The following is a 59662-nucleotide window of genomic DNA, read 5'->3' on the forward strand; positions in this document are numbered from 1 at the left end:
TTATTGGATTTATTGAAATACTTCCTTGTCCCCTTCCTGTGTCTGGATGTCAATCGTGTATTCATGAACTTTCACAGCTGTAACATCTTAAATCTTTATTCTTCTGTAATTATGCATGCAAATACACACGGTACAAACACAGCCTGTAGTGGGCCCCTGTGGACACGTGCACGTATATTTAGGGGCCCCTTAACATGCAGAGAGGTCATAGGGTGAAGACGCCGCCGTATCAGCGCGCCTGAAGCAGTTGGTGCCTTGCTCAGGGGCACCTCGGCAGTGCTCTGGAGGTCGACTGGCCCCTCTCCAGCCACCAGTCCACGCTCCATATTTTTGCCTGGGAATTGAACCGGTGACCCTCCGGTTCCCGACCCATGTCCCACCCGACTGAGCCACCGCAACACACAAGTAAAGAAGAAGAAGAAGAAGAAAGCTGCACAATTTAAATGTAGTTTAATTTGAGCACATTGTTGTAAGACTCCTTGTATAAAAATCTGAGTAACAGAAAACAAGAGGATCCTGTAGAAGTCGCTGCGGACAGAGACGTCGCTTCATGATTCACATTCAGACAACTAAACACTGTTTATGTGCAACCGTCGACCCAGCCGTGAGATGATTACATGGTCGACAAAAACTGTCAACAATGTATAATACTGCATCTGTATAGTGTAATTATCACTATTAGTATTACTGCATGTATGAATACAAGTGTTTATTATATGCCTGCCTTTGTTTGTGCTTTCATGGTTAAACTGTGTTAAAGGTCTTTCAGATTAACGGCCTGGATTCAAACAGGAGGGATTAAATCAATTCATTTATTTTGTTGTGCATTAGAAACCTCCTTCATTAAAGCTACAGCGTCCTCTGCGTGTGTGTGTCAATGACTAATCTGACTTGTGTTACAGTTCGGTCACAAAAACACTGTAAAGCACATAATCCTCAAACCAACGTTTCTGTTTCTCCCTGATAATCCCACAGAATTCATCAAATGCTCAACACTCCCGATTTGGAGTTCACCTTGATGAACTCTATGATTCCAAATATCTCCATCTATGTGCTGCAAATACATAAATTCAAATTTATCTTCAGACACGTGATAAATAGCTCCTATGCACTGTGTTAAAGCGTTTGCCATGACACCAGGGCGGTCGACCCGTCGGAACGTCATTGGTTCCAGCCCCTTGGTCCCTGGGCGCCGTGAAGGCCGCCCATTCCTATTCAGGGCTGGATTAAATGCAGAGAACAAATCTTACCATGTACTATTGGAAAAACATGTATGAGAGAATAAAAAGCTTCTTTTTAAGCACAGTTCACCTCCAGGAAAGGACAAGAGGAGAGAGAGAGAGAAAGACAGAGACAATTCAGCTGCCTTTCCTGTTCCTCAACATCCGAGAACCAAAGCACACACACGCACACACACGCACACACACACACACACGATCAAATAATGATGCTATTGAACCGGTGAAACTGTTGTTGATCTTGGAGGTGTGTGAGATCTTCGCAGCACCAAAATGGAGGGTTTATTGGAAGTTATTTTATCACACAACGACGGACGCATCCACACGAAACTGCGAAGGCCTATCTAGCCATCCATTTTCTTGTAAATGAGATAAACGCAGTCGACTCGTCTTCTGCCCCGTCTCCATCTTACGGGTCTGCTGGAGTCTGTTCCAGCGTGCTACGGGCAAGAGGCGGGCTACTCCATGGATAAGATGAATAAAATTACCAAGTAATTATTGGTAAATACAGTCGAACCTGTAGGCTCATAGAACAACACAAGCCAATAGCATAACTTACTATATTGTAGTATAATACATTTTTCTTAGTTTTATTATATTACTTTCAGGAACAAAAATCGAGAATGATGCAAGCTCAACCAAAATGATGAAATAAATTAGTTTTATCAAATTCTACTGAACTATTTTTTTTCTTTGACAGGATAAGAGTTTGGATAAATGCGACCAGACTGAAGTTGCATTGCAGAAGATCGGATGCGTGTCGGAGTTAGGACCACATATCCAAGTGGCCTGGGTCGCATTTGAAAGAAATCGGATCTGTGTCATTTAGACAGTGATGAAAAGATCGGATGCAGGTCGCATAGGGGCAAAAACAAATGGGATTTGGGTCACTTCGGCCTGCAGTGTGAACCTAGCCGGAGTGACCAAGGTGCTCAAATGCTCCACCACACCGGCATTTTCTCTTTAAGGACCTTTATGTATAGGGAATACGTTCAATACATTACAACTACGGCACTGGCATTTAGAATCAATCTTAATCAGTCCTTAAAGCATAGAGCTCACACTAATTCACACTTAAATTAAGTGTGAATTAAAGTGAGCACACCAAATTCAACTTTGGTGAACTCAGACACAGAAAGTTGGACAGCTAGCCAATGGCAACGCTAAACAATGCTAAATAGAAACCATAAACTGTGAACAAACCCTGGGCCCTACAGCCACAAGTGGCGCTAGCAATCATCCCAGCTACTTCTTTTATTTACAATAAGCCATCGTTGGGAATGCATCTCGTTTCAAGACGACGTTCCGAGTACGTAGTTTCAAATATAAAGACGGACGATCCAAACAGCCACGGGAGAGTAAGCGGCTTGTGAGCGTGTTAACCAACGATCGCAGTCGAGTTTACAACATTTTGACCTCGAACAGAGGGCGATGATGATGATGATTCTAAATCTGAGCACAGGGCCCATCCACAGGACAGGGTTAATGATGCGCTTTGTTACTTTACTATATGAGTTCTTCACAAACACATTAATACTCGATTCAGAAAACCAGGACTACAGATCGCCCAGCTCGCGGCTCCAGCTTTGGATGAATGTCCGTTTGCACCCATCCGGGTTTGGGAAGCTGAAGAGGATCAGAAGCCACTCTCCTCCAGAATCTCGTCCATGGTCTCGCCATGTGTCATGTCTCCATCGCTACTGGATAAACTCTTCCTGGCGAGAAATTCAAACCCTGCGGCATCGCATCCCTCCAACCCGTGGCCTATGATCTGACCTCCTCCGAGCCCCACACCTCCGCCTCGAACGGCTACCTGAAGCAGGTGAGGGCACCCCGCCGATGTGCCGCCTTCGTCGCAGCAGCTGCCCTGGTGAGCGCACCGTGGGCGATGCCCTCGAGTCGACTTCCACATTTTCTTGAGGGGTACGTTCCAAAAGCATCTCCTAACCTGGAAGTGGTTGGTGAACAGGAAAAGCTGCCAGCGCTTCTTCAGTTCGGCTTGGACCTAGATTACAGCATAAAGAAAAATGTTACTAGTTTAGTCATTAAATATTCAATTTGGGACAAAAATATTCTGTTAATGCTCAGAGACATCAGAGACATCCCCAGTGTACAGATGTGTAATCTCAATCTGACTGGGAATTAGATTAACGTGAGAGAAATGTTAATCCAAAACCAAACCAACACGCTACGTACCTCTCCGTTAGCAAAACAGTAAAGCACAGCGACCACGAATCCCTGAAAGAAAACACACCGCGACACAAACAATGGCGGCTCATGAGTAGGACCGTGAATGATACTGCTGCCGTCCGGCGTCACCTGAAACGAGCTGAGGGTGAGGTTCACGAAGTTCCTGGCGTAGCGGCCGCTGCCCTCGACACATTCATCGACCAGCACGGTGAAGACCACCTCATGGATTCCCAGCAGAGGAATCAGAACCAGAGTCGCTCGGGCCAAGCTGAGATCACAAAGAGAGACGGTGGGCCATAGAGGCTGAGTACTGCACACGTAGGCCGTAATATTCATACTGGTACATTCATTGTAGAGTAAAGAGACCGGAGGTTATGGGTGTAGCATTTAAATTTGTGCGTGCCAATCACATGGGAGAGATTAACATTCAAACACCAGAGCAGGAACTACAAATTCAGTTCAAGACACCACTCGGGAAAACTGGTCTCAGGGTCAAATGCATTTCATTCACATTTGGGCTCAGATGTCGGGGGGGGGATTACCTGTATCTGTAATCAGTAAATTTCACCTGGTCTGCTTTCAACTTGGACAGCAGCAGCATCAGAATCTTGATGAAGATGAAGAAAATGATCTGCAACACACACCCGGTGTCGCTTTTAAGGAAGCGCGCTTCAAGAAACGGCAGCGTAGCAAATGAGCCAGAAACGGGTCCCGCTTGCTTCAGCATCACATGCCCCCCACGAGACCGGAAGCGTCGGGCGCCGCGTGAAATCCGTTTGGCGATAAGCAAACCTTCTGCGACTCACGTGATCGCCAAACTGAATAAATGTGTCACGCGGCCTTTGATGAGGCCTTTGATGATCAGCTTCACGCACGATACTCACCAGCACCGATAAGGTAATGGGGCCCCTTATTATCCACCAGAACCATCTGTTCACAATTGACCAGCATCTTGGGAACAAAAAGCCAGTTAATAACAAGCTGGACTTCAGCCTGAAGCAGTCTGCTTTGTGCGAAGCGGCTAATGAAACACTCACCCTGCGTTTTCATATAAAATCTTGACAGCTGTCCACGGTGTTACAAACAGGACGGGCGCCCCTGAAGGTGCAACGGATCACGATTTATACAAATTCACGAGTAAAGGTGTTCATAACATTCATTTGGCTCATGTCATGCGAGTAACTTAATGCCACTGCTCCTTGTTGGGGTGTTCAGGGGCAACATGTTCATCCAGATTTATTTGAGCACTTATTCAAAAGAACGCAGAGATGGAAAATGTATTTCTCCAGTCTTATCAGTTGGTTTTATTTTGATTTTGATTTGCTTGAATTTATTTCAACTTTTCTACTTATTTATTTCATATAAATACAATAGTGTATTGTATTTCAAAAGAGCTGTACAACCTCCATGAAACTCCCAGGACCACCGTGTTTTACTCTGTTAGTACTTCCTGCCCTCGCCACCAAGATTATTTGTTCCAAATACATAAATCTGTATAAACTCTGAGGCTGTGGGTGAGGAGAAAAAAAAAGCCCCACCGGCTGTTGGAGGTGTAAATGAATACTTTAAGGGGTGTGGCCTTAAGGATAAGCCCTTTTAAGTCACTTTTTATATAAATGTCTGTATTTATTCTTTGAAAAAATCAATAAATACAAATACAAATGTCAAACATTTAGAGGCACGTTGTTCCGCTGTGGGCTGAACTCGGGGCGTCCCAAAGCAACAAACTCCAGATCCCCTCTCTGTGCGCAGCGACACGTTTATTCCTCGTGCACGGTACACGTGGTGGCGAGTTAAGTACAGCCTGCACGGTGCTCTGCACACTTTACTCACCCCAAAGGGACAGATTCCCGTGCAATAACACTAAAACACTATTGCCTTTCATCTTTCCTTTAAAACGAGATTTACATATTTAGACAATCACAAATCTGCTGCCTGAGGATGTGAAAATCAAATTTGAAGCATCAACCAAATATGCAAATGCATGGCTGTAGGTTATATTGTGAAGTCCTTTAAGTAAAACATACACACACACACACACAACAAATCATGGCCACTTACCCCATCCGAGCAGCATGTACTTCTTAAGCAGGCGTCTTTTGGCCAGCACAGCTGTGAAGAGCAGCGTGTGGAGGAAAATGGCTTCCACCAACAGCCAGAAGTAGTTACAGGCCACAAAGTACTCCATACACACTTTGGAGAATTTGCACATGAGCACTATCTGTTGAGAACAGGTGGACATGTATTAATGAATTCACCGGTGCTTTATTGCATAGTAATACTCAAGTATGTGTAATCTGTGACTAATAAAGCAGTATTTCTGATACCGCAGAGCTCGAGTGCGACTTCCACCCGGGGTCGTCCGTGGGAAGGTTGGAGTACATCATGTATAGGATGACTTCCTTGGAGATGACGGCCGCGGCTCTCATGATGAATGAGACAAACAGATTCATGTGGATGAAGTTCCTCGTACAGTGGAGCTTCCTGTCAGGCAGACGCAGGAGCCATTTGAGCGAGGTATTGATCCCATTATTAAGGGAATGAGAAACAATCACACGGCTGCACGCTATGCGTCCTAGTTTTCACAAGTAGCGATTGATCAGTCTAAATATGTCGTCATGCCTCCTCATCCTAGTGGCTCATCTCTTAGAAACCTTGGATTCCATCAGCGCAGTAAAAGCTATTAAATCTGTCCCTTTGTACCTCCGCCGCCGAGGTCATGTCTTTGACGCTTTGACGGTTTGTTTGTTTGTTTGTTGGCAGGATTATGGAAAAACTGCTGGATGGAGCTGGATGAAAAACATCTGAAGATGGCTCTTGGTCTGACTTAGATCCCATTAAGTTTTGAGAGTGAGCCGGATAAAAATTAAATCACTTATAATGGAGACTTTTTCTTGTAAAATCTGCATTCAATTCACTCACCAAAAATCACAGACATGAAGGCGTCCAATATGAACCATCATGAAAAATGTCCTCTGGATCTGATCCATGATGAGGTCAGAAAAAATATTTCATTTAACAAAAAGAAAAATCTGTTTAAAAATACTCTGATTCACTTTGACTTTTCATGGTTAGTGTATAAAGATATCAAGAACAATCTAGAACCTTCTGGTGCTGATCCAGATCACCATGTGGACGGTTTAGATCCAGTCAGGAGGGGAATGAGCTGCTTGCGGGAGGTCTGCGCTCTCTGACTGCTTTTCTGGTTCCTGATATAAGAATAATAGGAGCTGGATAGTAACAAGCGAAGGATAAATCCAAAAACCAGCTCTGCAAATGTTTTATAATATAGAGTCTACATGTCTGAGAAACAGGGAACAGGAGCCAGTTAACTTCAAATCGCTCGTGTGTCATTCGTGATTTGGCTCATATTGAACGGTGGAGAACCTCCATTATAACGTTCTTTATTTTATTTTTTGTTGTGCCATATTCTGCTGTACCCGTGAGAAAACCGGACCAAATTAGAATTTTTAAAATAATAAAATCTGAAGCAACCTATTTCACTGCATCACCATCTGAGTAAATGTTCTTGTGGTGGGAAACTATGTAATGAACATCAGACGGTTTGTGCTGCTGCAATTATGATCGCTGTGCGGCTCCACAATTTACTATGTCTGTGAATCACATGGCTTAGCCAGAGAAATTCAGCGGGGAGAATGCGTGGAAAGGCGGAGCGGGATATAATCAGGATTACTGGGTATAATCAGGATGAAGGAGGAGCAGTACACGTTTCTGTGTCGATCTAGTTGGACGAGGCTTAAAGCTCACCTCACAATACAAACATCTAATTATTCATAGCTGCTGCAACGTCAGAATTTAATGCCAATACTCTTTCTAACGTCAGAAATGACTATTTATTCTTCTGCTGCAGAACCAAAGCTTTAACCAGAGTTGTTCTCTATCTTCTTGACCCCCCCCCCCTCCCCACACACACACACACAGCTACTGACCTCAACACGGCCATCACGAGGGTGGCCAGCGCGAGCGAGGCCAAGGACAGGGCGTAGCCGACGATGGAGATGACCCTGAGCGCCGTCTGCCGATGCATTTCATCCTCCTAGTGTGAGGACAAAAGAAAGACATTAACGGCTGAAGGTACACAAAGGATCACCAATGCTAAAACAGAAGCCTGCTTTCCAGTTCCAGCAGTACTTGCGACAGTCCTCACCTTGTCTTTGAAGTAAAGCTCCTCCCGACAGTCGGACTCATCCCTCCAGGGATCTGAGGAATTCTCTCTCCGCCGCCAGCTCCCGTTTTCCAGACATTCTCGGTGAGCCCTCCTGGCGCTGTCTGCAGATCATTAACAGACATATCGATGCGCATGCTTTCCTCTGTTCATCTTTCTGATCTGTGACCGGGAAGTATTTTATGTTAAATAGAGACCTGGAAGGAGATGGCGAATGAATGGAACACGATTTTTTGATTGGTTTTGGGATTCGACCCTTAAAGTGATGTCAGCACGGTTCCAACAGTTTGAGCTGCTTAAAGGTGCAAATCGCCTTTGGAAAGAGGACAAGAGTTCAAACAGGCACGGGCAGTGTTTGAACAGTGTTTGAACAGAGAGGACGTGCAATGATTGTCTGTGCTGTCTTTTTAACCCTTTGCTGCTGCACCAACAGCCTGATGCTGGGCATCACGATGCTTCCATTAGTGAAGCTGCCAGCTTCAGGAAGCCTCTCGGGTGCTGCTGTTGATGTAATGTTGGCAGACCGGCGGAGGCTGCTGGACGTGGGAGTCGCCATCTTGTCATATCCACGCTGGGGAGCCGATGTTTCCGGCCCTCCCTCTCTTGTGTTTTTTCCCTAGGAACCGTTCCAGGTGCCGGCAGCACACCCGGGGCTCGTCATCTAATCATGAATGCCCGACTCTCCAGGCATTCTCTGATACGGCTCTATCAGCGGGAACTTACGCCAGGCCCCTCCTGTTTCTCTGTGTGTGTGTGTGTGTGTGTGTCCCCTGTTATTTCCCGTCTAATCCTACGCATCATTGCAGCTCAGGAATCCTCCAGCTTCTGTTCTGCCGTTGCCCCCCCCCCCTGGAGCCGTTAGATAAGTCTAGATATAGTTGGTCTCACCTCCACCTGACCTGACGGGATCTGGAACCCAACCCTTTGAGAGGGGCTGGACTCTACATTTCTCTGGTGCCGCCCGTGGTTATAGCCACACAGCCCCTCCATGTGTTGGAGTTTACCCCGGTGAACGAGAGGGTCCCTTCCCTTTGCCTTTGGGTCGGGGGGCAGGTGTCTTAGTCGTTCCGGCCTAGGGGCCGAATGGCAGTGCAGCGTAGACGCCTAACAGGATCAAGATTTGACTGTCCTTCATGTGAAGCAGGAACTCAATCCATTATTTTCTGCTAGAGAACAATGACCTAGAAATTCACCTGCACTGTGAAGGCACACTCATTCCTCTGAACCCACTTCTAACACACACAGAACCCAACACCTGACCTACTCGGGGTCAGTTTCTTTTACCTTGCTTTGCTCTCTTGAGAAAGCTATAATGACATATTGTTACTTTATGTCCTTATATATTATTTTATCTGAAGTTAAGAGGTAAAAGGTAACATCACCTGCACCAATCCATGGTAAATAAGATGGACAGGGGACCGAGACATTCCCAGGAGACGAATGGGGCCAGCAAACAAAAATGTCAAAAGTCCCTTTACAGAAGATTCCTGTAAAATTAGAATAATTAGGATCTCACAAAGGGAATACAAAGATAATTAACGTGGTGTGCAGACTCACCAGCTTTTGAGAGCAGACCGAGAGTTCTGTTGCAATTCTCTAAATACTCGGTCCGTTTAGCGATCAGGCTCTCAAGCACGGAACCTGCTGCCTGTTTAAAATGAACATTTTATTGAATGGATTTAATATTTGTAAACAAACTTTCTACTGACATGTAGAAAGTGATCCACACAGTTGCAGTTTGAAGTTTTAATTCGGCCACTCCACAAAAATCCAGCAAATCACAAAGTAAATGATGATTTTGCATTCTGTTTGTTGTCTGTGCAAACAGTTTTATAAAAGAGCAGCTTTCTGTATCAGACGAGCTGATAAAAAACTAAACAGTCAGGAGGCTGGAAGGAGAAGGGAGAGTTTATAACCCTAACCCTAACCCTTTCTATTATATTTGATCTGATGATGATTTATATTTAACTCCTTTGGAAGCGGCTCGGATGAACTGTAAGGCGCTGCCGTTTTAAACTACGTCATTGTACTGTAGTTTCTTTGAGCAGTGGATGCTGCAGGGCCTGTATTTACCCACTTGGTGGGAGTATTTGATAAGGACACCTTTCACTTCCTGAGGGAGCATTTTACCCTCCGCAATCTATAATCAAGACCTTATCGACCCGCATCAACACAAACACACCTCTCCATTTATTGTTGATTTTCTTTAAATGATATAGATTTAAATGAAGTTGTCGGGTCTTTGATCAGTAACTGTAATTTTCCCTTGATTTATTACCATTGCAGAGAAAATCAAATTGCTATTCCAAGTTGTGCCAGAGAGTAGCTTTCCGAGCTCAGCCAAACATTCCCAGTCTTCCCACCCCGATGGGAAAATAGTTGAGCTCTGCAACTTCCCTGCATCCGTTTGCACGCTTTGCGGCTTGTCCTCCAGCGGCACCATTTCCCAGGTGAGCTGGCTCTAATCCACTGAGGCTGTTCTCCTTCCTGCCGTCTCCCCATCGGCTTTGCTGCCTCCCGCGAGACTAAACCTGTTTCATGCTCATATCCTTTGAGGATTCACTGCATATCAGCTAAAGGTGTGTGTTTCATCCCTCGGAATACAACCATCTAATTTGATTTTCAAAACAGATCTACTAAGATGCATTTATTTTTTCAGGCAATGATTTGCAGAACACGAACGTGATCCGTGGGCCCAAAGCTCACAATGAAGGAAAAACTCGTTCAAATCAAACAGAATAGATTTCACGACAAATTATTCCATTTCAACACAATCAATGGTCGAGGTCTTTGTTGTTTCAAGGATAAAACACACACACACACACACTTCTTTTGTGAGGTTCTATTAAAGCAAAGAGTTTGATTTTTAAGACTAGCAGTTTGACTACGACCAACTGTGAAGTCCAGCTAGCGATCCTAAAATCTTGATGCGAGTCACCTGAGGGGTGTATAGGTGCACCTGTATGTTGGATTGAATTTACCTTGGTGTTGGAGCCAATGCAGAAGAGTAAGAGCAGCAATGTGTGTCCTGCTGTGGTCCGGCTGCTCTTGTGCCGGGTTGGCATGGTGCCGTGTCTCTACATTGAAAGCGGTTGGAAGTTTTTTGATCGCCGATTCTCCACCTCATCCCTGAAGATCTGCACTCGCTCTGCCTTCACCCTGCATTTTAGTTCCAGAGTATTCTTTTCCTAAGTTTGCCTAATTTTCATCCGATTTCTTGATGTTGTCCAGCAAATTTAAGAAGAAGACGAACTCCAATAAATCAATGAATCTTTCATTGAACTGATCGTTGACTCTCCAGTTAGAGAGGTTTTAGCCCCTCTTGCCCTCGAAGGCTTTTTCGGGATCTGTCTGCGCTCCCTGCGGACAGAGCACAGCTGACAGCGCCTGTGGAGCCTCACCAACAGATCGCCTCTCCCACCCCATCCTCCCTCGACCAATCAAGATAAGGTCCAGGGAGAGCTGCATAACTTGACTAACTTGATCCCACAGGAGTATGTTTGTACTCTGGCTATGCCTGATGTACCTGATGAATAGAAAACATAGAATCGCATTACAAATGATATTTCATGCAGAACCAACAAATTCACCTGCTTTGTAGACGGGGGGGGCAGAGGCACTTCCCTTATGTTTGGCTATCGCACACAGTAACTGGGCATCACCCAGGATTTCTGACACTAATGGGGATCTAATGTAAACTATCAGCACGGAAACCAAACACAGCACAGCGAGTAGGAGAGCAGGAGGACCGGAGCCAGCGTTGTGCCCAGCATCGCCTTCAGCATGACGCTCCAGCAAAAGCACTTTCATTTCAAATTTTATTCAAAAGAAAGTTAACGTTTGTTTAGGACCATGAGCAAAAAGACTGGGAACGTATGACCTCACCAAAGCCCAAGGTCATAGCTAACTTTGTCCATCTGCCATTGATGCTGAGCGGCTATTGTTAAACAATTAAGGTTAACATATAGAAAAGTTATTTTTTTCAAGAAGACAGACAGGAAATCAAGAGGTTGGTATCAGAAACCCAAAGTGTCAGGTAGGCTTGAAAGCGGCTAAAAGAAACCCTCGGGGCTGCAGAATAATGTTTATTTAGGAGAGAATGGAGATAACGGTTTATTGTTGTTGCTTTGACAGATGATATGTGATCCTTGGCCTGGCAGAAGGCTTTTGGAATGACGACTCTTCAGGTAGATTGTGATTGAAGGTCATCTGCCTTTTGTTGGCAACATGGTTGTCCAGTCAGTGGTGGTGGTGGCCGATGACTTTGCTGAGCTTAAAACGATGTCGTTGGTGAATCTGCAAAGACTGACGAGTGATGGAGAGGTGGATCTATATAGCAGCAAGATGACTGACCTGTGGCATGGATTTGACAGAATCCACGGCAGAGGAATTATAGAGTATTATTGTGTACCGGGGCTTCATGCTGCAGCCAGCCATTATTTATAGCTGTGATGTACGAAAGGGCCGGCGAAACGGGATTTTGGTTCAGCACACAAAGCTGTGGCAGGGCCGTTTCCCGCATCAAGTGTTGACTAACGTTCAGAGGAAAACACATTACATCAGATGAGTTCAGGGAGATGAGAAAAGATCTCATGGCAATAAAGCAGTTTGAAGCAGACATGGCTTCAGGGCGCCATGAAGCTGGACTCAGGGAGGAAGGGAGGAGGCTGCAAAGGAGGACGTAAACGGAGTAAGCCCATTTCAAAACCACGTAATGGTTCTGATATCAGGACGGGATGTATTGATCAGAGCTTAACGCGAGTGACATGTGAAAGGGGCTTCCTGTGATGAAGACATTGGAACTGAAATCTGAAGCCATTCATTCATTCATAAATACACTCTAGTATATTTGTGACTATGCAGCTACACACAGAAAAACAACAAATACAACAAATTACTCTAGAAACTGTAGGATTGCATTACACAACCCCGTTAAAAACTCTACAGCTTCCCCTCCTAGACACTTCCACACCTCCACAGGTGTGTCGTCTGGCCCAACTGCCTTCCCATTCTTCATCCTCTTCATCACCTTTCTAACTTTGTCCGTGCTAATCTTTGTCACTTCCTGGTCCACAACAGGTTCCTCTACTCCCCTTTGTTCTCTCTCATCTTCCTCATTCATTCATTCCTCGAAATGCTTCTTCCATCTTCCTACACACTACTGGCCTCTGTTTGACCTTTGACCTCTCTACTCTTCATCACTCTAACATGCTGAACATCCTTCCTGTCTCTACTCTTCATTACTCTAACATGCTGAACATCCTTCCTGTCTCTACTCTTCATCACTCTAACATGCTGAACATCCTTCCTGTCTCTACTCTTCATCACTCTAACATGCTGAACATCCTTCCCGTCTCTGTCTCTCTGTCTGTCCAGCCTATAGAGATCCTTCTCTCCCTCTTTACTATCTAACCTGCATACAGGTCATCATATGACCTCTGTTTGACCTTTGACCTCTACCTTTTCCTTTCGTCTCGTCTCCCTGTTCTCCTGTTTACTCTCTTCTGTCCTCTCAATGTCCCACTTCTTCTTAGCTAACCTCTTCTGCACTTCCTGGTTCCACCACCAGGTCTCCTTGTCTCCTTGTCTCCTTTACTTCCAGAAGACACACCCAGTCCTCTCCTACCTGTCTCCCTAATCACCTTAGCTGTTGTATTCCAGTCTTCTGGAAGCCTCTCTTGTCCACCCAGAGCCTGTCTCACCTCTTCCCCGAAAGCCACGCAAACCTCTTCATTCTTCAGACTCCACCAGTTTGTCCTCTGCTTTGCGTGAGTCCTCTTCCTCTTCTTCACCACTAGAGTCATCTTCCTCACCACCAGCCTATGCTGGCTGGCTACACTCTCTCCTACCATGACCTTACAGTCACCAACCTCCTTTAAACTGCTCCGTCTACACAAGATGTCGTCCACCTGTGTGCTCCTCCCTCCACTCTTGTAGGTCACCCTCTTCTGGAAATAAGTGTTAACTACTGCCATCTCCATCCTTTTGGTAAAGTCCACCAGCATCTGTCCTTCTAGGTTCCTGTCCTGAATACCAAACTTGTCCATCACTTCTTCATCTCCTCTATTTCCTTCACCAATATGCCCATTGAGGTCTGCTCCAATCACGACTCTCTCACTGCTAGAGATGCTCTGAACCACTTCATCTAAGTCAGTCCAGAACTTCTCCTTCTCCTCTAACTCACCTCCTACCTGTGGAGCATAAGAACTTCTCCTTCTCCTCTAACTCACCTCCTACCTGTGGAGCGTAAGAACTTCTCCTTCTCCTCTAACTCTCCTACCTGTGGAGCGTGAGAACTTCTCCTTCTCCTCTAACTCACCTCCTACCTGTGGAGCGTAAGAACTTCTCCTTCTCCTCTAACTCACCTCCTACCTGTGGAGCGTGAGAACTTCTCCTTCTCCTCTAACTCACCTCCTACCTGTGGAGCGTACCAACCTGACCTCTTGTCATGAACGTTGCATAAAGGGCAGCTCATCCCACACAAGCAGCCATAAATGCATTACATTCACAGTGAAAGTTAGAAAGAGGTCCCGCCCATTAAAGAGCCTCACCAAAGCCCCCCCCCCCCCCTCTGCAAACGTGGGGGAAATGTTCTTACACGTGTTCGTTAAACACAGCACTGCAAATGTTTACAATCTCCTGCAAACGAGTTGGACAGTGTTTAGCGGACAGGACAGGTGCTATGTGGAAGTTCAGCGTGTTGTGCTTTGCTTGTGCATAAACTGTTTGGGCCGCCGACGGCTGCAAGCCCGTCTGGAAACATTTGGGACTCGGAGCATTTGTCAGGGCAAATATTTCAGCGTCAGGAGGTTGATTCTGTAACGGCCAGTGTTGGGCAAGTTACTCAAGATCAGTAATATATTACTTATTACTAGTTACTTGCTGAAAAAAGTAATTACATTACTTTGCTTATTACTCCCTTCCAAAAGTAACTAGTTACTTATTACTTTAAGTTATGTTTTCTTCTCGCCCTCAGTAATTGCATCTTTTCTCCCCTAAAGTCTTACTTTGCATGTTCAACATTAGCAGATATTTCTTTTCTACAGCCGACATTGTAACTTCTCATTGTTGGTGTAACTACAAACAGGTTCCTGAACACACGACATGATGAGACCTGAACAAACGACATGATGAGACCTGAACACACGACATGATGAGACCTGAACAAACGACATGATGAGACCTGAACACACGACATGATGAGACCTGAACACACGACATGAGATCTGAACACACAACGTGATGAGACCTGAACAAACGACATGATGAGACCTGAACACACGACGTGATGAGACCTGAACACACGAGATGATGAGTCTGCCTGAGTCGATCTGGACCCTCATTTGAATTAAATAAACACAAAGACTTTTACTTTGTAGGAATTCATAAATTCACTCAATGAAACCACATCTGGACTCAAACTGAAAACGAAACACACTTTTTGAACTACTTCAGTTGTTTATTAAAGCAGATAAGCTCAAAGTGCTGCTGGGCCATGAGGCAACGTGCGCTGGTGCATTTCAATGCAGACAATATGCAACAAGAAAAACATTTATTTTAACTGTCTGAAGTTGTGCAGAAGGTGCATCAGAACATTCTGAATGTATCAATACTACAAACAATTACTGCAATTTAAATACATCTCCAATATTCATGTAAATATTAATCAACATTTTGTATTCTGAAATTGAATGTGAAATGTCTAAATCGTAAAAGCAAATCCTGATACAGGATAAATATATTTTTCAGTTTAATTAGACCCATATTCTGTGGATAAAGTGCACAAATTGTGTCGTTTAGATTTTATTTCTCACTAGTTTAATCCTTGTCTTTGCATGCAGCCCTGGTGACTGTCTAACTAACCATAGAACAAACATTTGGTAACTTAAACTCAGCGACTAGTTTATGCCTTTTGTGCCCCTTTTTATTCCGGGTTGTGATTTCAGTGCTAAATTAATGCGGTCCCGATTTAAACATTGTGGTTTCCTGGTTTATTCACGTCCCTCGTCCAGGACACGTGATTCAAAGGATCATTTCATGAATCCCTGCAGAAGTCTGCTGACACGAAACAAAAGTAATTCGTTACACTACTCGTAATATTATTACTTTAAGTTACTCGTTACTTTATTACTTTCCCAAAACTCCTCCCTCCTCACATAAACGCTCTCCCTCTGTCTGCTGTACGAGTCGAAGAAGAAGAGCAGGGTGGATGAAATTCATTTTTTGGGGTAATGTTCGGCGAAAATTGCCACCTTTTTTTATTGTGTGCTAAAAACGCCACTGCTGGAATAAATGGAAGTTGATTATTCCTTTCTATTGATTTGAAGTGCTGGAATTTTGATTTCCTTCCATCAGTCGTCGTAGATTTACCCTCAGCGACAGCGGAACAAAAAAGCTTAGATGATTTCCGAGTCGGAGGTTATTGTGGGGGACAACAACCGGAGGTCAACAAATGCTGTTTGTAGCGTTAGCTCTCTGCGCACGTGAAATCAGTGAAAGTCGGTATTTTATTTGTTTCTCAAGTATTTCGTTCAGTTAGCAAAAATGTCTTAATTTGAGTTTTGGGGAAATGTAGTTAAAAAGCGACTAACAGCTCCCGAAGAGGATATTTCTGGAAAGTTTGAAATAGCTCCCGCCAAGGACGAAGGAGAGTTATATCGTCAACAAGGGCTGCTGGATCGCGGCCTTAGACCCGTGTTGAAGTTACACAGGATAGGTAAGCAAAAGGTCATTAAATATTAATAAAACTGTTAGGGATTTTCCTAACCCTCTCCCGGGTCTTTGTTCTCCGTTGTGGGTGCGTAGTCAATAAGGAGGATTTGGGTCAAGATTCCCTACAAAACGGAAGCTTTGACGGTCAATTTATCCATATTTTATCAAGCGGTAACTCTTTTCCTCTTTTCCATACAAGGGTTACATCAACCCGAAAAATCCTGAAACTATATATATATATATATATATTGTTTCAGGATTTCAACAAGACCGCAAGGGCTTTTTTGAAATGCTCCTCTTAGACAGGATGTTTGACTGTACTTGTACTGTAATACATGCTACTGTTTGACTGTACCTGTACTGTAATACATGCTACTGTTTGACTGTACCTGTACTGTAATACATGCTACTGTTTGACCGTACTTGTACTGTAATACATGCTACTGTCTGAATGTACTTGTACTCTAACATTCTATCTAATAAATATATTCATCATCATTATCATCTACGTCTGTGTCATCACAATAGCGTCACACTCCTCTTGTTCTCTGTCCCTCCAGATCGCCCACAGCCTCATGTCTGTAAGGAGGAGGAGGAGGAGGTCCCTGCTGACCAGCAGCTCTGGAACAAGGAGGTGAAGTCCAGTATGGACCAAGAGGACCCAGAGCTTCCTCACCTAAAAGAGGAACCGGAGGAACTCCTCACCAGTCAGGAGGGGGAGCAGCTTGTGCTGAAGGAGGAGACTAATGTCGTCATGTTGACTCCGACTCGTGAGGAAAATGACCAGAGTGAAGATCAGACTCTGTACATGAAAGATGAAGATGGTGCAGCAGAGACAGAGTCTGTCGTCAACATGCCGGTTATAATCTCTGTGGTTGGAGCAGCAGACATTGACCTGCTGATCTCTACCAGCTCTCACGTATCTGTCAGCCATGATGAGGGAGGTGAAACGAGCAGACAAGATGTTGAGATTGAGCCCCAGTTTCAATCCCAGGGAAGAAATAAGGCAAGTAAGAAGCCATATGTTTGTACATTATGGAACAAAGGTTACACAAAACACGCAAGCTTAAAAGTCCACATGAGAATCCACACTGGTGAGAAGCCCTATGGATGTAAAACATGTGGGAAACAATTCATGCACAAATCTGCTTTGAATGTCCACATGAGAATCCACACTGGTGAGAAGCCCTATGGATGTAAAACATGTGGGAAACACTTCATACAGAAATCTGCTTTGAATGTTCACATGAGAATCCACACTGGTGAGAAGCCCTATGGATGTAAAACATGTGGGAAACACTTCATACAGAAATCTGCTTTGAATGTTCACATGAGAATCCACACTGGTGAGAAGCCCTATGGATGTAAAACATGTGGGAAACAATTCATAGACAAATCTGATTTGAATGTCCACATGAGAATCCACACTGGTGAGAAGCCCTGTGGATGTAAAGCATGTGGGAAACAATTCATAGACAAATATGATTTGAATGTCCACATGAGAATCCACGCTGGTGAGAAGCCCTATGGATGTAAAACATGTGGGAAACACTTCATAGACAAATCCGCTTTGAATGTCCACATGACAATCCACACTGGTGAGAAGCCCTATGGATGTAAAACATGTGGGAAACAATTCATACAGAAATCTGCTTTGAATGTCCACATGAGAATCCACACTGGTGAGAAGCCCTATGGATGTAAAGCATGTGGGAAACAATTCATAGACAAATCTGATTTGAATGTCCACATGAGAATCCACACTGGTGAGAAGCCCTATGGATGTAAAGCGTGTGGGAAACAATTCATACACAAATCTGCTTTGAATGTCCACATGACAATCCACACTGGTGAGAAGCCCTATGGATGTAAAACATGTGGGAAACAATTCATACAGAAATCTGCTTTGAATGTCCACATGAGAATCCACACTGGTGAGAAGCCCTATGGATGTAAAGCGTGTGGGAAACAATTCATACACAAATCTGCTTTGAATGTCCACATGACAATCCACACTGGTGAGAAGCCCTATGGATGTAAAACATGTGGGAAACAATTCATACAGAAATCTGCTTTGAATGTCCACATGAGAATCCACACTGGTGAGAAGCCCTATGGATGTAAAGCATGTGGGAAACAATTCATAGACAAATCTGATTTGAATGTCCACATGAGAATCCACACTGGTGAGAAGCCCTATGGATGTCACAAAGATTTGAAAGAAAACAGCAAAATGAAAGTCCACATGAGAATCCACAATGATGGTTAAGCCTTATGATTGTCAAACATTTGGTGAACAATTCACACAAAATTCTAATTTGAAAAGGCACATGACAATAAAAACGGGAAAAGCCTGACAGTTTAAATGTGTGAAAAACCTTTCAGTTACGCCAATGTTTTGAAACGCCACATGAAATGTGTCCACCCTGGTGGGAAGGCCTCCCTTTGACATATCTATGAAAAAATATATTTAGTATATGAACTGCCAATTGTTTGAGATTTTTGTAGGATGAAGCACAACGAGTTGGTCTCTTTCAGAAGGATTGCTGAGAATTGAACTTTGTCTTCAGGAACCGGTTATGTAGAAATATTTGTTCTTGAATGTTGATTGTGTTGAATGCTTAATTAATGACTATCATTCTGTATGAATATATTAAAAATCACTTTGTTTTCTGACTGCAGAGAAATTATTGAAAGTAGTCAGCAACCAGAAATGGAAGTTGTTGCAAAGGACATTCTTTTAAAGGTCCCATATTATGGAAAAACTCACTTTTCCCATGTTTCTACACTATTATGGTGATTTTGGGTCCTTATCAAGCCGAAAACAGATAAAAGAAAGTTAAAGTTAGACAATAGAGATGATAAAACCAGGGTTTGCAGGGTTAGGGTTAGGGCTCCTGGAGACCAGAAGCCATCCCGAAACGCGGATTCAGTCTCACCGTGGATCTGAAGGCGCAGGTTGACGCTTTTCAGCGGGCAGGATGGTTTGCGGAGGATTCTTTTGCACCGAAAACACACTCTCCGCTCTCAACGTACTTTATGTCGTAAGTGTTAAATCATTTAAATCTTTTTTGCTGATGGAAAGATAAGAACTTTCACGCAGCGGAACCCATTTGTTTGACCGGGTTCCCTGTGTGAACACCGGCGACGGGTGTTCACACAGGGAACAGGTAATAAATCCGGTTTATCAATCGTAGTATTGTTACTGCAGTGACGAGATGCTCTTTGTTACATTTAATCTAAGCGATTTAAGAATGTCTAAACATCTCAGAATTTAATTAAGACCTACAAGTTTCAGCCAAGAGACAAAATTATGCTGCGTTCGTGTCTCAATTAGAACGTAGGAAAATACCAAACTGTACAGAGAAAATTATTTCGATCATTTTTGCTCAGTAAAGTTTACTGATCAATGTGCCACTTCTCATTAATTGACATGAGCATGATTGGCTATTGTTATGGCCGTCAGCTCATTCCTATGTTGTTTTCAGAGTTGACCACGTGACTGCACGTTCTTCAGTTTCTGTTGCCAAATTGGGGTTAAGAAATTTAATTTCATGAATGAATTCGGGCATCAGTCGCAAGTATTTAGAAAGTAAAATGTTTTGTCCAAAAAAAAAGATGGTTTCTGATGCAAAAGTGAAATTAGGTGACCTAAATTCAATTTCATCCTCGGATGGAAAACTGCCTTCAACACAGTAAAATGCAGTTTTAAGAATGAGACGAGGAGATCAGAGGTTTTCCCACATAATGAAACAAAAACAAGGGAATATACATGTAGGCGTGTATAAGGATGGCAACAGTATAAGTAATATTAACCGTATGTGAATACGTTTTATTCCTTCATGCTAAATAGACTTGATAGTTGATAGTGCCACTAACAAGCGCGCGGTAGACTTTCCAGCGATCTGATTGGCTGTCGCTTCTGTTTTGATTCTAACGGAGAGACAGTCTGCCTCCGTGGTGCGAGCGGGACGCAAAACAACACCAAACGGAATGCATCGAGTTTACGCCACCGACCTTAAACAGACGAGGACGAATCGTTTCCGTATCCGGTCGGAGTGAAAAGAGTAATATATTACTTTTGAAAAAAAAGTAAAAGTAATATTATTACTCAAAATGAAAAAGTAATTAGTTACACTACTCGTTACTGGTAAAAAGTAATATTATTACTTTAAGTTACTAGTTACTTTAGTTACTTTTCCAACACTGGTAACGGCTGGTTCGTGTTCGGTAAAAGCTAATCCTCGAATGAAGGACAATGTGAAGGACATAACTGTGAGAAGACCAGATAAGATGAATCATCCCGACAACCCAACTCCAGCAGATGTAGTAAGGATAATAATAACGATGTCAGCAGAACAGAAATAACAAGAAGCAGAAAGAAGAATATCAGCATCATCCTTAATATAATTGGTAATATTTAGTGTGTACTGTCGGCGTCCCTCTTGGGGCAGCACGCTTCAAAATGTATTTATCAAGTTTCCTTTAGTCTGTCTTACAAATGGTTAGCGCCGTAAAACATCTGTCTGTACGGGAACAAATGCACATGTGGTGCATGCAGAACGTGAACATGTGTCCTCTGTTTACATTGTTAGTGAAGCACAGTGATGGTGTGTGTGTGTGTGTGCAATGAGAAAAACAAACAGGTTGAGGGCCGCTGGCAGGGCGGGACATTCAGAACATCTTGTCCACCGGTCCGTCTGGATCAACAGCAGTCACAGCTCCGGGCAGCGCATCACTCGGTAGCCAAATAACAGCATCAGAACCACGTCAAGGCGGCAAGCGCCCCAAGGCCCGGGGTCCAGAAGAAAATCGCTTTCTTTCTCATTGCAGGAAAATAACAACTTTAAAGTAGAATCATCTGTCAAGTAAAGCTTTAAAGCGTCACCTTCTCACCTTCTCACGTAATTATGTCCCCGGTTTTCTCAAAAATCTGCATTTCTTCCACTGAACTGACAGAAAAAGGTTAAGCTACACTATTGTTTGTTAAATATAAGAAACAACTACATCTATTTAATCACAGTAGGTTATTACACTTTATTTATAATGTCGTGTTTGTGAACTGCGGCTGTAAACTAACTCTGACATCAGCATTCATGCCATGAATGAAGGGATGAATGGCAAACTGCAGCTACTGACTGCTGCAACTGTAAATCTGAACAGATGTGCACACAGTAAAATCAGATTAGTGATGATTAACACACAAGCCACAACTCCAAGAGCTTTTTTTTAATGTTGTACTTTCTAATCTAACAGAATCTTCCACGAGATATTTATTAGTCATCTTTATAAATAATACGCGATTAATAAATAATTCTCTCCTCTTGTGGTTTTTCTTCCCACGCTTATGTTTTGCTCTTTTTATAGGAGCGTTCCGTGCACGGATGCTGCTGGTGAACTTCATTGGAATGAGCTGATGGCGACGAGAGGCCAAGTAAACAGAGCGCTCAAGGACCGTCGTCATGACAACACAGTTCCTGCTCTGACTCATTAGAGCTATGGGATTAGTGAGTATAAAGCGTGATGGGGATGCTGCAGGAGGAATGAGGAAGAGCTCAATCTACATCACTGATATTTGGTTGCTTTGTCGACAGCAAATGGATGTAAGGTTCTCTACTTCACACGTCAGTTTGGGGTTTGCTCCATCAAAGCTGTTTTTCTTACGGACATCTTTCCTCAGTCAACTTGCCGATGGGGGGGTTTCAGTCGCAGTCAGACTCCCATGGTGAGGAGGACGTTGCTCATCGCGGAAGACGTTGCTCATCGCGGAAGTTCACAGCATTTAGAGGTGCAGGCCAACTGATGATGGATAGATTAGCCCTGGTAAAGCAAACAGAAAGGGACAGGACGTGGGGGGGGGGGGGGTAAGATTTATCCTCCATTTACATTCTCCCAAACACACACTCAGCACTGCAGTCTAAACACAAGGCAAAGATTCCAAAATAACCTCACATGGTCACATTTACTCAAAAATGTCTGACCGTCGGCCGCCGCGCATCAGTGAGCTCACAAATAATGTAGGGGCCGTGTTTTCATTCCACGCAAGCCATTAGAATTAGATTAATGACCGTCGGTGACAGATTACGAGCATTAGTGACGATCGTAATCAAACGTGTTTACTCGTGTGAGCGATTTACATTTCAAACAGGGGTCACGGAGAGTTGCTGTCCTGTTTGTGTAGACACAAGACAACGGGGACATGTTGGTGAAAACATGAATATCTCCCACATTTATCTGCTTCCACACACTCGACAGAGCGGGACAAAAACGTGACGGATGATTCGTCACACAAAGTTGTGTTTGTTCTTTACGCAAGGGATACAAACAAGCCAAGCAGAGCAGGAGGAGAAAGGGAGCATGTAAACACATTCAGGCCTCTGCATGGTCACTGTGGTCCAGTGGGGGGGGGGGGGGGTCATCAATAATCACCACCTGGGGGGCCTCATGTACAAAAGGTGCGGACGCACAAAAACTGGCGTACGTACTTTTTCACGTCAGAGTTCAGCTGTATCGTGAAATGACCGTGGAGATGCGCGCTGCCTCACGCCAACTTCATGGCTGGTTTACGCACGTTCCTACAGCTGTTGGCTCTTTGGCGACACTTAGAGGTGATGCTGGGAACGGTTCTATTAAATAAATGTTAAATACACCGACCTACAATGAACGCACCCAGCTGTCTGCAGCTACAGGAGCGCACTGTGCGCAGAGCTGCGGCCGGCCTGGGAGCGCGTCACCGCGCGGACCCATGCGCTGCCGGTACCGGTACAGGTGCTGACCACACCGGGGTTCCTCTACCGGGGCAGACCGATCGGGACGGAACCATCCGCGTGTCCTCCCGGTTTATCACATTCCCACAATGCATCTGAACGGGCCGACGTTAAAGCGCAGTTTGCAGCGAGAGCCGGTGTTCCTGATGTCATCAGAGCATCAGCATATTCATCCATTCACGTTGGTCCCGTGGTGCGCATGCGCGCCCCCAAACACTGTCCCGTCTTCACAGCATCACTACTAGTCAGGTTAAAGTTAGTGACTTGCTGTTTGCTGGTTGAAATGCAGCTTCAGATCTTTCTAACGAGCCCCTGATTGTCTCTGTGTGCAAAGAACTCACGTTAATAACTCCGTGCGTAAAGTGTGAGATGTCTCTATCAGCCTCACACGCACGCTCCTCTCGCGTTCACGGCTTTTACCGGAGGACAGCGTGCCAAAAAGAACCTCTTTGCGCCTCTCCAACTCGCTTTCTGTAAAGTTCCTCCTTTTTCCGGGCTCATACAGGTTGAGGTGATATGAACATGGTACTGGTTTAAGTACTATGTTCATATTTTCCGGATGGTACTACATGATATATAATTTTCTGATCGCGCAGACAAGGGAATATCAGGCGCGTCATTTAAATATGATGTGCGTAATTTAAATGGCAGCGCTGAATTCCTCGCCAACTTGCATCTGAATTGTTTTTATTAAATGTTTCAACCTTTCAAATGTTCTCTTTGTTAATTACACACCTCTAACAGATGAAAGAAGCGATGCGTTTAGGAAAACACTGAACAGCAGACGTCCTTTATGGTAAAGCTCACAGTTCGGATGCTGACGCTGGGCTGTTGTCATTTGGCCTGCAGACCTTTAGCATGCACTCAGGAGACTATTACCGTTTGATCAATTAAATGACAGCGTTTAATCAGTCGGTTAACTTCAGCAGGTAGAAGAAGAGACTTCATCTGTTACAGGGAAACAACCAGGTTGTTGTTCACACCTGAAATAGGTTAGGGTTAATTTTACCATCCAGAAAATTAAAATACAGCTTCACATCTTTCTGTATAATATGTATATTATGTCAGTATCACTCACACAGCATGTCCACCAGTATATGTTTGTACGCTTTATGTATATTCTAATTTAATCAGTATCTTTGTCCATGCATTCTGTGTACTTTGTCTGTATCCATAGAAACGCATTATCTCTGGCTTTATAGGATAGCACAGAATCTGTGTACACAACTGTACATCATTTTAACCTGTAGAATTCTGTCTAATAAACTGTATTTAGATCTAATAGACTGTATTTCTTTCTTTACTTGTACTTGTACTTGTACTTGTACGCGTGGGACGTTATATAATTAAACCTAACCTCGTGCAAGCTGTTCGAACTTTGTTCCCCAACATTGAGCCATTACGCGTTTACAGCACGATCACGTGACGTCAGGACTGTACCTGGAATCCGGACGCCTCGTTCGACCACGTGACAACAGCGCTGTCGCGCAGACGCTGCGCATTCTGATTGGCTGGGAGTTGGACTCGAGATTGCAGCGGTCTCTGATTGGACCGCGGCGCGGAACGACACTTCCTGGTTCTCTTTAAACGGCGCGTCTTCATCGGGATGTCGTCCCAGCTGGTTCCGCTCGTTTTGTTGGGTCTGATTGGGTCGGTCTGCGGTAGGTTCCCCGGTCTGGACGCTCTCGAACCCAGAACCAGCGACCAGGACCAGAGCAGAGCTGTAGCCGGGCTGCTGAGGCGCCTTCTCGGGGACAGATCCACGGAGTTCGTGGTGTCCGTGGACAGGAGCCTCTCCAACGACAGCCTGGACGTGTGCGAGCTCAGCTCCACGGAACGCGACCGGGTCGTCGCCACCGGCAGCACCGGGGTCGCCGTCGCTTCCGGCATCTACAACTATTTGAAGTACTTTTGCAACTGCCACGTTTCCTGGTTCGGCAGCCAGCTGGACCTGCCGCGTCCGCTGCCGAAGCTCAGCGGCGTCCTGCGCATCAGCACCCCGCACAGGTGAGTGGGCCGCGCCGGCGGCTGCCTCCACGGAGCGGTGGTTCCCCAGGGGCGGACACAGAGGGGGTCAGAGGGCGCCGAAGGGCGCAGGTCGCTCACGTGACGTAATCCCAGGTTAACGCGCGCGCGCAGATCGGAGCTTCTTTTCGTTACCTCCGCCGAGGCGGGTTATGTCGATGCAGGTGTTCGTCTGTCCGTCGACTGTTATTGATAACTCAAAGTTCTGGACGGATGTTGATGAAATACTTTGGAACATGTTGGGAATGTTACCTGGAACAGGTGATAAAATGTTTGGAATGTTACCTGGAACAGGTGGTTAAATGTTTGGAATGTTACCTGGAACAGGTGGTTAAATGTTTGGAATGTGACCTGGATTCTGGATCACTTTGAAATGCAGACAATGGCGCTTCAGTGTTACTCAATATCTCGGTTGATTATTGACTGATGTTTATGGAATTTTACAGTCATGTAGGGGGAGGGGGGGGCGCGTGCTCTCTCACCACCGAATTTCATCTGGATCAGATCCAGAATGACGTTGAAAGCCCATTTTTCCAGACTCATCGCTCTAAGATCATGATTTTGTGTATAATTAATTGTAGTTTGACAATAATAAAGCTGCTTTGAGAAAAGCGTGCTTTGTTTTTTGAACAAAAATATTTGTTCTAAAAATTTAAGCCATATTGCACTGACACAGAAAGAAATCAGCCAGACAAGAAATTATGAAAAAACATAAGTAATAACTATCGGTGCATAAAAAGTGTAAATGAAATGAAAAGACGTTTTAGACATGCAAGCTGGTGTTGAGGAGACTCACTGCCGCAGAATCCGGAACGTCCGCCCAGGAGAATAGCCAGTTTTACCGCATACCTGTCCAGCCACGCCCGGTATCGGCAGCTCTCCTTTGTGATCTGTGCACGTCATAAATGGAATTTACAGGAATGCCTCGGCATACGAGTGTCCCGAGACACGAGCATTCTGCGGCCCCTTATTTATTATTTAACTGCTGCAATTTGGATCTTGTGATCATGTATTTGTATTTGTTTATGTACATTTGTTGTGCTTTTAGAGGTTTATTTTTTTACTACCTGTGAAAAGGCTTGCACAGTTGGGACATGCAAATGAATCAACTTGAATAATCTAAACAAGAAACGCCTTCGAAGTGTTTTCTGGCGTCACCCGAGCGTGTTCGTGTGCGTTTGCATGCAGGTTCCGGTACTACCAGAACGTCTGCACCTTCAGCTACTCCTCTGTTTGGTGGGACTGGCCCAGGTGGGAGCGAGAGATCGACTGGATGGCGCTTAATGGAATCAATCTGCCACTGGCTTTCACCGGCCAAGAGGCCCTGTGGCAAGAGGTCTGTCTGTCCGTCTATCTCCATGACAGACAGGAAGACGTGTGTGTGTGTGTGTGTGTGCATGGCCTTTGCGGTCTATTTGCAGCAGAATGATAAAACCCTTGGTGCTTCTAGGTCTTTCGAGCTCTTGGTTTAAACCAGTCGGAGATTGAGGATTTCTTTTCTGGCCCAGCATATCTGGCGTGGAACCGAATGGGAAATGTCTTCAAGTTTGCCGGGCCGCTCCCTCAGTCCTGGCATGTGAGCCAGCTCTCTCTCCAGGTACTGACCCAACCTTTTTCATCAGCCATGTCTGAAACTACCGAGTAGAGTCGGGACATTTCTTGTGTTGTCGCCACCAAGTACCGTGTTACAAATAAACCGCGGTGCGCTCACTGACACCCGGTCTGTTTTTCAGTGCAGCAATCCCATCATGTTTGATGGCTTTATTGAATGAGCTGCTTTGGAATCAATCCTCACAACAATTCTTCTCTCCTTGCAGTTTAAAATCTTGGAGCGAATGAGATCCTTCGGCATGCTGCCCGTGCTGCCAGCTTTCTCTGGGAACGTTCCCAAGGGAATCCTCAGGTGACTATTTCGCTATATTTAGAGACATGTCGCTCTGTTTCCCCATCTGGAATTTTTAGATTAATGAAAATGTTAATATTTAAAGTGTGAATATCTAATAAACTACATATGCTAATGCTAGCAGTGATGGTAATAGTTGGGCTGATGATGCAGTAGGAAGTCACAGGTCCAGGTTCTGCAGTTCTTACATTTTAACATTAAAACCCATTTGTGGATTTAAAAAATGAGTTAAAATGTAATTTTCATGGTTAGTGTATAAAGATGCCAAGAACAATTTAGAACCTTTAAATGTTGATCCAGATCAACATGTGGATGGTGTAAATCCGATTAGGAGGGAAAGAGCGGCTTGGCGGAGGTTTCAGTAGTTCTACTTGGTAAATCTTTAAGTCAAACCATTTCAATGACTGATGTGTTTTTTGTACTTCAGGTTGTATCCGAAAGCCAATGTAACCAGACTGGGTCCTTGGGCTCACTTCAACTGCAGTTTCTCATGCTCCTACATGTTAGACCCTCAGGACCCTCTTTTTCTCCAGATCGGTTCGCTGTATTTGTCCCAGGTAGTGAAGCAGTTTGGCACAGATCATATCTACAACACTGACACCTTCAACGAGATGACGCCACCTTCCTCTGATCCTACTTACCTGGCTGCAATCAGTCGTTCCGTCTTTGCCTCAATGACCGCAGGTGAGTGTTTGCATGACTGACTCAAATTGCACGTTTTAGACCTTTTTTAAAGCACCAATCTGCTCAGTGCTGATACCTTTCACGTGTAGACTTGAGAGCTTCACGTCACAGGAGGCACTTGCCTCATGCATAGTTCAGAGGGACAAATCTGGCTGCTATGCATAATTGGTGGCAGGTCTCCGTCACTAACTCTGTTACAAAGTTAGTGACCTCCTGATTCTAAGCTAGTGTTGCTCTGGTTGATCATCCAAACTTCTTTTTCTTCTTCCCAGTTGATCCCGAGGCAATTTGGCTGATGCAAGGCTGGCTGTTCTTCAGTGATGCAACATTCTGGAAACCAGCCCAGATCCAGGCCCTACTACACGGAGTGCCCCTCGGGAGAATGATTGTTTTGGACCTGTTTGCAGAGACTGAGCCAATTTTCTCCTACACAGAATCGTTCTATGGACAGCCGTTCATTTGGTGCATGCTTCAAAACTTTGGGGGCAACAGTGGATTCTTTGGCACGGTGGAGAGCATCAATTCCGGACCCTTTAAAGCATTGGAGTTCCCAAATTCCACTATGGTGGGCATAGGCATGACACCCGAGGGCATTGAGCAGAATCCTGTAATATTCGAGTTAATGAGCGAGTTGGCTTGGCGCGAGGGGCCCGTCAACTTGTCCAAGTGGGCATCACTGTATGCAGCGCGCCGCTATGGAAGCGCAGAAGAGAATTTGGGCACTGCATGGAGGCTCCTGTTTTCCGGTGTCTACAACTGCACGGTGCCACACTACCGAAACCACAACCATAGTCCACTTGTGCGCCGTCCTTCCTTACACATGAATGTTGATCTTTGGTATGATCCGGCTGACTTGTACAAAGCTTGGAAACTGATTATTGAGGCAGCTCCGTCTCTCATGTCCAAGGAGACTTTCCGGTATGACGTTGTAGATTTGACTCGACAGGCCCTACAAGTCATGACGACGTCCTTTTACCAAGATATCGTAGATGCCTTCCGCCATCAAAACTTAAAAGAGCTACTGATTGCAGGCGGTGTTCTGCTCTATGACCTCTTGCCAGAGCTCGATCGCTTGCTTAACAGCCACCGCAACTTCCTTTTGGGGACATGGCTCGAGCAGGCTCGGTCCCTGGCTCTAAATGAGAAGGAGGCCCAGCTCTTTGACATGAATGCCAGAAACCAGCTCACTCTATGGGGTCCCAGTGGTGAGATCCTTGACTATGCCAACAAAGAGTGGGCAGGCCTCGTTGAGGACTACTATGCCCAGCGATGGGGTCTCTTTGTTTACACTCTGGTGGAGTGTCTGGAAAAGGGACAGCCATTCAATCAGGACACCTTCGACCAGGCAGCTCTCCAGATAGAAAAGGGATTCACTTACAACAGTCATCAATACCCAACCAAGCCTTTGGGGGACACATATGATATTGCCCATCGAATATTCCTTAAGTACTACCCACAGGCCCTGAAGAGGCTTTAGTTGACAGAGTTGGCATTGTTTTGGGGGGGGGGGGGATTGGGACAAAGAGTCTTTCATCGCCTTCAAAACACAATGAATTTACAGGAACTGATTTGCAGTAATACAAATAGTATACTTGTTGTGGGACAGGAAATTGATTTTACTTCATATTCAAACTGAATATCCGTCCCAATATGAATAGATGGAATGAGAGACTGGTGGCATGGCCTCCTATCACACACTGAGCTCTGGTTATTCACGTTTTGGAAATGTTTGTCATTAACATATGGCCGCCCACTATGAGTCTTAGGTTCTGTTCAATGTTTCTGCCTGTTAAAGGTAAACTTTTCTTTGCCCCTGTCGCCAAAGTGTTTGCTCTTGCGGGACAGGTTGGGTTCTGTCTTTCCCTGCTACACCTGTAAAGTGCCTTGAGAAAACTTCATTTTATGATCTGGCGCTTTAAAAATGATTTTAATTGAATTAAATGTTTAAACATGAGACCAACTCAAATGTGTTCTGGTTCTTGACTCGGAGCTGCCACAAAAATAATCGAAGAGAGCGAGGGAAAATGCTGTCCTTTAACAGGCACGAACCACCGACCTTCAGATAAGTGTCCTACGGGCCGAGCAGCAGTGGAGAGCAGCCGACCTTGGAGTCTTTGGGGAGGGTACTGGATCTTCTGGGGTATTTCAATGCCCACGCGGGCAGTGACGGTGAGACTTGAAGGGAAGTGATTGGAATGAATGGCCTCCCAATGTGAACGTGAGCGGTCTTCAAATAGTAATTTTCACCTCTGTACATGGATAATTTTAAAAGGAACATTGTAGATCTCACCAGGAAACCAGAACGCATCACCACAGCCCTCAATCTGATCCCATCCCACAGATTTCTCAACGCATATTGATTGTAGCCCCTGCTTGTCTTTGTAACTATCAATAATTCTGATGGAGCACGCCGCTGCGGCTCCTTGGCCCTTTTTGCGTTTATATCATGTAATGTTGTTGCGGATGTGTTGGAAAAGCAGTGAAATAAAAGGTCTCATCAACAATGATAGATTCCTCTTTATACCGACCGGAGGAAGTCACACGTTGAATCGCTGATTACATTTGATTCCATCAATTCTGGGCCGCATATAAATGCTTGATAAGGTTTGCCCGTTAGCCGAGACACAACAGAGAACCTCAAAGCTGCCACCATGATCAGAAAATTATTAAACAAAACAAAAGTTATGCAAAAAAATATACAAAATTATACCCTAATTGATTTCAGCAATCTTTGTTGGTTCAGATTAAAATGCATCTTAAGTTAAATTATTTTCTATATATTCACACAATACTATCTAGCGCTACTGAAGAGGCCTGCGGACACAATTGGTTAAAATCTAAATATGGGACCAGCCAGAGTCAGGAAATATGTGTAGAAAGTTTAAGTGTGATGTGAAGCATAACATAAAGGCCCAGTCCAGTCTAGAGATCTCTGTTGTAAAGAACACGTTTGCGTCGTCATCACACCCAGCCTGAGCCTCCAGGAATCTGCCCGGATCCATACTTCAGAGTCTCCACAAGAAGTGATGCCATTCCTTTTTGTGACCATAATATGCAAGTATTTAATATATTCCATTGATTTGTGAATCTCTGGACAAAACCGGCAAATTGAAGTCACAATTTATTTTATCAAACTATCAAACTGTCAGTTTTTGGATGATGACAAATTATTTACAGACATTCATAGCGTTGTGATGGCTTTTGCTTCTATTGTGTACTGTAGTACTGTGTACTGTGTGCTCAATGAATGCTACTGTTTTCAATGGGAAGCTCAACCGATCATCCAGTCGGAGAATATCTTACAAATCACTTCTCGGCCTCAAAAACATATCGGAGATAAGAGATAAACAAGAGAAGGAAAGCTACTTCAGCGTTTGAAGTCATTATCTGCGGTGAAACTTCCAGTCCCCTTTTCACCGTGGACTGCATCTACAATGGTCAGCATGCAACTGGCAGAGTCCAGGGGACTTTTCTAGGTGGCAGGTAAATGCTGAGGTACGATGACGTTACAAGTACTTCTTGATCTTGCAGTATATGCAGTATGCTTGAGCTTAGCGGCTCCAAAAAAGATTTCAGCTCAGCTCCAGAATGTTCTGTGGGATGAGAAACTTCAGTTTATGAGGAGATACCTGAATTACATTTTTTTGACTGAACTGTTCTTTTAAGATGCTGTGTCCAACTGGGATTTATTTAAAATAAAAAAATAAAGGGGGGACGGGGGGGGGGGTTACAATCAACCAGTACTGCAAAATTGTTATAGTCTGCCATAAAACAAACATGACATGAAACCATCCAGTTGCTGTCGTCCTATCAGTCCGAGTCGGTCAACTAACTCCCAATAAAGCAGCGCATTTCATTGATTCTTCATCTCCAACGTTAAAATTCTTAATTTATATCACCTCTGCAGAATCTGAAGGAAAAGCTTTGTTTCAATGAATTACAATGCAACTCACGGTTAGTGCCCGAGTGTGTATGCAACCTACTGGAGCAATGGGCAACCTTTAAACATTAGTTTTATATATATAATAAAAAAGATTAGGAGTACAAGACAGCAATGCATGAACAAATATAATCCTGTTTAACAGTAGGGCAGAAACAAACCGGAGGACCAATAAAAATGGCTGTAAAAGGTAACATGTTTGGTTATTTTAAGATTACGCATGGCTAAAAGACGCACAGTGATCACATACGATCAATAAGACTCCATAAAACAATAGTCGAGGGTCACCTTGGCGACAGGAAAACAGCAGTAGCATTTCTTTATACAGTAAATTTACCTGAGTTTTACACGGTGAATAAATGAAACGCAATAAAGCTCGACATTCTGCACACCCAGCGCAAACGCCGTTTCACGAGCTTCCACGCCATCAGGAAAGAGACCGAGGGTCACTCCTGACCCGGAGGGGCGCCGTAAACCTGATCCAGTCTGATCCACATATGAGAAACGCAGAGAAATCCACCATCACCATCACCTGAGGCGAACCTTGATCTCCGAATGATAACGCGAGCCTTTTCCAGTCAGCCTGGGTAAAGTGTCTCTGCCGGTCACTTCAACGACCCCTCAGACGTATATGTCACGTCGAGTTGTGGGTGGGTGACGAGAGTAAAACCTTCCACCACAGAATTTCTTTCGTGCATAAATATAAATATTTCTCGGGGCTGAGAACAACAAATGGTCATAATGCCCCGTCTCAGGGAAAGGCGCGTGTAAACTACTCCGGCGCAGACGGCCTTCCTGAGCAAAAGCAAACGGCCGAGCCTTTGAAGATGACGCAGACTTTAACCCGAGTTCAAATCTCTCCTCCTCATCCTCTTCCTCGCCGGTGCATCGCCAACGCTCGTTTACTCTGCCTTCCTGTTTCTCACCGTAACGTAGGCCGATCGCTACGGCAACGCTGCACTTTTGTTTGCATCATACAGTGATGCAGGGCAGGCGGTGCGTTCACTGCCCCCCCCGACATGAACCCTATGATGAGATGCTGCAGCGTGTGCACGATGAGACTTGATCTGTCGGGACCTGAGCTGCAGCTGCTTTAGACCGATGCTGAACTCCGGTTAAATAGCGGCCGCCATCGAGTCTCACCGCCTCGCCAACCAGAGCCAGCTCTTGTTTCATTGGCCACTGCGTAAAATGTAAGACCTGTGAATACTAAGGGACTTCAGGTGACACCGTAGAGCTGAGCATCAGTAAAGGACGCGGGAAGGTACTATACAGCCATCATCGGCCTGTCATTGGTTCGCTGAGCAGGTGAGGGCGGGCCGGGGGAGGAGCCGGAGCACTAGTCAGCCTCACAGAGGATCTGCTCCAGCACCGTCAGCAGGTGTCTGAGCCCGTAGAGGTAGCCACGATCGTGGCTTTCACTCGGGAACACGTGGGCGAAGTCGATCATTCGGACCTCCACGTTTCCCCCACTCCCCTCTGTCCCATCGCCTCCTTGCCCCTTCTGCTTCGGCGCCTCCTCTATTCTCCTGCCACTGTTCTTCCTCTTCTCATCCTCATCCTCCCCGTCCAGTTGGGATTTGTTTCCGTTGGCGTTTGGAGCTCGCTGCGACTCGCCTCTGAGTTTCCACGCGGCGTTGTCCTCGTCACACAGCGCTGAGATGTCATCTCGGGGAAATGAGTTCACGGCCATCTCCACATTATCGGCATCTCTCCCGTTGCCATGGAGATGACCCTTGGCACAGTGGTGGTGGCCAGCTTTTGTACGGTTGGTGTAAATGCTGGCCAGGCTTTGGTCTCGGGGCGCAGACACTTGAATGTTGTTGTTGTACTCGGCCACTTCCTCTTCCTGTCCCGCCCCTTCTGGTCTTGTATTCCCCTTTGCTCCCCAACCGCTGCCACTCACTGATTCCGTCGTGGTTGCACAGATAGATGGGGCGTTGAAATGTAAAGAAAAGGAAGATGACGAGAGAGACGAAGGGCGACCCTCGTAGACGAAGAGGAGGGAGCTGGCGTAGAAGTTCAGCTGCTGCTGGGACTCAAACCAGCGAAGGATACGCTGCACCCTGCGGATGCTGGCTGACGCGGCATCCTTCCTCAAACAGAAACCATTATGGAAGAAATTAACGAGGCCTGGAAGAGAGAGAAATGGAGAGATTCAAATCCTCAGCAAAATCATGCCTTTTTGAAAAAGCCTTCAAGGTTAGTAAAGTAGAATTTCAGCTCGACGGCGGCTAATAAAGTATTTTAAACCCAATCAAGGATGATGTGGAGACTCCAGGAATACATACACACTGATGTATACAAATACACATACCAGCTTTAATGGTGTCCTTCACTAGCCCCCTCCCATAGTGCTGGTCATACGAGTGAAATGTGTCACTGCACACTTTGTACACCTGCAACACAATGAAGAAATGATGCTTAAACACAAACTAAGATCAAGCTTTGTCGCTTGTAGGTTTACACGGCAGTATGTTTGAGGCGGAGCTAATCTGTGAGGACTGGGGGGGGGGGGGGCAGTACAGTTCTGAATGTGGTGCAAATTGGACGTCTGAAACTGAGGTAGTGACAACAACATGACAGATGGGGGCGCTGTTTCCTTTTCTTTTGCAGATGAGGCAGATTAGATGTTATTATATTGCTCTCTGCTGGCTGTGATTGACTCTTTGGTGGTTCCTTTTTTTCAAAGGACCATCAAGCAGCTGCAGAAGAGACGATTGCTATCGTCCTGTCTGCAGCTGCTTTAGCCCCCGAGGCGCCACGGGTCTGCTGGAGCCTATCCCATCTGGCTACGGCCGAGAGGATCCAGTCCAGTGACCCAGTCGAGCTAAACCAGTTTCTGAAGCTGATCCTCCGTCAGTGAACCGATTCCTCCTCTGAAACCAGTGTCACACCTCTAATATGTTGCTTAAATCCAGGTAACATATTGGCTGAAATGTGATTTAGTACGTCGAGCTGGAGGAAGCCCAGCAGGTTTATCACAGCGTTTGATTTCTTGCTCAGTAGGACGACGGCACAATGCCGGTGAGAACCCCGTTTCCTCTGGCGAGAACCCCGTTTCCTCCGGCGAGAACCCCGCTTCCTCCGGCGAGAACCCCGCTTCCTCCGGCGAGAACACCGGAGGAAGGCCGAACGGTGAGAACCCCGTTTCCTCCGGTGAGAACCCCGCTTCCTCCGGCGAGAACACCGGAGGAAGGCCGAACGGTGAGAACCCTGTTCCCTCCGGTGAGAACCCCGTTTCCTCCGGTGAGAACGCCGGAGGAAGGCCGAACGGTGAGAACCCCGTTTCCTCCGGTGAGAACGCCAGAGGAAGGCCGAACGGTGAGAACCCCGGAGGAAGGCCGAACGGTGAGAACCCCGTTTCCTCCGGTGAGAACGCCGGAGGAAAGCCGAACGGTGAGAACCCCGTTTCCTCCGGTGAGAACCCCGTTTCCTCCGGCGAGAACCCCGTTTCCTCCGAGCTAGATTTATAAAATCCTGTCGCAACCTCAACCCACAAATCGAACACGAGTCACTTCCTGTACATTAGTCTCGACCAACCTTTATAGAGGGCACTTGAACAAAGGTCCACAAGCTTAGGTGCGCTTGATTTATGGCCAGACTGAAAAGGGGCGGAGACACGTAGCCATAAAGCTTCAGTCCAATCAGCTGACTCACAAGCAGGATCAGTTTGAACAAACACCGCCGGGCCTTTCAGGATTAGTCATCCTACAATGGCCTGCTTTCTACTGTCCACACAGACTGGCAGGACCATGTGACGTTCCCCAAACGCAGGCCTGAGTCCCATCCGTCCTTTGCAATATCTTCACTCATTACACAGAGCAACGAGGCGGTTGTACTCCGGGTTAAGGTCGGTTGAGTGTCGGATTATTCATTGACAGCCTCCTCATTCTATGCGCCGGGATTATACTGTCCTAATCACTGAGGACAAGCCTGGGGAAAAACCTTCTTCTTCTGCTTCTGAAGACAAGTTATTTACACTAAAGCTCGGTTTGCCATCTGAAGGAACAATAATCATGCACTTCTCATTCTCTGCTGCACAGTGAAAACTGAAAAATGTCCACGGGGCTTGTGTGTTTGCCACTAGTGTAGCTCTGCACCGATGCCCTATGGGCAAGGCATGCTGGACAGGTATGTAGGATTAGTCTTATTCGAGGTGCATGTTCTACTGCGTGTTGTTAGGATTGTGTGTTCCACCGCCTCTGACTTGGTTGTTTGTTAGCCTGAAAGTAGGCCAAGTTAAGCAGCTCATCTTAATCCAGTTCAACTTCATGAGACAGAAAACCGCCTCCTTACAGATATTTGTATTTCCTGTAGCCGACAGGAAAGCCGAAATCGGGCCTCGTTCTGATGGCGATACGGATAGCAGACGGCAACGGGGGGAAATTAGAGCGATATGGAGTTTGTTCTTTGACTTTCTTCCTGTCTAACAGATAAGGAGTTCGCCACTCCTTTCCTGTCCACCGTGAGCCCTCAGTTAAGGCTCTACGAGGACTCTAGATTGGCTTCAGAAGGCAGAAGGCAGGCGACGCCGGTACGCGTGATTTAATAGATCATGAGCAACGGGGGTTTAATCCAGGTTCTTAGGTTAAATCTCAAGTCCCCGTTTCCTCCTCGCTTTCGAGCGCTCCTTCCCTTCTGACTCGCCACTTGCAGTGAAGATTTGTGAGGGATAATGGTTGGACTTGTTTATCTCGGAAATGGGGAGTCGCTCGTGATCAACAGACCGGTAGATCTGATGATGACGGGGGGGGGGGGTTGTGTTATGGTTAAGATAATTAGAACAGACATTCCGACGTTGCAAACGACTCGGGACAGTCGGGTCTCACGCGAGCTCGCGCCGCGTGATCCGCAGCCTGACTGAACCGTTAGTGGGCTCCTTGCTGAACAGTGAAAATGTGACGACTCTGTTGTGCGTGAGGAATCGTGTGATGTGTGAACATCTTCTCGAGTCCGTTTGGGACATGTAAATATCACGCTGGCTTTTGTTTGTACGTTTTAAAACGAGCCTTCGTTTCCGTCGCTCGTGTCGGTGCAGCTACAGTTTTGCCGTTAACCTCCAGAAATGATGGCTGACGGCTTGAATTATAATTATTGAGTTTACCGTTCCTTTCAGGGTCCCCCCAAAACGGCTACGCTGGCCAAACTCACCCTCATGCCGAGGACCAGGAAGCCCATCTCCTCCATCAGGGGGTATTTCCTGATCTGCTGTTCCCGCTTCTCCTGCGAGGCGAAGGGATCGTAGCTCTGCTGGCCCAGCTTCACGTCCATGATGCACGGCTTGACGAAGCGCTGAGTGACGTCTTCCAGCTTCAGGTACAGGTCTGAGGAACGGAGAGATTTCCACGTGAGATTAAGGTTTTGCTTGTCATGATGTCTGAGAAGAGAATGCGTTTTGTGTGACGGTGAAGTTTGAATACTTCAGCGGTAGGAAAAGTCTTTGTCTTTGCCTCAAGTGGAGGCTTTCGAGCATCTTGGGGTCGGACAGACGGATCGGTGCTGCGGCTGCAGTCGTATCGCTCTGCCGTGGTGAAGAAGGAGCTGACGAAGACGAAGCGCCCGATTTACCGGTCAGTTTACGTTCCTACTCTCACCTCTGGTCATGACCCAAAGGACAAGATCCCAGATACAAGCGGTCGGAATGATTCAGATGCCTCCTGGACGCTTCCCTGGGGAGGTGTTCCGGGCGTGTCCTGCAGAGAGGAGGCCTCGGGGAAGATCTAGGACAATGGTCCCCAACCACCGGGCCGCGGCCCGGTACCGGTCCGTGAGGCATTTGTTACCGGGCCGCACAGAAAGAATAACTAATGTATACAATTTCCGTTGCATCGATTATTAGCGCCTAAAAGGTGTTTTATTTTGAAAAACCACCGGATTTTCTCCAACGTAACATTCGCCTGTGAATTTTGCGAAAATTAATTTAAAAAACAAGAGATCTTCTTTGGAAAGTCCAACTGAGGAGGAAGAAGAGGCGCCGACGACCTCCAAGAAAGTAAAACAGACGAACCAGGATTCAGACTTAAAACACGGTTTATCTACAACAGCTGATTAGCTTCGTTAACGAGTCAATGAAAGGTTCAAAACGGCTTCGGCACATAAAGACCAACAACCCAAGAATGTGGAATTTATGACACAAAAAATGTGACCATGAAGGACAGAAGCAATTATTGATACCACAACTAATGGTGAGTAGATATTGGTAAGATAAGATTCCTCTTTTTTTATATAATTACCCCCCCATGGCAGGGAAAAGGATGGGAACCGCTGATCTAGGACACGCTGGAGAGACTGTCTCTCGGCTGGCCTCGGGACCCCCCCTACTGAGGCTGAACACCCTTCTGGCTCCGTGACCCGGCGCCGGATAAGAGGAGGAAGACGAATGGATTCGACATCAAACAACAATCATGAAAACTTAACTGATAAATGTTTGGTTTTTTAAACTCTGCTTTTTGTGATTTAATTGTCTTCGTCTTCTTCAACAGACTAAACCGGAGTTGTGTTGTTCACATCATGCAGGGACGGCGGCTGGTACCTCGGGCGGGTTGCAGAAAACTTGTTTATCTACTTATTTATTCTCTGGCATTTATGTTCCGAGTACTTTGCACTGTGTACTTTGTTCTCGTGTATATAAAGCTTTTTTTTTTGGTACACTCCCTCTTTATATTTCTCACTCTATCTATCGAGATTCTTCAGTAGCAGCCAATCACCAGGACGCACCTGAGCGTGAGATCAGCCATGGTGAATTTAGACGCTTCTTACTGGGAGAAGAGCATGGCCAACACCCGAAGGGTTAAGCAACCATTAAACATGAACTGCGCATGCACGCACACACACACACACACACACACAGAGTTCAGTCTCTCACCATTCGGGCTGTCCGGGGCAGACCATGTGCCGTAGTACTTGGGGAGATGATGTCGGAGTTCCAGAAGACATGGATCACTGCAGTCCTCCAGATAGACCTAGGACAGACACGGAAGCCATGGTGTAGCCGTCAGAGACCCACTTCACTGAACACATTCAGCAACTCACCTTTGCACCAAGTTCAATGCACTGCTGAGAACAACTCTAAATGAAGAAATGCAAACGTTCTGGAATCAATGTTCATGGAGATCAGGAGGCTGAACCCAGTTAAAACTCGCATCTCAAGCATGTGTGCTGGGCTGCATTTAAATATGCAAAGTGGGACATTCCACACACCTGCATAAATCTAAAATGTTTTCTCCAATTTCTAATGCAGCATTAGTCACAAAATCAAGACTGAAATCTGAGCTGACGGCGTCAGGAACCTAAACGGAGACGCCAACGGGCGCGGGGCGGCGCCGATGCTGCCACTGAGCGACGGCTAGTCTGCACCGACGGCGATGCAGGAATGCAGACGGCGTGTTACCGAGCTGTAGAACTGCATCTCTCGTGGACCTCTGGGTGGGGGCTGAAGCTGCTTCAGTACGGTTCCGTCTGGATGCTGCAAGATACCTGGGAGACGCACAGAATCAGACGATTACAAATCCATCCGTCACGCTGGATGTCCTTTAAACAATTCTGCTTCCTGACATTCCCATTCACGATTCACGGGGAGGGACAAATCATTTTAAGACTATTGAATAATTACTTAAATAATTAATATTTTATATTAAAAAAATAAAATAGCTTTAATGCAGTTACTCCTTTCATTTAGAAAACAAGGTGATGTAATGTTACAAGTCCATCTGATGTAATGTGCAGCTATTTATTCAGGATAAACTGCACTAAGGAACAAATGGATCTCCTCAGTAACGCCAGAAAATATTAGTGTACAAACCAAATTAAAGGTGGGGCAATATTAATATTCTGCGGCGAAGTCGGCCACCAACGGAAGCATTTTTATTAGGTGAGGCCACAATGTGGACGAGTCCTGCAATGAATGAAGTGTGAGCCGTTTAACAAGTCGAACTGGATCACAGACCTCATTCTCCAACTCTGGGTTAAAGACAGGAAAAGGCTGCCGGCCGGTGCCGCATTAGCTCAACGTTAGCGTGACCTTAAGCCAAGGAGGAATTTATCTACCAAATAAAAGGACGAGGGTGAAAACTAATAACCGAAGTGGAGCTAAGAGCTTTCATTTAATGTTAACGCTCCTCAGTTTACAAAGTCCAGTCTGACACCAACACGACCCGGTCGAGCGAGGAGAGAGAGGCGTTTCGCCATAGCAACACACGTCTTGGTTCTTTACGATCTTCCTCGTGTAAATCACACGCAATCCAGATAACTTTCACAGGAGGCCATTATCAGGAGGCAGAGAAGCCGAACAAAAGCAGTTCACAGGCCTCCGGCCAGTCTGCTTTGCATTCACACGCAGAAGAGCCGGGGGGGGGGGGGGGGGGAGTCGTCCATTCACACAAACCTGTTTGAGCAACAAAAAGCTCTGTGGGCCAATCAGGGGGCAAAGAATTCACACTGCTGCTGGCCAATGCCAGTACATTAGTAAAAGTAAAATAAACCCTCTAGTAGTATCTGCTGCCAAACCAAAAATGTACACTTAAAATAAACCCACGAGGTAACTTCATATGAAAGTAAAACAATAAAACCGTTACTAACTATGCAAACAGATGGACGGCTTTTTCTTTTTTATATAAACATTGTCACTAAACACAAAGTCGGTCAGAATAATCACATCATTGGTTGATTGGCAGATTGCGTTGCTAAAATAAATAAACATAAATGAGCTTGTAGTTTGTCCTGAAAATGACAAAGTCTAAATTCAGCATCAAAGCAAAAAATAAAATCATGCAGAGAGGGTATAGGATGAAGGTGCCACCGTAGCTGGCGGCCGGTGCCTTGCTCAGGGGCAGCGTCCTGGAGGTAGACGGGGGCGCCAATCTCCAGCCACCACTCCACAGTCTGTATTGTTCCAGGACTTGACCCCGTGACCCTCCGGCTCCCAGCCCAAGCCTGTACTTCCACTACTTCATTCTTCATAAAATAAATACATAAATAAAACACTTTATTGAGAACGAACCCGTTTCCCGGGACTTACCCACTTTATCCACTCCATACTTGTGACCGGCTACCTGATGTGACAGCGGGACGCAGCCGTCCAGATGTGGCCGCTCCGCGGCGGGCGGCCCGCCGGACCGCCGCGGGGTCAGGGTCGAACCGGGGGTCAGCTCCAGTCTGTCGAGCGCTAAGGAGGATTCCATCCTCATGTGACGCCGACTTGTTGACATGTGAAGAGAAACGGCAGAAAGTCTGAGTCCAAAAAAACATGAATAAAGAAAATAAAAAATAAAAGTCAACGGCGTGATAGCAGCGATTCACATACTTTTATTTTGAAGCGTATATCACGCAGCCCCCGCACACACACACTGTTCGCGCGTGAGACGCGCGCGTTCATGGGGAGGCGAGCCCAGCGGACGCGCTCCGGTCCTCGGCGGCTCCGGCGACGACCCCGCCGCCGCTACACGGTCCGTGCTGGGCGGCGACACGAAGCTCCCGAGGTCGCGCTGCCGCGATGGTTCTCATGTCTCGAGCAGCAGCATAAATGCGTCGCGGCCACATCCCTCTCCTTCCTGGGTCACATTCAGCAACATCCGGTGACCACGTCCGGTCACAGCTTTCAAAATAAAGCGCAGGGAGGCCTGTGGACGCGATAAAATAAAATACAAACGAAGGCGGATACTTCTGATGCTACCGAGAGATCAGATGTCCGTCTGTCCTTCTGCGTAGCGATTGTACGTTTTAATTTTGTTTCAATTACATTATCGGCGTCAAAGAAAAGGCCTCTGTTGGTTTTACTGTGAAGGAGATTCGCGCCTGCTTCCGGTGTTGTCTTCTGACGCAGCTCCGTCTCCGGGCAGCGACGGCGTGACGACACACTGAAAACGACGCGCTTCCAATCGAAGCGTCCGGAAGGCGCGGCGGACACGATGTGCGTGTTCTTGCACAGCGTGACGTGTGAATCGCAAACATATGGGATTCCTCGCGTGACGTCATAATCCGGAGCGCGCTAGATCGATTGATTGTGGTTGAATCCATGATGTTATCAGACTGGAGGTCGGTTTGAGTCTCCGCCATTGAAATCCAGGTCAGCGTGGGCGTCTGTGGAAAACAAACAGCGCCTTATCGCTATTTCAGGAATAAATTACATTCTATCCGAATTACACATTTAATCTCGATGATAGTTAATGGATGGCAGAAAAATAAACCGACAGGAAAATGTCCTGTAATCAAAATACAATCTACTACTGTAATGAATATTAAATAATCATCAACAAATTAATGCAGCCTTATAGGTAACAAGGTAACACAACCGGCGTCTCCCCATTTAAATGCGTAAATCATATTTAAATGACTCCTGCACCTGAGATTCTCTCGTCTTCACCATCAGAAAATTAAAACCAAATGATGAGTGAACCCAGAAATAAGAGAAACTTCAGCGAACGCAAGTTGGAGACGCTTTTAACTGAAGTGGAGGCTGATAGAGACACTTTACGCACGGAGTTATTAACGTGTGTTCTTTGCACACAGAGACAATCAGGGGCTCGTTAGAAAGATCTGAAGCTGCATTTTAACCAGCAAACAGCAAGTCACTAACTTTAACCTGACTAGTAGTGATGCTGTGAAGACGGGACAGTGTTTGGGGGCGCGCATGCGCACCACGGGACTAACTATTGAATGAATTTACCCACCGAGAAGCATCCATCGCGCACATCGCCAGCCTGGAGGTCACGACTCACAAGACAGAGGTCATGGTGTTCCCGAAGGGGAGAACTTTGAAAAAACAGGCGCATTGAATACAAAGGTTTACTTTAAACCAACAGACGTGGGAAACGATACAGCACGGGAGAAGATCCCAAACCTGCCACTTGGAGCAGGATGAAATGGAGAACACTCGTCCGAGCTTCGAAGAGAAGGTCATTCCTCAGGACAGTGCAAAAGGAATTCCGGGAAACGACTCGACTGAGGGAGGATAAGAAAAAGGATTGAAAATTTGTTCCCGTCTTCACAAGTTTCTCCACCACAAAGTAATGGGCAGGACAAAGATGGAAGAAAAACCTTTACCTGAAACAACCCACGATGCGAATAAATCAACAACTCGGACTCGTCTCAGCAGAAAAGGGCATTTTGATAAGAGCACCGCTTCAACGCACTAGACTCAGAAAAGTGAGAAAAGAAGTAATGCTTCCTGCTTCCTGGTGGCCTCCTGTGGACCTAGAAAACAATGGATCAAACGCTCGAACGCTTGTTAATGCAATGTTCCGGGTTATCTTTTTCAAGGGTAGTAGTTGGGTTGCCTGATCTAATTTGGATTATTAAAGTTAAAAACATCTTAAAGAATAATAATAATGAGTTGAATAGTAATTAACAAGAAGTTTGTTTGTTCCGTTGTGAATTGAATAAAGTTTGAGTTGAATCTCTTTCTTGACCCCCACCAGATGAGTCAGATAAATGTTATACTCATGGCACTTCTATTTAATATTCCGGCAGATAGAGTCGAGATAAGTCACAGTATCAAAATAGATCAGAAGCAAAACATATTTATAGAATATAAATGCCACGCAGCTATACAATGATAATAATATAATAGTAGTAACCACAAATATAACTGTCAACAACAACATTTTAAACATGAGGATTAGGGTCTACATAAGTACAGCAGTTACAGTTACTTGGAATTTCCCCTCGGGGGACTAATAAAGAGAATATCTTATCTTATCCAAACATAAACCACTAATGTTCTCCACCTGCAGACTCATGTTATAAAATACGACAGTAGTGTATATAACCATGTGCAACACACCTATACAGTTATTTATTGCTAAGATTTCACATGTATTGCTTATTTGTATTTTGATTTATTCCTATTTTGTATATTTGATATTCTCTACTTCCAGACTCTGTGCTCAATGGCGCTGCTGGAGCCTTCCCAAGGGATAATAAAGTTATCTCTAATTATATCTAACATAAAGTACACAACAAATCTGTGTCGGTTTTCCTACAGTTTCTTTACGGTTTCAATTTAAGTAGAAAATGTGATGGAATCCCTGGAAAAGGTCATCGCCTCAGCAGACGTACAAGTTTAAACCGCACTCTTCATAGAGCGTGTTTACACTGCAAGAAACAGGAATAATAGAGCTGATGTCATGCATCGCGCCTCCCGTCCAGCAGGTGTCAGTAATGCACCGACCCGCTGGTTGCTCATCGCCAGTAAAACCCAAAGAAAAACACATTTCCTTTCCACAGCCGCGTGAAGGGCAGTTTATTTTGCAGCGGCTGCATAACATCAAGGAGTAACGGAGAAACATCGTCTTCACTGAAACATCAGTGCATGAATGGAAGTAGCGTCCGCTGCTCTGAGTAACGACGCGGGCCTCTGACTACTCGTCCGGCGGCCTTTATCGTGGAAGCATGGCGCCGCTCAGCCTCCTAGCAACCCGCGCTAGCCGCTTAGCAGCGTCCTTCTGCTCGAGCATGCTGGCTAGGTAGCTTCATCGCTTTATTTCTGTTACGCCTGCGCTATTAAAGAGGCGCTGATAGTTCACGTGTGTTGATCAATGCGAATTAAGCCGTCTGTGTTCGTATCATGTGTGTGTGTGTGTTTGTGTGTGCTCGCGCGCGCGTGTTGTAGGTGCGCCAGGGTCCTTCCGGCTCCATACATCGTCCATGGGAAGTACCTGAGCTCTCAGCCCAGTGGTCCACCGAAGAGGCCGATGAATGGATTCCTGCTTTATGCCCTGCAGCAGCGGCCAATCAAGGCCGAGCAGTACCCAGGTAACGCTGCTCACCTTTCCTTTCCTGACAATAACACTGCAAACTGATCAGGCACACACACACACACACACACAGAGAGAGAGAGAGAGAGAGAAAAAAAAACCCACGACAACCCACGTAGCCTCGAGGATCTACTCCTCAGAAAAGCCCAGAGTCTGATTTTAGTTAATGTCGATCAATTCTGTGAATTGTCTAAGTCCGTTGAGAACTATTTAGGGATGCTGGGGGGGGGGGGTTAGGTACCTGATTTTGTAACGTATTTTCTGTGAACAGGAAAATTGAATAAATTTATCTCGTGGTGATTCAGATGACTACGAAACGATTTAGACCAATGAGAACGCTCGCAGCATTCTCATTGGTGTGAACAGTAAATGGTGTCAACGTGGATCGAACCAGGAGTTAGGAAATGGGCCTTTAACTGGGGAGAGACGCTGTCGTCTCAGAAGCCTTCTGACGAGAACGAGTGAGAAGCATTGAAGGAAAACTGCGACCAAATATATTTTCAAAGGAGTCGTTTTTCATCAAATGTGCATTTTGTTTATCTTGTCAATAATTTCACTATAAATCAGTTATAAGTGACCGAAAGGTTTCTCAGTGTGCTCTGCACAGCGTTTCAGCTGCAGTACTGCGCTTTCAAGTACACAGAGATAGTTTTCGTGTATGGGATGTCGTGTGGACTCGAACGCGCTCCGTTTTTAATGGCGCTCTAAACGGCTTCACGCAAACGTTCACATGTTTTTTGTGTGTAAACAACTGCAAGAATCAAACCAACGTGCTCATTTAGTGAAAATGTCAACTATTGCTTTCTCTTTTAATAATGACCATCTGTTTCCTTCAGAGCTTAAATTGATGGATCTTAGCAAGAAGATCGCTCTGGAGTGGAACCAGATGACCCCCGAGCAAAAACAGGTACATCAGAAGAGACTGCTGGACAGGAAGTGAACGCCCCCCCCCCTCCTCCAGACGCCGTTCTGTTTGTCTCTTTACGTGCAGCTCGGGATGAACGTTTGTGTTGTTCTGTTGCTTCCCGTTAGCCGTTTGAGCTCGCCTCTCAGCGGGCCAGGGAGCAGTTTAAGGTTGACCTCCAGCAATACCAGGCCCTGCTGACGCCGGCTCAGCGGATGCAGCAAGGCCTGGAGAAGAAGCAAAGGCAGGAGAGGCTGGCTGCCATTCGCAAAAAGAAGGTGAGATAATGGAAACGGGGGGCGGGGGGGTTAGGCTTTATATCCAAACTATCTGGAAATGTAGTCTCAGGTTCCACTTTTAGGATCCTGAACAACTAATGCTGACGAGAGAAGAGCAGCTCATGTTACAACGATTGGTTCTAAATGTTGTTAGAGGGAACCCCCGAGGAATGTGAGTTTTTGATTTGTTACACCCCCCCGAGGACGATCTGAATTCTATAATGCACCTTCTTTGTGTTTGCGTGATCCAGGACTTGATCAACTTCGGTAAGCCCAAACGCCCTCGGTCTGCGTTCAACATATTCATGTCGGAGCACTTTGAGGAAGCCCGAGGAGCAGACGCAAAGGTCAGTCTCGCACGAGGTTCAGAGCGGCTGTTGGACGTTGTGTTTTCTCAGTGAAACTACTTTTAAAACGAAGGAACGTGTCGAACTAAAGCTTTCGGATAAGAAGGGCTAAAATATTGGGAATCAGTTTCTACAGCTACAATTATTATGTTGGACACACACACACACACACATTCCTTGGCTTGGCGTATTACCGACGGTTCTGGTGTTCATCTTTCAGGAAAAGCTGAAGTCACTGCTGCAGGACTGGAGGAATCTCCTCAGCCATCAGAAACAGGTTGGCTGCGCAACATTTCCGTCTCCGACCGCATAATGTGTGGCGAGCGAGTCTGTGCTCAGTATTCAGACGTCGGGGTTGTTTCTCGTCTCATCTCAGGTCTACGTACAGCTGTCTGAAGACGACAAAGTCCGTTCCAAGAATGAGATGAAGTTGTGGGAGGACCACATGGTGGAGATCGGACGCCAAGACCTGATTCCAGAGTCGAGGCCTGCGGCTAAGAAAGGAGCGTGGAGAGCCTAAGGAAGTCACCGCTGCAGGAAAGTCAAACGCAACCGGGAAAACGACAGGAAGAAGCTCGACCGGAACTGTGTAAAACGTTTCACCGGTGAAGCTCGCAGAGAGTCTTCACGACAACAGAGTTCAGATGGTTCAGCATCCCGACGGATCATCTCGTCGTGTCTGTTAACAAAGGATGGCACCACGAGCAGCGTGGTTTTGATTGGAGCAATCGCCCCTCCAAACGATGCAGGGCGGAGTCGTTCCCGTCGAGATGGAATGGGATGAATTCACCGACGTAGACGTTGCAGGAAGCGATTAAAGAAAGCAGGCGAGGGGAATACGAAGGTCGCGTCTGCTTTCGGCGGCTTCGTGAGTTCCCTCATTCCACCTCGGCTTTGTCCTTCATGTCTGTTTGATGGCGTAAAGGTTCGTCCCGCCTCTTCACTTTGGCCGTGTTTTATTTTAGCAAGTTGTCCGTTGATCGTCCTGGTTTCCCGCCACGCTGCTGCCATCGTCAGGCAGCTGTGATTATTGGGCTCATTCTTTGATTGCACACGAGAATAAACGCGTATTTACTGAATAAACATTTGTATTTTTAAAGAAGAAGTCTTTGTTTTGTAAAATAGTGGATTTCCATCCTGGCAAAAAAAAAATCCTTTTTACCATATTGCCATCAGCCCTGTGGTTTTAAACATCAGATGAGGACCTGCTTCCCGTAATAACCTGATAAACGTCTTGTGCAGTAACGGGTTTCCTGGTCATGTGATCCGTCACAAAGGTCAGCTGCATTGTGTAATGTTCATTAAGGGCTAGATTTAACCAGAGAGGTCTGATGGGAATAAACATCAAGTGTTCTTTGACTTTCATTCGAGACAAATTGTTTGTATTTTACTTTGATGAAAGGATTCCAATCAACAAAGACATATAAACAATTTTGGAGAATGTCGGTGAACACTGGAAACATCTGAGAAGTAGTTAATTACGTCATGATTGCTATTAGTGCCATCCTCAGTCCATGAATCATGCAACAGACTGTGTGTGTGTGTGTGTGTGTGTGAGAGAGATGATGGTGCACGGCGTCTCGTGACGGCATCCTGCCAGAGCACACCAGTGTGCTGCATGTAAAGCCTGTCATTCGGCCGTCGAGCCTCCCCCCCCACACACACGCACACACACACAACACCGCCAGCCCTTTTCACCAGCTTCTCTAATATGTCTCTGACCCCCCCCCACAACGCAACAGTGTAGAAAAGTACACTGGAAACAAAAGACTGATCATTGATGAGTTGCTGTGATTAAAGTCTTTTTTCTTACTTTGATTCTGAATCGAGTCCTCAGTGAATTGATAATTCTGATTTACATTATATGATGATTAAACATTTTCCAGATGAGTAATCTGGGATTTTCTGAGATTTCATTTGTCTTTCTGAGCTGTGTGTATTTAAGCAAGTAGCCATTGTAGGCTCTGCAGCTTCAAGCAAAAGTTTGTGTGCAATTTTATTTGGCAATAACACGTTCATACGGCTCACGTATAATATGCATATACAACATAAAGTTGCACCTTGAGCTGCTTGCAGTGACAGACTGGTAACAAGGACATGTCACTGCAGCTGCGTTGACTTTGTTCAGGGACAGGAAATGCTTTCGCACCTCAACCTGAAGGTAACTCCGTAACGATGGAGGGCCGAAGCACGAGGCCCTTCTGCGTGCCTCCGCGTGGGCGTAGCCTCAGAATGACCGGTTACTATGGACATCCAAGCTGCATCAGAAGCCATAAACATGGAACCCTACATTAATATAGATTTATAACTTTAACAAGTGGCTTATTAAATCATGTGGATGAAAAATGCACACTGAAATGTCAAATTCCATCGAGATCCTCGACGTATTCTTTCCACTGCCCAACAATACTCCCAGTGGAGTTCAGCAGCTCCCCACCTTTGTTGTAAACAGTGATGGTGCTTTCTCCTGAGGCGCAAGACGGTTTGCCAGAATTTCCTCGAGGCCAACCAATAGTCCTCCTCCGTAACCACAGCCGGCCTGCCGGTACCATCGACTGCCTCCAGAGTCCCGTGAGCCAACAAGGCTCGAGAAGACTCCTTCTTCAGCTTGCTCCTTACTTCAATGTCCACCACTGGCTTTGTGGAGCGCCGCCGTGACGGACACCGGAGGGCGGAGACCCTGCGACCACAGCGCTGGGAATCTGCTTCAGCAACGGAGGTGGGAAATCTTTCCTTCTTGAATCTAATGTAATGTGTGCAGGTGTAACAACCAAACAGTTACACCTGTGATTATATCATTAAAGCCTGCACGTTCAATGCACGGACACCCCCCCCCCCAAACTGCTCCTCGGTAAACACTTCAAATGATCTCCATGCATGTCGGCCCTGTGGTTCAGGTTCAGGAGACCCTGGTAAATTCAGTGAATTGTTTAGAGGTTCAAAATAAGGATGCCAAAGAAGTGTTTAAGGGAGTGACACCACGTCGGGCCTTATCATGTGAGCAGCATCAAGCCTACAGGTGGCTTAAATATTAGGAAAACAGAAGAAAGCATGTCTCATCAACGCAGCCCATGGATCAAGAGACCAATCACAAGCAGATTATTTACTTTAAATTAGTGCCTTGGACAATTCAGGGGGAAATATGGTAGGCCAGTCAATATTAAGTGACGATCAAAAATCAAATTACTTCCTGATGCCATTGCATGATAAGAACATCTGGCAGCATAATGACTCATTTTGCTTCTACACATGTGGAACACAGAAAATGTGCTACCTTCCGCCATCTCTTACCCCTTGATGTAATTTATGCTCAATAAGGCTTTGGATAAAACCATGAAAACAAATACTTATAATGACTGTCGCACAAATAGTATTTTGGTACTATTTAATTTTCTAAACAAATTGCCGATTACAGTTCGGGATTCTCAGGTGCAGAGAGTTGAAAAATGCAAATTCTTTTGTGTAACTCAAAAACTTTAAACTGACTAAGTGTCTTTTCCTTCGAGAAATTAAATGTTCTACGGCTCGCCATTCTAAGAGCTTCTTTCCACAAACTGTGATGGTTTTAAATAATTTAATCTTGATTCTTAGGTTTTATTCTTCTTATGGATTTTTTTATTTTGTATTTTATGTGGTAGCCTATTTTTTGGTCTGTCTTTTCCTGTAAGTTTTGACAGTACACTTGAGCATCCTTGCACCCTTTTCCAATGTGGATTTTATACTTCAAATGGCAAATAAACTGAACAATTATGGTCTGTCGTGTGTTGGAAAAACACATTTGTATTATTAGCCGATGAGGTAATCCAAGAGTTTGTGCTTTTGTGTGAGTGTAAAGAAAATGTGAGGGAGACAGAAACACATTAAATATATTTATCTCGAGTTGAACAGCAGATAATTCAGTTTCAGGTTCGAAAAACGCACCTCTGTTTTAATGTAACACAATATGGAGGAAATGGCGTACATCCGCCATTGTTGCGTGCTTCTTCTTCCACGTCGGACTACACACACACGCAGAGAATGACGTCAGGCTTATACTGCGAAAACATTACCACGTTTTTATAGCCGTCCCTAAAACGAAAAAATATATAGCAAATATTTATACTCGAATTGAAGTCGTCTTGTTTACGTTTTCCGTGTAAAAAAAGTCATTCATGGAACTAGTTAGGCGCTTGACAAGCAATACATATTCATCCGCTTCTCCATGAACGTCAACAGCGCTGAAGTACCCGGATAGACTGTCATGGCCGCCATCGCTGTGGTTCCATAGAGAGGAGAGAAGGAAGGCAAATGTTTCCGCTGTGTCTTTTCTACCGTAACGTCGCTTTTGTAATGTCGAACGTTGATGTCCAGCCTGCCAGAACTTCCATCAAGTTCACAGTAAGAGCTAACTTTTTTTTTTCTGCAACTTTGAATATCTTCGCGTGGGTGGGGGCTTCATTTTCCTCTAAAATGGCTGCTTATTAAACTAATTAGACATTAGCATTGTCGCGGAGTGGCCCGCGCGTTTGTCCGTGTAGCGAGGCATTCACCACCACCGGTAATAAACTATCACAGCGCGCAGTCCGGGCTCCTTTGTTGACGTCTGTCCACAGTCTCTAGTTCTTCCACTAAAGCGGCGTTAACTCGCGTTTTCTAAACTTGTAACTACGGAGCAAGTCGCCCGAAAAAGTAAACATCAATTAATGTGAGACGTCTAATTGCTTTGTCGGCCCGTCTACGCGTTGTGGCGACACGTTGTACTTGTGGCGGTGATGTTGAGTGGATGTGCAGTTATGAGGCGACGCAACTTTGCCCCTCCTGTCCGCGCCCTATATTTGCCCCATTGGGATCTACGTGGGCCCGTGATAGTTGTACCTGTCCGGTAATGCAGGTGCGCACCCGCGTCACGCAGAGCTTTGTTCCACCAGCCTTAGAGTTTACATTCAGTCTCACTTGTAATAACAGGCTTATAACTGAATCTCTGTTTTGAATTGGCAGACAAGAACAATGAACATGTTTTCAGGTGTGCTGTCACTATTAGTGATTTGGGCAGTTTAATCCGGATTATGTAGTTCCTAATCATAACTCAAGCTGCTTCACTGGTGCAGATAAATCATGAAATAATGACAGCCATTTTTTCCCCTCTCTCAATATGGCTTCCTGGATCCACTGTAGACAGCTGGCGTCCGATAGGTGGGTTAGTGCAGGTCTCCTGTTCATCTTCAATGAAAGCCTGCTTCAAATGATTAGCACTGAAGCTGGTTTAAATGAATCAGAATTGATTGATTGTTGCTTCTTGCTAAGGACAGTTTACCTTCAAGCTGGAAATATGAGGAAAACCACTTCTTTTGTTTCTTCCCTGTCATCTCAGTTGTGTTACTAACAAGATGTACTAGAGAACAATACTTGACAGCCGTGTAAATCTTAGACAATACTAATTGATAATTGTCTGTATACACACAGACAATACTAATGTCGGTGTGTACAGATGGATGTTTGTGTGTATAAAAATTGGCACACAAAAAATCATGTTCTCGTTAGTCTTGCATTCATCAAATAGAAATAATTTGGTAAATTGTAACTGACTCAAAGCAGGAAATGTTTATTCTGATTTTATGTCGGCCAGTGAGGGAAAAAAAAGCATGTGTGTTTTTATATGCAAACTTCTGGTTTCAACTGTATGTATGTATGTGTGTGTATATATATATATGTATATACTGTATATATTACGGCTCGTTGCCGCAGCATGTTTGTATTTTGGATGGGCACACATCACATCGGATCACATCGCTTGAATGACATTTAAACACACAGTCAAATTGCACACTTTGAAATCTGGATGTTTGAGTGTCGTGCTTTTTTCTTCCAGGCACTCTGCCCACACTACATGCTTCTCGTCTTCAAACAAGTCATGCGTCGCTCAGTGAGCCGTTCCTGAAGGAGTACAGGTAATCCCAGGTTTTACATGTATTATTTTTATTCTTTTTTACGTATTTCATTAAGTGTGGGCTTTTAAATTAAACAGAATGCAACATGCAATAATGGGCGATCCTGTGTAGGGCTGCAGCTATCGATTATGTAAGTAATCGATTAATTAATTTGATTAATTTAGTAATTGGATAAAAATAAAGTGTTTCAGAATATTTTTAAGAGGTATCAAACAATAAAATATTAATGTTTCTATTTATTTTGAACTGCACGCTCATTAGCATTAAGATTGCACTTTAATTTCAGAAAAGCATTCAATGCAAATACAAATGAATAAAATACCTGAGTGAAGCATCACTCTTTATATAAGATAAATACATAGATAAAATCTAAATGTAATGTTTGAAAAGAAGGAGTTTAGTTATATGAAGCTAATTCATCCATCGCGTTACCAGATTATATGGATTTTACCTTGTTTGGATTCTAAATGTCAATGCTGGACATATACCGTAGTCTCTCTCCAGCGTGTCCGAGGTCTTCCCCGAGGCCTCCTCCCAGCGGGATTTGCACGGAGCACCTCCCCAGGGAAGCGTCCAGGGGGCATCCTGTATAGATGCTACAGCCACCTCAGCTGACTCCTCTTGATGTGGAGGAGCAGCAGCTCTACTCTGAGTTCCTCCCCCTGTCTCTAAGGGTGCTTTCCCACTGCGCCAAGAGGACTCGGTTCCTTTGGGAGCAAATCCCCGCATTTATAATTAGTTGAAAGGTCTGCGATTCCACTGTGATTTCGGAGCAGCGTTGCGTGGCTGAAAGGGGCGCTCGTCGATTGGACAAAGTAGAAGGGGAAGTCCCGCCCTCTCCCATGTTTTTTTTTCTTCGAGTGCGCTCGAAATTCAAGGAGGGGAAGCTTATTTAGTTCTGGCCTAAATCATAAATGTTACACAACGCTCGTCGTTTTTAACGAAGACAAAGTCGCTGAGGATCCGTAAAGTCTCCGGATCAGTTCCGAACAACGGAATGAAAAACTATCGCGCTGCCGAACAGCTGACTCTCCGCCCCGCGCTGGACCGTGTTAAAGCGCCGTGGAGCTGCGGGGAGAAGTTGCATCAGTTACCGGTGATAAAGGGCTGGTTCTGAAAAAAATATTAAAGTATTATAACGCATATTTAGTTAATGAGATCTACACACAGCGGTACATATTTCGCCACTGTTATTTTTTCAGAGCAGCTTGGAGTGCTCGCTGTACTTCCTCTACCGGAGATGCATCGCGTAGCGTCACTACGTACAGCTGATCCTGCTTTTGCTCCGCCGAAAGGAACAGAGACCCTCCTTTTCAGGCGGACTTTTTTAATCCTCTCCAGAGTCTGGATGCGTGTTCCCCCCCCCCCCCCCCCCCCATACCATTCAGTTCAAGACCTGTAGCTGTAAAAACCTTCTGAATTCTTTCTGTTTTGCATCCAAAAATCTTTGTTTTTTGGATGCAACATTGGGGATTTCTTGAGAATAATCTTTAGCACAGGTCGGAACTATTCAGTACCTGATGGCATTTCACACAATGAGCAATTAGCATTTTCCATGTTTGCATTCCAAACCCTGCACATTTGACCTATTAGTGAAATCTTAATCAAACTTCACAGCAATGGCGTTTTGCCTTTCAGCTTCACAACAGTGTTGTATGCATTTAGAATAATTAGGATCTTTCTGCCTTCTTTTCTTACAGATCTCTGCACGTTTACAGTTATGGAACGAGACCTGACAATACCTTGCGATTCTGCCCAAAATGGTAACATATCAGTAAAAGTGGATGAAAAAGAGAAGGTAAAAACTTTCGTGTACAAGCATTTCAGAGAGGTGACGGATGGGTCGCTCTTCAGCAATGCAGACGATTCTGCCATGAAGGCACACGGGAGTTCGACAAAGAAACCCTCTCTCAGTAAAGCTCACTGTAAAATTCAGCAAGGAGCTGTTTTCTCTGGAAAGATTCTGAGTTTTGGATGCTCGGTGTGTGGAGATGACTCCACGTATAGCCCCAACGATCTCCTCAAACATTTTCGAGCAGCTCATAAAAAAACTCTTCCTACATATCCTTGTGACCTGTGTGATTTTGTCACACGCGAGTTCCCTGCTCTTCAACGCCATCGGATTGAGCACAGGAATACTCTTGTTACATGTGCGCTCTGCAACAATGATGTCCAGTACTCTCTGCTCCTGCTTACCAGACACTACATCATGTGCCACAGTCTAAACGGACAGTTTACCTGTGACTGGTGTGACTTTACAACTATGGATGCCGGTACATTTGTCCAGCACATTCATCATCATAATGAGAGTCCTTGGAAGTGTTCAAAATGCAGCCATATTAGCTTGAATGAAGAGGACCACCAGAAGCATATGAAAGCTCACTCCGGGACATTCCCATTTACCTGTCAGATCTGTGGATATGGTGCAGCAAGAAGCGAGCATCTAAAAAAACACACAGCGGCTGTTCACAAAGTGAAAAGTGAGAAAAGGAATGCATGGAATGGCACAGAAGACTGCAGCACTCCAGCAAATTCACCTGGAAGCTTAAAGCTTCAGCTTAAAAGGAGTGGTGATTCACAGGAAGCTCAGAGGATGGCTAAATTTGGTCTTTCTGGGAGTTTAGCGAATCAAAATGGCAGGTTAATCAAACCGGATATATCCTTGGAGGAGATCCAGCACATTGGGGATGGAGTAGACAACAACAATTGGAGCAAAGGCTTGCATAATTCAGAGCAGTCAGTTCCGGTAATGTTTCAGGAATGTGACAGCTCTGCAAGTTCTGACGCTTCAAGTCACATCAGTCAAAATGGACTTACTGTTCTGATGGTTAAAAACAAAATATCTCTTCCTCCCAACTGTACAACCAAAGTAATGGGATTCAAAATGGTTGATGGCAAAAAACATTTGGTTCTCAAAGTAATACCAGTAAAGCAAGATCCATTCCATCAGAACCACTCCTCGGGTGAAGATGTTTTCTCCATTACACCAGGGGTTCCTCAGCTGGATAAAAGCAAAGACACTAGTGACGATGAGGAATGTACCAATAGCAAGAACTCAACATCACCTTGTTTCACTGTTTCACCTAGAAGTGAATCTTGTCTGCAGGTGGACCAAGACGACATTATGGCGGTAAAGGTAAAGATAGAAGAGGAAGAAACCTCTGTTTGCAATCTTAATCCCAGTCCTCAAAGTGATGATAATGATGGGGAAGAATGTAATACTTTACAAAATAGATCTTCAAATTGTACAGATACATTAAATGCTGTAGCAAACACATTTGATCATATGACTGACCAAAGTCACAAAAGTCGAACGTGTCCAGAGAGATGCAAGTTGGGCAGTAACTTGACATTGAACTCTGATGTAATGAGCCACAATGGATTGAGTGCTACTGATCTTTCAAGAGGGTGTCCAGTTAATGCAATTGGTTTATCTTCTCCTTCAATGCTTGCTCAGGAAGCATTGCTGTCCAAAGCTGAAAACGGTGGCGCTGCAGACGAGTTATCAAAGACTGATGCAGTAGCAGAAAAATGCAACATTTTCTTTGACACTACAAAAAGTAACCGGTTTTCTCAGAGTGCTCCAGAAAACGAAAACCTGGATAGGATTAGAGATGAGAGGACAAACAAAATTGGCCAACAAAATTTAAAGAAGTTTCTAACAAATTCAGAAGCCCCATCAGAGTCATCCAAACTTGTGGCTGCTAAATCTAATGTATGTACCACAGGCACACAAAATTCACCAAGACAAGAAGTATTTACTTTTCACAATTATTCAAAAGAAAAGTTCAGCCCTTCCTCTGCTGCCAACCAAAACTCTGACAATGTATATGAAAGTTCAGCATCACCGCACTTTAGCTTGACATTGGCAGAATCTCCTGAACCCTTCACAGAAATTGGCAGTGAAGAAGAATTATCTAAAGAAACGAATTTAGAGGATTCAAGGGAAGTGACTGATAGTGATACCGAATCTGATGCTTGCATTGAAGAAGAACCTCCGACTGAGGATGAAAATCCTGAGTCGGTACTCCAAGACTTTAATATTATCAAAATTGAGGAGGAGAACATTCCAATCACAAACAAACAAGCGGGACCAAGTAGTAACACGGCATCCTTGGATACTTTCGTTGAGAAACATTCCGATGCAATAATTGCCCAACAACTTAATAAGGAAAGAGTTGACTCTTCATGTGCAAGCATTGATTCTTTGAAACAAACAAAAACAACTTTACGAATTGTTCAGTTACCAGAGGGTAAGCAGTCTTTGCTACTGAGGACTGCTGAAAATCGATTTTCCAAGCCATTGCAGCTCAAGGCCCCTCCAGGTTTCAAGCTGATAACAAATTCTTCAAATCCTCAGATCAATGTGTCTTATATGAAGCCAGGGTTAGACAAATCAAATAGCACTCCTTGTGGACGCCTCACTCCAAATAACGTGAAGGCATGCGTATTAGCACCAAAGGCAGGAGCTGCCGATAAAGGGGTGGCACCTCAGTCTGCTGTTCAACCAGGTGTCAGCACCACATCAAGTCACTACTTCATCAACAACCCAGGTTTTAAGGGCCCGGTTTTCCTTTCCAGCACAAAACATAGCACAACCACAGACAAAACAGCAAAGACACAGCCAACGTGCTACGTATTACAAAGGTCCGTTCCATTTGGCCAGAACCCAAGTACTCCTGCCCTCAAACTGGCAAGTACACAACTCCAACTGAACTCGAGGCCAGTTCTAGCCATGCCTGCAGGCACCGCAGAGAAACCCAACACTCTTCAGACTGGCCGTCAGGCATTCTTGCTCCGATACATATCTCCACCCAAATCAAGTCTGCTATTGAACAATCAGGATGCCAAGAATGGAACTCGGTGTGGCCAAATCAATGAAAGTCCTGGAAATAAGGTCATATTTAAAATTGTTTCACCTACCGGGAGTATCCTTACAAGTGGAGCTCCCACTTCAAGTAGTCAACCTTTGTTTTTGGCCAGCAGACCTCAGACACAGTGTTTTCTAGTGTCATCAAACAAAACTAATGCAAATGCCTCTAGTGCAGTGAAGAGATTCATCACCATACAAAATTCTGCACAGAGAGATGGAAAGGGGTCTTTCATGTCAACCTCTCGGATGAACGTGAAGCTACCATTGTGTGAAACGGAGAAATCTGCTCGAGCCCCGAGGCCAGTCCGTCCTCCAAGCCAAAGGAAAAGGCGCCGGAAACGATTATTTGATGAGCTTCCAGCAACGGTGCATAAAGCTAGAAGATTCACCAATAGAATGTCGACTGAGCAAGAGATGACTGAGTTGTGGGAGCCTGTGGCCAAAGACGTGGAAATGACACTGAGACTTGCCCCATTCAATTCTCAACAGGAGGTCAGATGCCCTCGGAGATGCCAACCTGTCGTGGTGCTCAATCATCCAGATGCTGAAATTCCTGAAGTTGCTAATATCATGAAAGTGGTTCAGAGGTATAAAGGTGCTGTTACCAAGGTTGCGTTGTCCAAGAAAACAGTCCAAGCACTTTTAGATCTTGGTACTTTAGAGAAGAGTTCCTCGACCAAAGGTGCGTCATCTTGCAGTGATAGTTCAAGGCCTCGGCCGGTTCAGAGTTCTGTTCAAGAGCGATTCCTTTTGAAACTGAAATTAAGGAAAAAAAGCAAAAAAAAGTACGAGGTCATGAAAGATCTATCAAGTTGTAGACAAGATTCAGTTGTGTTTGACTGCTGGTTTTGTGGGCGGCTTTTCCACAGCCAAGAAGACTGGATTGGCCATGGCCAGCGGCACCTCATGGAGGCAACCAGAGACTGGAATAAACTGTTCTGAAGATTGTATCTCTTTAAATGGAATATTTTGTCCTTTTGAGGTGAAACAAAAGGTTAAAGGTGTATATTTTTAATTAACCTTCCACCAAACTGTTTTTTTTCTTCTTGTTTTTGTAAATACATATTTTCAAGTGGCTCATTAAGGTGCATATTCTGGTCATTTGTGTACAGGAAGTATGAATTACATCATGCATGCATTGGTGAGATTGAACTGTGAAACTGGTACACTGTAAAAAGGCGTCTTTGTAAGCCTAAAGGAAGGCGACAGTGTTAGCAATGGTTGTATGCAGAGTTGGTTTACTCAGGTGATTTCCTATTAATCTTGTTTGCTCATAAAATAGACAAAAAGCATAGGCCTATTTTAATGGACTATTTTTATTAACTTGCGAATGAGTACAGGGAAGTGTATTTGTGTATCTTAAGCTTGTAGACAAATGCAACTTTTTTGTGCTTGTATGGAAATTATTGCTTTTGTATGATGATTTAACGGAACAGGACTATATTTTACACGATTCTATGTTCAGGATTATTTTGGAGTTCCTATGTCAGCAGTTTGTCTATGTAGCATGCATTTGTCAGAACTTGAGGTGAGCTTTTTTGCATTAGTTTCTTTAGTCTGAAAATGTGTTTGTCCATAAAAGAGAGAACCTTTATCTGTTTGAACCGGGGCACCCGACCAGCCCATTTTTCACCCTATGCAGTTTTGATATGAGAATATTGTTTGTTTATTTCTGCTTGTACTCATGTTGTTTAACGTTTTAATTCACAGTTAATATTTTTTTTTCATTATTATTAATTGCAGATTTATATTAAATATCTCATTTATTCCTAGTTAAATTCATTTCACAATGTAAATTCATCCAAAACGTTGTGCAGGACGCTTTCAGTGTTGTCACGGGGCTCGACAGTCATATTTACCATCCACTTCCCAATGATCCGAACGTCAGATGTTTTACAGTTCATAAAATGGCTGGATTCTTATGAGCATGGTCGTGTCATTTCCTTACCCAAGTCTTAAAAGAATACTTTTTTAAAAATGTGTGGAAAGCTGCGCTTTACCTTTTGTGTAATTGCGCTGACCAGCCAGTGAATGCATGCGTTCAGGTAATCAATGAAATATTTATTCTGGTAATCAATGAAAACCAAATTTTTGAAGGCGGACAAATTATGTGTAAAACAATTTTCATTTACAGTTGCCTAATCATAACTGGCACAGTGGTTAGCGCTGTCGCCTCACAGCAAGAAGGTTCTATCTGTGTGGGGTTTGTATGTTCTCCCCATGTCTGTGTGGGTTCTATCCGGGTTCTCCGGTTTTCTCCCACCTTCAAAGAACGTGCAACTAAGTAAATTGGTTACTCCAAATTGCCCGTACTGTATGAGTGTGTGCGTGAATGGTCGTCTGTCTACGCGTCGCCCCGCAATGCGCTGGCTACGCCCGCCTCTCGCCCATAGTCAGCTGGGATAGGTTCCAGCATCACCCTTGACCCCGAAGGTGAATAAAGCTGCTGTGGACGAGTTGATTGAGGTCGTCTCGTCTACGAGAAGACGGATGGATGGATGTTAAATGAGTTATCCCACACCGGATTGAATCAAATCAGTGCTTGCATGATGTAGCCTGGTCCCATTGGTATGCGATAATGTCGACCCCCCCCCCCTGTGTTACTCACCATAAGTCATAAGTCTGAGCAAATAGGACCAGCATGCTGGTAGCGCTTGATTAGACAAAAGTTTTGTTTGGTTCCATATTCTGCACCTCTTTATGTTCATCCTTTTTTTTTTGGATTAGATTGTGGGTTATATATCGAAATCTGAAACAAAATGTTTGACATTCTTTTGCTTGATTTATTAGCTGCTGTGATATTTTCATTCTCTCTGGACGTTTTAAGTGTTAAAGGAGCCCTAAACATAGCACGAACCCGTGTTTGTGGACCCTGCATTCATTTGTTTCATTGCATTAATGTTTTACTTTAAATGTCGGTGTCACCATCGACT

General features: G+C 45.0%; 6 protein-coding genes across 6 annotated transcripts; 4 read left to right on the forward strand and 2 right to left on the reverse strand.

The window, feature by feature from the left end:
• Positions 1–2874: 2874 nt before the first annotated feature.
• LOC137910470 (glucagon-like peptide 2 receptor) lies at positions 2875–10679 on the reverse strand. Its single transcript, XM_068754905.1, has 13 exons — positions 10596–10679; positions 9172–9262; positions 8997–9101; positions 7597–7718; positions 7379–7485; positions 5756–5912; positions 5490–5649; positions 4466–4526; positions 4313–4379; positions 3971–4059; positions 3558–3696; positions 3435–3476; positions 2875–3243 (listed from the first exon to the last, which is right to left on the reverse strand). Exons 1-13 carry the CDS (start codon positions 10677–10679, stop codon positions 2875–2877), a joined length of 1593 nt encoding a protein of 530 aa, XP_068611006.1.
• A 5479-nt stretch (positions 10680–16158) lies between these two features.
• LOC137910253 (zinc finger protein 271-like) lies at positions 16159–18713 on the forward strand. The gene is given in 3 exon segments (XM_068754693.1): positions 16159–16330; positions 16887–18589; positions 18591–18713. Coding segments are annotated over 3 exon segments (1968 nt in total). The 3' UTR covers positions 18684–18713.
• Positions 18714–24699: 5986 nt separating this feature from the next.
• On the forward strand, positions 24700–29665 carry naglu (N-acetylglucosaminidase, alpha). Its single transcript, XM_068754906.1, has 6 exons — positions 24700–25100; positions 26307–26454; positions 26569–26715; positions 26936–27021; positions 27449–27705; positions 27978–29665. Exons 1-6 carry the CDS (start codon positions 24700–24702, stop codon positions 29180–29182), a joined length of 2244 nt encoding a protein of 747 aa, XP_068611007.1. The 3' UTR covers positions 29183–29665.
• A 3319-nt stretch (positions 29666–32984) lies between these two features.
• ipmkb (inositol polyphosphate multikinase b) lies at positions 32985–40854 on the reverse strand. Its single transcript, XM_068754907.1, has 6 exons — positions 40665–40854; positions 39039–39124; positions 38514–38610; positions 36800–36972; positions 33963–34044; positions 32985–33778 (listed from the first exon to the last, which is right to left on the reverse strand). Exons 1-6 carry the CDS (start codon positions 40852–40854, stop codon positions 32985–32987), a joined length of 1422 nt encoding a protein of 473 aa, XP_068611008.1.
• A 3181-nt stretch (positions 40855–44035) lies between these two features.
• tfam (transcription factor A, mitochondrial) lies at positions 44036–47747 on the forward strand. Its single transcript, XM_068754909.1, is given in 8 exon segments — positions 44036–44109; positions 44256–44398; positions 45237–45307; positions 45433–45582; positions 45834–45929; positions 46150–46206; positions 46306–46427; positions 46429–47747. Coding segments are annotated over 8 exon segments (807 nt in total). The 3' UTR covers positions 46523–47747.
• A 5829-nt stretch (positions 47748–53576) lies between these two features.
• On the forward strand, positions 53577–57751 carry si:ch211-214e3.5 (zinc finger protein 518A). Its single transcript, XM_068754711.1, has one exon. It carries the CDS (start codon positions 53577–53579, stop codon positions 57669–57671), a length of 4095 nt encoding a protein of 1364 aa, XP_068610812.1. The 3' UTR covers positions 57672–57751.
• The last annotated feature ends 1911 nt before the right edge of the window (positions 57752–59662 follow it).

Source organism: Brachionichthys hirsutus, chromosome 21 (assembly GCF_040956055.1).
Source record: "Brachionichthys hirsutus isolate HB-005 chromosome 21, CSIRO-AGI_Bhir_v1, whole genome shotgun sequence".
Classification (NCBI taxonomy): Eukaryota; Metazoa; Chordata; class Actinopteri; order Lophiiformes; family Brachionichthyidae; genus Brachionichthys; species Brachionichthys hirsutus.

What these genes read in the sequence shown, in the direction of transcription:
- naglu (XM_068754906.1), top strand. Translation starts at nt 24,700, where the DNA reads ATGTCGTCCCAGCTGGTTCCGCTCGTTTTGTTGGGTCTGATTGGGTCG. An exon ending in CGCATCAGCACCCCGCACAG is followed by an intron (nt 25,101 to 26,306) that starts GTGAGTGGGCCG and finishes GTTTGCATGCAG; the next exon opens with GTTCCGGTACTACCAGAACG. An exon ending in GTTCCCAAGGGAATCCTCAG is followed by an intron (nt 27,022 to 27,448) that starts GTGACTATTTCG and finishes TTTGTACTTCAG; the next exon opens with GTTGTATCCGAAAGCCAATG.
- ipmkb (XM_068754907.1), bottom strand. Translation starts at nt 40,854, where the DNA reads ATGTCAACAAGTCGGCGTCACATGAGGATGGAATCCTCCTTAGCGCTC. An exon ending in TGCCCCGGACAGCCCGAATG is followed by an intron (nt 36,973 to 38,513) that starts GTGAGAGACTGA and finishes TCCGTTCCTCAG; the next exon opens with ACCTGTACCTGAAGCTGGAA. An exon ending in TCCTGGTCCTCGGCATGAGG is followed by an intron (nt 34,045 to 36,799) that starts GTGAGTTTGGCC and finishes ATTGTGTTGCAG; the next exon opens with GTGTACAAAGTGTGCAGTGA.
- LOC137910470 (XM_068754905.1), bottom strand. Translation starts at nt 10,679, where the DNA reads ATGCCAACCCGGCACAAGAGCAGCCGGACCACAGCAGGACACACATTG. An exon ending in CGGTCTGCTCTCAAAAGCTG is followed by an intron (nt 9,102 to 9,171) that starts GTGAGTCTGCAC and finishes CTAATTTTACAG; the next exon opens with GAATCTTCTGTAAAGGGACT. An exon ending in TTTACCATGGATTGGTGCAG is followed by an intron (nt 7,719 to 8,996) that starts GTGATGTTACCT and finishes AATGATCTGCAG; the next exon opens with ACAGCGCCAGGAGGGCTCAC.
- si:ch211-214e3.5 (XM_068754711.1), top strand. Translation starts at nt 53,577, where the DNA reads ATGGAACGAGACCTGACAATACCTTGCGATTCTGCCCAAAATGGTAAC.